Raw genomic sequence first — 72,089 nt, forward strand, 5'->3', positions numbered from 1 at the left:
GTTGACTGACTTTCCAGCACCCAATGCAATGCCTGTGTAATAGCAGGCACTTGATAAATGTTTGTCAGTGGATTGATTGATAGAGCTAGCTGAGGGCCACAGGAGGAAAGGAAGAGCAAAGGGAGATAAAAAGACCATTGTCATTCTCTAGCTGGTTCTGGCTGTAAATTTCTGGAAGAAAGGGAAGAAGGGCACACTCTGGTGGAGTCTCACTACAGGCCAAGTTCATTAATAGATAATCATTCATCAAGAAAGTTTTAGAAAAGATTTTGAGGAAGGGTTTCGACCAAATGACTTCCAAGGTCTTACCAATTCTGAGATTCTGGGATCCTCGACTTCACCAACTCTTGTCTTTTGATTTGAAATGCAGAACTTTCCTTCCATACCACACATGCAGAGTTAGATTGGAAAGATGTGTGGAGATGGATAGGCTACTTTCTTTCTTTGCCTTCTCCATCTAGATTGTGGAACATAAATAAGATCATAGATTTAGAGCTGAAAGACCAAAACTCCCATTTTATGAATGAGGAAACAATGGCTTAGAAGGGTTGTGACTTGGCAAAAAATTCCAATGGTGCCCTATCACCTCCAGGATCAAATATAAAATGCTGCAGCAGTCACTCACTCACTCACTCAACAAACATTTATCAACTACCTGTTATGTGCCAGCACAGTGGTAAGTTCTGGATACAAAAAGCTCTTCATAACCTGGCCCCTTCCCATCCATCTTTAGAGTCTTCTTATATCTTCCTCACCTCACACAGTCTGTGATCCGGGGGCTCTGGCCTTTCTGTTTCTTATACAAGACACTCAGTCTGCAGACAATGAGCATTCTCACCAGCTGTTCCCATACTTGCAATGTTCTCCCTCCTCATCACTGCCTCCTGGCTCTCCTGGCTTTCTTCAAGTCCTAGCTAAAATGTCACTTTCTATAGGAAGCCTTTCCCAATCCTCCTTAATGCTAGTGTCTTCCCTCTGATGATTATCCCCAATTTACCCCGTGTATATCTTGTTTTTACATAGTTGGTAGCATGTTTCCTTGACCATTAGACTGTGAGCTCCATGAGAGCAGAGAGCGTTTTTGCCTTTCTTTGTATCTCCAGAGCTTAGCACAATGCCTAGAACATAGAACGTGTTTAATAAATGTAATTGTTACAGAAGGAAGGGTAAGATATTGGGACTTCGGGGAAGCTAGGTGGCATAGTGGATAAAGCACTGGCCCTAGATTCAGGAGGACCTGAGTTCAAATCCAGCCTCAGACACTTGACACTTACTAGCTATGTGACCCATGGCAAGTCACTTAACCCCAATTGCCTCAAAAAAAAAAGATATTGGGACTTCTCTCGGGGCTTATAAACTACAGTCCCAGTTAAACCCAGCTTTTCAGTGAGCATGTGAGTTCACACACACACACACACACACACACACACACACACACACACCCCTTAACCATGACATAGTGACTATGTAAATTGGATCTTTAATATCCTCAAGATAAATGGCTTCAGAAAGAACATGGATACAATCGCGTCTGTCTCTGAGTGAACACGATAGGCTCTGCCTCCCAAATTGGCTCAGAGAAATTAGCAGGAAGGAAGGAAGGGTCAGATGAAATAATAAACCTGCTTACCTGCTCATTAATTTAATCTCCCCCTCCCTTCTTTAACCTCGTGGTTTCGCTAACTATAAAATAACTAGAGAACTTCGCAGTCCTAGATGAAAGGGAAACTAGGTCTGGAAGCTGGAAGATTAAAGGAGAATTTTCAGGATTAGTCTTTGATTTTCTCCTTTCTCTTTTTTTTTAAGTCTTGAAGGTGACTGTGAAGTTGTCCCCCCCCCGCCGCCTTTTCCCTTCCACTGCCCCTCAACTCTCCTTGGTTTCTAAAGCTGGTCAGTCCCCAGCCTCCACTGGATCACATAGCATGGATTATGAGCTGGAAGGGACCTCAAAGGTCATCTATTTCACTCTTTTACTTGGCAGATGGGGAAACTGAGGATCAGAGAGGCTAAGTAATTTATTCATACTCATTAGACAAGAAGTAAATGGTGGAAACGATATTCAAATTCAGGTTTTCTGAATCCAAATCCAGTGTATCTTTCCCCCCTAAATCATGCCATTCCCCCCCCCAGCTTCCTTAGTAACTTTGAGGGGAAGAAAGGGAAGGGAAAAGAAGGGAATAAGCATTTATTAAGTGCCCTACTTTGTGCTAAGCACTGAGCAAAGTATTTCACAAATATCTCACTTGATGTTCGGATCCATCCTGTGAGGTAGGTGATATTATGATCTCGATTTTACAGTTGAGGAAACAGAGGCAGACAGAGGTTAAATGACTTGCCCAGGATCACACAGCCAATAAGTATCTAAGTACTAATTTGAACCCATCTCTTCTGACGGCAGACCCAGTGCTCTCTCCATTGTTCTATCTAGCTGCCTTTCCTAGACGATGTTGGTTCCAAGGGATTCTCAGGAGTTCCAATGAGACAGTCACCTAGCTCATTCTGGATTCTTTGTTTTTCTATTCATGAAATCATAGAGTCAGACAACCTTGTTTTGAATCCTTATTTACTTGCTGGTTGACCTTTAATGGGTAAGACTCTTAGCCCAAGTATCCTGACCTATAAAATGCAGATAAGAATATTTGCCCTACTTCCCTGGACTGTTATGGTTCCAACAGAGTAGGGATTGTTGCATTCTTTGAACACCCTTCCTCCACACCTACCACAGTTCTTGACACAGAATAGGTGGTTAATTAACATTTACTGTTTGAGTGATGTGAAGTGCTTTGTAGATCTTAAAGAAGTAACAAACATCAGCTGGATTGTTGTTGTTGACATTCTTATTGGATACTGTCCTTCCCAGAGGCTGGGAACTCTGAGACCACTTGCCTGAGGAGGCAAAAGGCTACCCCTGTTGAAGTCAAGCTTTTCAAGGAACTGTGAAGAATCAGCTCCTCAAGGCCCTAAAGCAGGGTCCATGGCCGACCTTAAGAGAACGGTTCTAAGGGCTGGGCTGGACACCTACAGATCAGAATGCTTTCTTCTGCCCAGCAGTGGTAGCAGAAGCAGCAGCATCCTCTATGCAAAGGCAACCTCGGATCTCCAGAGGAGGAGACGAGAGGTAGAACTCTAATGTCCAGGGAGAGATGATGAACAGTTTTCCAGGCCATCTCTGGTGCCTTGGGCCAGAAGCTCTTCTGGAAGGGGGTTGGGACAAATGATGAACAATTAGCTCTCACTTTGTCCTACTGATGAGGGTCAGAGAGCTAATCCGGAAGCAGAAACCCTGAGTTTAAATCTCAGCTCTGTGCTGGGTTCCTTATCCAACCTTGATCAAATAAAGGCAAAGGGGAATGTGAGGAGTTTCTATTGTGAAGGCTTATTCAGGTGAGGAGATCTAATTGTCTCCAGGTGAGGTGAAGGTATGGCAGTTTGCTAGGCCGATGCAGCTTCCTTACAAAGAGAAGGTGAGAAGCCTGTTTCTGGGAGAGTTATGATGACATGACTCAAAACCTTGGAGAGACCACAGAGCATTTGTGGACATCCTGTAACTAGTTCTGGTCCATTAAGCACCTGCTTGCAAGGAGTCTTTTCCGATTGGCTTCATGGCCAGAACTGGACCTTGGCGGCCTTTCTATTTCTTTCAGAGACTCCCCTCACAGGCTCCAATGCGGGATCATTGCTACAAGGGGGAAGCCTTGAGGTCTTGTCTCCTCTGAGGATACACGGCCTTGGGAAATGGGTTGGGCCTTGGCCTCTGCTTTTGTTCTTTTTCCTAGCAGGTGAAGAAGATTAGAGATTTAACCCTTGTGAGTTTAAAAGGTCAAGAGAGTTCTCCAGCATCCTAAAGGTCCAGAGTCTGGGTTCCAGAGCCAGGGGGAAGAAGTGGTAACCTTTGGGAATGATCTTTGGGTTCCCAGCCCAGTGGTACAACTTATCTGGAAGATATGCTATCTTTGGACATGGAATCGATGCTCCGTAGGAACTGTGCTAACCCAAGCACAGTTAACCTCGTGGCACAGCCTGGGGTGCTGCAGGGAAGCATGCCCCCTAGATTGGGGGCGGGGACATTTATGCATTTTGACATAAATATCCCTTTGTGAAAAGCTAATTGATGGCAAGTGGCTAAGTAGAACCAGGGCACTAGTCAATGGTTCCTAATACTTAATGATGGCTAATGTTTCTAGAATGCTTACTATGTGCCAGGCACTGTGCTAAGCACTTTACAATTATCATCCTGTTTGATTCTCACAGCAACCTTGGAAATTATGTGCTATTATTCTTTCCATTTTACAGATGTAGAAACTGAGACAAACAGAGTTTAAGTGACTTACCCAGGGTCACACAGTTAGGAAGCATCTGAGGCATCATTTGAATTCATCTTCCTGACTCTGGGCCCACTGTGCCACCCAACTGCTAACAGCTAGGGGTATCACAGAAACTGGTGGGGAGGTTTAGATAATTGTAGATAAAAGAGAACTCCCTGCTATGCCTCAGAACCCTGGTGAGAATGTAAATGTAGACTAGTTGGCTCTGTGAGAAAGAATCAGAGGGTACAAGAAAAACAAAAGGGTAATGGGGTAAAGGCCAAAGGAGAGAGACACAGAAGTACTTTGTCACTAGAATAAACTACAGACCATGTGCACAGAAAATGGACATATATGGGAAGTTTTGGAAAAAAGATCAGAGGCCTGGTTAGTAGTTGGGGTGGTCTTCCATTACATGGACATCTGCTGAAGCTCCGTCTTTGCCAAAAAAAGAACGGCTACTGAATTCTTTTCTTTCCTTAATAATATTCATCCTTTAAAATATTCAAAAAAATTAATTAAATTAATTTATTATTAATTATCTAATTTATAATTAAATTAATTAAAATATTCTAAAAAATTAAAATATAGAGGAAGCAACCATGGGAAATTATATTCTAGATCTGAGTCACCAACAAGGAGGAAATAGTCACTGGGATGAAAATGATAAAACCTGAGTGAGAAGAGACCACTCCCTACTAAAGTTTATAATGGAGAAGGAAAAGAAATCTTTCTTTTCATCCATTTTTAAACCTTTTTTCTTGTCCAAGGTTTAGCAGAGTGGACGTGTGTTCTGGAGGAGGGTGGAGAGTAAGGGGGTGGTGGAAAACCTGTGCATGTGCACAGTCTTCTTCACCCAGGAACCAATAATAGCTAACTTAGGGGTGTTGTTCTTCAGTCATTTTTCAGTCGTGTTCAACTCATCATGACCCCACTTGGGGCTTTGTTGGCAAAGATACTGGAGTGGTTTGCCATTTCCTTCTTCAGCTCACTTTACAAATGAGGAAAGCAAAGCAAACCATGTTAAGTGACTTGCCCAGGGTCACACGGCTAGTAAGTGTATGAGACTGGATTTGAATTCAGGTCTTCCTGACTCCAAGCCCAGCACTTTATCTACAGTGCCATCTAGCTGCCCCTACCTTGGGGGTAGAAGCACAATAAAATTATTTGTGCTTCACTGCAGCATACTGAGACTTAGATAATAGATTCTGTGGACTTTCTCAGCTCAAGATACAGCAGTATCTGGAGAAATTATAAAACTTCCCACAGAAGCACATGGAAGACACAGACATATGTTTGCCCACATGTCCCTAGAGGGGATTTCATGAACCATGTTCTTGAATCTCGACCTCTGCGGCGGATGGGGAATGTTGATTCTCTGGGTAGGGCCAGTCTGGATGGTTGCCTCAGCAAACACCAGTTTTGGAATTCTGGGATCAGACCTTTTAGCAGAGAGGAGTTCATGGATAAAGAAGACTCCCCATGTTGAATTTGTAGCCACAGGAACAGTAAAGGCTAAAGACATAAGGTAAGGAAAGGAGAGACATGGGTCTTGTCCATTCCCTCCTGCCCCTACCCACTAACCCACTAATATAACCATGACTACTTTGGATAGTGCAGGCCAATGAGAAAGGGAAGGGAGTTCCTATCTAACATCCCTACGTTACCTTCAGCAGGGAGTCCAAGCCATGGGTGGCCCTGTGAATCTTTGAAGGACAGTGAAGAAGACCTTTGGAGAGCTAAGGATTCACTGAAATGCAGAAGAGCTGTCCCATTGCCAGGCCCGAGTTCCTTCCTTATCTGCTCTGTCTGTATCTGTGAGTATTTTGTTCTTTTGTATTTCTGTGGTGTGGAAGAAGGGCTGTCCTCTAGACATTGTTTTGAAGGCAAGTGAGGCCAGACATAGTATAACATGCATCTGAGATTTAGGGAGAGCAGATTTCAAAAGGTTCAAAGGAAAGACAGGTGGGATCCTGTAGAATAAAATTCACAGGGAAAATTCAGCCTATGAGGGACAGGAAACTCCTAAGAATGAAATTCTGAAGATACAGAAGAAGAATTCCGACAAGAAAGAAGGCAGTTTGGAAGTTGCTTGTAAAAACCCAGTGTGGATACTTAAGGAACTCACCAATCAATTGAAGTTTTAAAAAGACATATTTCAGTAAAAGGAAGAAAGCACAGGTAACAGAGGATAGGAACAAAGTATGGCCAAGTACAGTAGTGTCAGGTGTGCTCAAATCTAGAAGGAGGTCAGGCTAAGGACACACACACACACACACACACACACACACACACAAATTGGGGGATTTTTAAAAAGCCATATTGCGGAAGAGAATGGAATTTTTAAAAAGAAAACGGGAAGAAAACCTGTGCTTAGGGGTGGATGAGATAGTGATAACTGATAAGACAGCAGTTCAATTGTTATCATATTTCTCTCTTCTCTGCCAAAGAAAATGATCTTTTCACTGGAATAACCATAAATAGTTAAAAGAGAGCAGATACATAATATAAGTAAGGAAATGGCAAATGAGCTTTGAGCAGCCTCTGAGAAGTTTGAAGGGCAGCCATGTGGGGCAGTGGCTAGAGTACTAGGCCTGGAGTCAGGAAGACATCTACATGAGTTCAAATCTGACCTCAGACACAACAGTTGTGTGACCCTGGGCAAGTCACTTTGCCCTGCTTGCCTCTGTTTTCTCTTCTGTAAAATGAACTGGAGAGAAAATGGCCAACTACTCCAGCATCTCTGCCAAGAAAACTCCAAATGGGATCATGAAGTCAGACACAACTGAAACAACTGAGCAGCAGCAACAACAAGTGAATGTGACTGACCAGGACCACATTAACCACACAGTTGATTACTGAAAAAATTGGCATATGGGATCACTGGGCTATTATCATATTAGATACCATGGAGAATTACAGAGATACTATAGCACAAGAGGAGGGCAAACATTGTCCTGATTTTCACAAGAATGAAAAGAAGAATAGAATCTGCAAATGACTAAAGAGTGAAGCTGACTTCAATTCCTACAAAAATTCTAAAACATATTATTAAAGAGATGGTTAGGGAAAAAATTTAAAGGAAGAGGTACTCCTAAAGAAAAAAGAGGACTTCATCAATCATGGGTCATTCCTGATTAACCTTTGTTTCTTTTTTGATAAGCTTGCTAAAATGGTAGATCAGGGCAATGCTGTAGATACAGTTTAAAATAGATTTTATCATAGGATTTAATAAAATATCACAAGCTGTTCTTGTGGAAAAGATGGAGAAATGTGAGCTGGTCAAAGGTAAAACAAGATGTGAAATTCACAATGATCCCTTTTACATGAAAGACAGTGGACATGCTTCTTTGTGTTCTGGTACCACAAGAAGACAAGATACAGCAGAACCAATCAGAAACTGCAACACCTTAACTAAATGGAAATGCTTCCTTGTAGGTGGAGTTGACCACAAAAAAATGGGCAAATCCCAGGTGTGCACAAAATGGACAGAACATATGGATGCTTTCATTATGTGTCAGCACCATAACATAACAAGAATAGAACAAGATCCTACCAGTTGTAGGCAAAGGCTTCCTACTGATTTTATCAGTTTCAAATCACAGAGCAACATATTGCAGAACAATGTAAGACAATTATAAGAATTAACGTCATCACTAAACAGATTAGATGAAACACAAGCTGAAGTCAAGGAGATACTAAACTCTTGAAGAGGGAAAAGTTGAAGAGCCCAAGGTCATTGAAAACCTTGACTTACAATGTGAAGTCTAGAAAATGTGTCTAGGAAGAAAATGGATGACTAAAAGAATATCACTGATTCAAATGATTTTGAAGAAAAAAATGGAAAGTGATTTGGTCCTGGCTAAGAAATAGACGGGTCTGCTATAAAACTGTGTATACCCTTTGATCTAGCAATACCACTACTAGGTCTGTGTTATGAAGAGATTTTTAAAAGGGGGATGTGTGTGAAGGGGAGGACCTATTTATATGAAAATATTTATAGCAGCTCTTTTTGTGGTGTCAAAGAATTGGAAATTGAAGGGATTCCCATTAATTAGGGAACAGCTAAAAAGTGGACTATTATTGTGCTATAAGAAATGATGAGCAAGCAAATTTCAGAAAAACCTGGAAAGATTTACATGAACTGATGCAAAGTGAAGTGAGCAGAACCAGGAGACTATGGGACATAGTAACAGCATTACTATACAATGATCCACTGTGAAGGACAGCTACGCTCAGCAATACAATGATCCAAGACAATTGCAAAGGACTCATGATGAAAAATGCTATTCGCTTCCCGAGGAAAAAAAAACTGATGGAATCTGAATACAGGTCAAAACATACTATTTTACACTTTCTTTATTTTTAAATTTTTTTCTTAGTCTGTCTTTTACAATATGACTAACATGGAAGTATGTTTTGCATGATTACACATGCATAACCTATATCAAATTGCTTATCATTTCAGGAAGGGGAGTGAGAAGGGAAGGATGGACAGAGAAAATTTGGAACTCAAAAAAATTTTAAATGAATGTTAAAAATTGTTTTTACATGAAATTGGGAATAAAAAATAAAATTTTTCAAGAAATAGATTTATTTGTAGAAGTGGCAGGTACACAATATACACAATCTAGTGAACACAGTAGTCTGAAAAAAATTGCTGGGAAAACTGGAAAGTGGTTTGGAAGAAACTAGGTACAGACAAGTATTTCACATCATATATACTGATAAGCTACAAATAAGTACACAATTTAGATGTAAAAAGTAACATCAGAAACAAATTAGAGGAGCAAGAATGTAAATAACTTTCAGATGGATAGGGGAAGAGTTCATGACCAAACAAAGGATAGAGAAAGTTACAGAAGATAAAACAATCTTGATTTTATAAAATTTAAATATTTTTGCACAAACCAAACTAATGAAGCTAAAATTCAAAGGGAAGAAGGTAACTGAAAAAAAACCCTCTTTGGAACAAGTTGCTTTAATAAAGTTCTTGTTTCCAAGATATATGGAGAGCTGATTCAAATTATAAGAATATGACCTATTCCCAGTTGATAGATGATCAAAGGACATGAATAGGCAATTTTAAGAGAACAAAACCCAAGCTATTAGTAACCATATGAAAAAAATACTCTAAATCACTAATAATTAAGGAAATGCAACTTAAAACAACTCTGAGGTCCCACCTCATACCCATCAGATTGGCAAACTCGACAAAAAGAGAAAATTACAAATGCTGTGGGAAAACAGGTACATTAATACACTGTTGATAGGGTGGTGAACTGTACCAGGCATTTTGGAAAGCAATTTGTAACTATACTCCAAAAGTTACTCAACTATGCATGCCCTATGACGCAGAAAAACAATTATGGATACCAAAAAAAAGGATAAAAGAAAGAAGAAAAGTATGTCCATATTTATAGCTGATCTTTTTATGGTGGAAAAGAACTGGAAACTGAGGAGTACCCATAAATTGGGAAGTGGTTGAGAAAATTATGGTCTTTGAATGTAATGGAATATTATTATGCTGTGAAATGATGGAGGGATAGTTTCAGAGAAACCAGGAAAGCATTGTATGAGGTAACACAGAGTAAAGGAAGTAGAACCAGGTTAACAATTTATACAATAACAACAATGTTGTAAAACAAACAACTTTGACAAACGCAAAAACACCAGTGTGATGATCAACCAGGATTCTAGAGAACTTATGATGAAATATGCTAACCTCTTCCTGACCAAGAGGTTAGGGACTCAGAGAACAGACTGCAACAGACACATGCACACAGAAACAGACACACAGACTCACACCACACACACTCACACACACACACACATTTTGACTGTGAACGATACAGGGTTTATTTGCTTGACTATACCTATCTGTTATATGGATTTTGTTTTTGTTTCGTTTTCAAGGTTAGGAAGGGGGAAGAGAGTGAAAGGAAGAGAAGATAGGGTTTTTCCATTAAAGAAAGGAAAATTAAATTTTAAAAAGAGTAAATGGATGTACTTAAGAATTTCAAAAAGCCCTTTTTGAGTTGATGGCACAAATCCAGCCAACATACCAACTATACCAAAAAAGTGTAATTAAAAAAAATTATCATTTGCTATAATCATCCTGAAAAAAGTGCCAATTTAATATGTGCCCAAAAAGTATAAAAAGATTTCAAGACAAGCACATGACAGTGTGTGTGTGCGTTGTTCTTTACCATGGTAAGAATCGATCAAGAAAATATACAGCTATCATAAATATTCCTAAGGTCAGGCATCAAATACTACCATGACAGAAGTGACTTGAGAAAGCTATTGAAGTTCAGCAAAAAAGGCATTGGAAGATTATATCAATATCTAGCCAGTCTGCACAGTAGAAAACTTGAATGCTATAGCACTAAGTTAAAGTCAACCAAGAAGTATGAGGAAAGGAATAAAAAACCAAAAGTATGTTAGCATTTCTGGGTTTCCTCAAGCAACAGTGAAAAGCAAAAATCATGTTAAGACAATATAAGGAGTTCAAGAATAACAATAAAATAACAAACAAAATAAACAATTCAACATCAAGGAAAAACTTTTCTACAGAGACCTGAGAAGCAAAAAAAAAGTCAGACAAAAGAGAATCCTTGAAGAAAAATGCTATGGAAAATGACTGGTCATTTCTATGGTCTTAAGAAGTCTAATTTAATGAAAACACAAGACAGATCAAGAAAGAAATTAACCTCTTCAATTACAGGTCAATTACATGTTTATGTACTTTATACAAAACATCTACAGCTTATATCATATGCAAAAATTATAAATTCTTATGACAAAACAGTACCTTGGCTAAGGGGGGAAAGTGTGCCAATAAATGCCAAGTATGTAAAGAACATCTTATTATTGATTCAGTAATTATTGAATGAGCCACCAAAAGCTTTGTAATATTTGTAATTCTTTTGATGGTTATCTCAAAAGATTTTGACCCAGTTCCATATTCATGGCTTATTCATGTCCTACAAATATATTAATAAAAAATATAGTGAGAATGCTAGAGTATTTGATGTCCACTCAGAAAACTGCTCTCTGTTTTCAAATTTCCACCAACATAATAATGTCAAAAATAATGGATACACAATGTCAAATATTTCAGAGAGGAGAGTTTAAGCACCCTTATAGTTCTGCCTGGCCTTAAACCCATTATCATCTCTCCTAAATATAAGTGAGTATGCATTCCAAGTTAAAGAAGGAAGTTTTACCATAGCATCTTATTAGTCACTTGAGTTCCATGGATTTCATTTAGTTAAATGGCTTTATCTTGTGGAATTTTTTCCAATGATATTGAAATGTCATTTGTAGTTAAGTCAATAGACATTTATTAAGTGCCTAATATGTGAGAGGCATAGTGCTAAGCAACAGGAATTCAAAGAATAGCTGTTGTTGCTGTTGTTGTTGTATCAGTCCTTGCTCTCAAGGAGTTCACAGTTTAATAAGAGAGACAGCATGCAAACAGCTATGTATAAACATACAGTATACACAAGATAAATTAGAGAGAATCTCAAAGGGAAGGTACAAAGGTTAAAGGAGAACTGGTAAACGCTTCTTCTAAAAGGTGAGACTTTAGCTGAGATTTTGGAGGAAGTCAGGGAAGCCAGGAGGTAGAGATATGGACAGAGCGAATTCCAGGCATAGAAATGCCCGTGGTTGGGAGATGAATGCCTCGTGTGAGGAATGACAAGAAAGCCAATGTCACCAAATCTCGGAGTATGTGGAGGGGTGTAAGGTGTAGGAAGACTGGACAGGCAGGAAGGGGTCAGGTTAGGAAGAGCTTTAAAGAGCAAACAGAGGTTTTCTATTGGGTCCCAGAGGCAATAGGGAGTCACTCAAATTTACTGAATAAGGAGATGACCTGTACTGCAGGAAGATAAATTTGATAGCAAATTGGAAAATAGACTGGAGTAGAGAGAGACTTAAGGCAGTGAGAGCAACAAGAAGGTTATCACAGTAGTCCAGGTGTTGGGTGATGGGGACTTGCAGAGCATAATGGCATTATCAGAGGAGAAAATGGATCTTATACCAGATGTTACAAAAGTAGAAATGAGAAGATCCCATAACCGATTAAAGTGGATAAATGTGATATTTGGTTTTTGTTGTTGTTGTTTGTTTGTTTATTTGCTTTGTTTTTAGGGCAATGAGAGATAAGTGACTTGCCCAGGGTCACATAGTAAGTGTCAAGTGTCTGAGGCTGGAATTGAACTCAGGTCCTCCTGAATCCAGGGCCAGTGCTTTATCCACTGTACCACTTAGCTGCCCCCGCAATATGTTTTTTGATAATAAACATTTTTATAGATTTGAGTTCTAAATTTTATCCCTCCTCCCCTTCCCTTCCCTGAGGCAGTAAACAATCAGATGTGGGTTGTACAAGTGCAATTATGTAAAACATGACCATATTAGTCATTTTGTATAAGAAAACTCAAATAAAAGAAAAAAATTAAAGGAAGTGAAAAATAGCATCCTTCAGTCTGTGTTCAATCAATATCAGTTCTTTCTCTAGAGGTGGACAGTATGCTTCATCATTAGTCCTTTGGGATTGTCTTGGATTATTGTATTGCTGAGAATAGTTGAGTCATTCACAGTTCTTCATCAAACAATATTGCTGTCTATGTGCACAACATTCTCTTGGTTCTGCTCTTCAGTTCATACAGGTCATACAAGTGACTATACATGAGTTCATACAAGTTTTTCTAGGCCTTTCTGAAATCATCCTGTTTGTCATTTCTTATAGTATAACAATATCCCATCACCACAATATACCACAGCATGTTTAGTCATTCCCCAGTTGAAGGAATGCAGTAATTTTAATATATGCCAAGTAAAGATAGAGATTGAAGGCTTCATGCTTCAATCTGGAGGACTGGAAGAATTGCCAGTGGAAGAAGTCAACACTGAAAAAATCCTTGATTTCCCCTAGAGAAGGTACATCAAGTATAAAGTTTTCAAAGAGAAAGCTGTGGCAGTACCTGGGTGGCTTTTTGGGCAAGTCACTTAACCTTTCTTGGTCTCAGGTTCCTCATCTGTAAAATTATGTTGTTGGACTAGGTTAAATTATGCCTGAGGTCCATTCTAGCTGCATAACTATTATTTATATGTCAAGAGACATACTGGCACTCTGAAATCAAAGTTTAATGAGAAAAATATATTTAAGACAATTAACACTTATGAAATACCATTTGTAACAAAAACACTCTTAGAACTATAAAATGAACCATAACATATTTGGAAAATGTACTAAGAAAAACCCTTACAATATTAACAAAACACATGGTCCTTCACCCTAAGGAAGTTATGGAAAGATTAAGATTTCCTTGGGGGCAGCTGGTGGCAAAGTAGATAAAGTATTGACCCTGGATTCAGGAGGACCTGAATGTAAATCCGGCCTCTGTCACTTGCCACTTACTAGCTGTGTGACCCTGGGCAAGACATTTTTTTTTTTTTTTAGTGAGGCAATTGGGGTTAAGTGACTTGCCCAGGGTCACACAGCTAGTAAGTGTTAAAGTGTCTGAGGCCGGATTTGAACTTAGGTATTCCTGACTCCAGGGCTGGTGCTCTATCCACTGCTGCCACCTAGCCGCCCCCTGGGCAAGTCATTTAACCTTCATTGCCCCACCAAAAACAAAAGACTTCCTTAACAAAAGGGAGAAGGAGAATTTTTAAGATATTTTTAGAGAATATGATAGATTAAAAACTTAAAGAAATACTCTTGGAACGAGCAGAACTTAATTTGTTGAACAATAGTAAAGACCGAAAAAAGGGTACACACAATTAGATTTGTCAAATGTGACCAAAAGCGGTTTACTTTGTATAAATCTTTATAAAACAGCAAAGGTCCAGGAGTAGAATCAAAAGCCCCCCCCCTCCGCCACCTCCCATGGATGACAGCCACAGGAACTTAACTAACAATATTTTGACAAAGTGTTAAACAAATGTCTGAATTATGTGGATAAAGAAGAGGTATATCAATTCATAACCAGGTCATCATCAAAAATTACAGACAGTTTAACCTCAAGGAGCTTAGATTTATTGGCCAATGCTAACAAGATAGTGCAAGAAAACAATAGTAACTATGCAACACATCACAGCAGGCTGCAAAAATGTAGCACCTACCTAATACTTAGTAAGACATGATTTAGGCGTTGGGATTCTACATCAGAAGCTAGTCTCACTATCTTCCATAACCTAACAAATGACAAATCCCTATACTATAATTACAGATCTCAAGATGTCCTACAGAATTAAACAAATATGCTTGACTAAAACCAGACTATTATCACAAGCAGAACCATCACCCATCATCTCCTGAACATAGCATTAATTCATAAAAATTTGATGACAACTTTTTTAATAGCTGTCACCATACTAAACTCTCATAATCTCCAAGCTACATAGTGTTTGTGGGGGGAAGCTTTCACAGTATAGAGACCTAAAAGAAGTGAAAATTGTGTGGGAGCAGGATGAGGTACTTATTATCCCTATAGTTCTGTTTCCCACTGGAATGATCTTGAAGATGATTCCTGTCAGCCTAGAAAAAAATGAGCTTACATTCCAATACTTTCATTCAATTATGAAAACAGTTATTTTATCCATGCAAGCATGAATCCACAGAACACTAAATATAAAAGAATAGTAGCAAGATATATGTCCTAGAATCACTTCTATCTGGACTCTATTAAAAAGATAAAATGACAAAATAATACTTTTTTTCAAAACAATAATAAATTACATATATAGATAGACATAGATTTACCTTTATAACTTTTCTTCCCTGACATAGATGCCACTGTGGTGACCCCTTCATCACCTCATGCCTGAATTATTATTAGCCAATGACTGGTTTCCCTGCCACAAGTCTCTCCATGCTCTAGCTCACCCTACATTCTACTATCAAACTAATCTTCCTAATGTTTAGATCTGACCACATTGCCTCTCTACTCGCTATACTCCAATGGCTCCCTATCACCTCCAGGATCAAATATAAAATCCTGTGTTTGGCATTCAATGTCCTTCATCCCAGTCCTAGTTTCCCCTTCCCTAGCTTTCTAGCCTTCTTACACCTTATACCCCTCCATGTACTCTTTGTTCCTAACCTCCTAGCTTTTCCTCCTAGGGGACAAGACACTTTATCTCCTGACCTCAGGCATGTTCCCTGGTTGTCCCTCATAAATAAATTCTCCTTTTGGTTTTTACTTCCTGGCTTCCTTCAAGTGCAAGCTATAACCCAACCTTCTACAAGAAGCATTGTTCTTATTTCTGATTCTAGTGCCTTTCCTCTCTTGATTATTTTCTATTTATCCTATATACAGTTGGTTTGTACATAGTTCTTTGCATATTGGCTCCCCATTAGATTGTGAGCTACTCCGGGGTATGGACTGTTTTTTATCTTTCTTTGAATCACTATAACTTAGTGCAGTGCTTGACACACAGTAGGTGCTCAATCAATGTGTTTTGTTTTGTTTTTTTACTAACTGACTCATTTATGTCATTTTTACATTATCTTATTTGATCCTCACAACAACCCTTTGAGATCACTTGGGCAAGCATAATTATCCATTAATTACAAAATGGGAAACTGATCCCAAGAGGCCAAATTACTTGGCAGTCACCCAGTTAGTAAGCAGCAAATCTACGTCTTCAGATTCCAAGTTCAGTGCTTTTGCCCTAATACTTTTTGACCTTTGTATATCACGTATCAGTGCCTACTCTGGAACTGGCTGATAGGTCAGACATGTTTCTGGAGATTAGATTAAAACTGTGGCTAAAAAATGTTTTAAAAATAAAAACCTGTGGCTAAGAGCCTTTTTTCCCTGGATGGTGGACAACAGCAGAAAAGGAGTCAGGATCAGCCCTTGGAGTTTCCCGTAAGTGAAAATCTTATTCAGTTGGCATAGTAGGTTTCTGGTCTGACTTGTGGCAGTCTGGGAAGGCTCCATGTTCAAAAATAACTTCCATTCAATGGCACAATCCCTAACATTCCCTTATTAGAAACATATTCCTTTGTGTTAAACATTGTCCTCTCCAATTATCTTTTCTTTTGAGAGGAATCAAACCACTAACAATTTCATATGAATTAGTTTATCAGATCATTTTCTCCCTGACAGGAGAAACTTCAGGTAGCATGAAAACAGGAGGAGCAGGAAGCATTTCAGAGGGTGGCAGAAACCTTGAAGATAAGCTTTGCCGACTTCAGAGTTTTTCTTAAGAATCGGCCCTGTTTCTCTGATTTTTTTAAATGACTGTCCATTCCTGTCTGCCTCCTTCTCTTTCCTTATGTCAGATCTTTGGTTCTTAGTCTTTGCCATTTAAATGGACTTGATCATTTAGACAGGGACAGAGATTGCATTGCCTCCTGCTAGCCAAATTGAGATCCCCATCTACATCCAAACACACACACACACACACACACACACACACACACACACACAGAGACCCATGCACACACGTACACACAAAACAGGGCTATAGGGAGCTATACTTGCCTGGGGAAAGAATTTTTTATTTTTGCTACCACTGTGTTTTCAGATATACATTTTAGAACTTTTGAAAGGCATCTCAGACCTGCAGTGGAAAATACACTTAACCCTCTTGAGTTGTGATCTGCATGTTAGAAGAGCCTGTGGATCACCTGAAGGCCCCTCAGAGGCTGCCTGTGGGCTACATTTTGAATACCCTGGCTCTCCATGGCTTTGCTTTCTTTCCCCATCTCCTGGCTCCATTCTCCCACCACATTCATTTTGAGGACCCTGAATACTAATTCATATGCTTTGCAAAACCCGATACTCACACTTAGAGAATTCCTTATTGTACATGCAGAGCCATTTCACCTGTTGCTTTTCCTAAAGATCACTTCTCTGAAATTAGGGAGAGTTAAGTGCTCCTTATGCTAAGTCCTCACAGCATAAAACATAAAGGAAAGAGCATGAGATTTGGAGTCAGAGGTGGTGTGTTCAGTCATTTCAGTCATGACCAACTCTTCATGATCCCATTTGAGGTTTTCTTGGCAAAGATACTGCAGTGGTTTGCCATTTCCTTCACCAGCTCATTTTACAGATGAGGAAACTGAGGCAAACAGGGTTAAGTGATTTGCCCAGGGTTACACAACTAGGAAGTATCTGAAGCTGGATTTGAACTAAGGAAGATGAGTCTTTCTGATTCTAAGCCTGACACTCTATCCACTGTACCAGTTAGCAGCCCTTTGGAGTCAAAGGACCTGAATTCCAATTTCAGTTCTGCTATTAATTCCCTGTGTGACCTTAGGTCAGTTACTTCCATTTTTTCTACCTCAGTTTCCTCACCTGTAAAATGATGGAGTTGAAATAGATGGCCTTTAAGGTCCTTCCCAGCTCTCAATTGATAATCCTATGGTGGTCCATTAGTAATACAGAAACACATGAGCTTAGCACCTAATTAGCCAGAATAATTAGTTCAAATAGGAAGCTACCAGATGGCAGCTCTTCTCCACCAACCCCCATGGCTATACCCAAATGAGCTCCTCCCCAGCCTCATTCTGCATGCTTTCTACTATCTCTTTTTTCCCTTAATGCCCAAGGCACAAAAATGGCTAGTAATGGCTCTAGGGTGGATTTCAGGACTTTCTGCCACCTGTTCTCTAAAGTTTTCTCTCTAGCAGTGTGAACGATTCATGCTTATGGAAGGGGTTGGTCTAATTGACCCCCTTAAACTCTAAGCTCCCATGATTCTGTGAGACACCAAGTGGTTGAGAGAAGCTGGTGCCAGGGTGGTCTGCCAGCTCCCCCCACTTTCCAGCTGCTCTTCAGAAGACAAGCCCAAGCAGTACCTGTGCATCCCCTGAGAGAGATTTCCTTCACCTCTCATTAAAGAGGAAGAACAAGAAAGCAGGAGAGGAGAGGAGGGAGACTGGGCTGATTAACTAAGATCTCTAATGCCCTTTATGTTTTACACCTATGAGCAAAGCTCAGTTCAGAGACAACAGCTTCCTTATATCAAAGGCCCCTCTCTCTGGGTCTGAACTCCACAGTCCCTTTGTGAATGCCAGGAGACCTCAGCTACTTTGTCTGAAGTGGTTCCTGCAGCTTCCTTGAAGGGGGGGGAGCCATGACTAGAGGCAAGGGCACCAAGGATGGTGTCCTCAGTTCTTTGTTAATAGGAGCCACTTCCAAAATTATCCAGGTGTGTACAGTTCCTGGATTTGAATGATGCCTTTCAAATGACTGCCCACCACTTAAACATTTGTGCCATAATTACAAGCCTATTCCTTCCTGCTCTTCCTCCTCATCTCCTTCTCTGCACCCTCCTCCCCCCAAACCAATGAAACACTTCTATTTTATCTACACTTCAAAAAGATCTGTGATTCCTTAGCATGACTACTCTCTCCACTAGCATAGATTGCCACCCTTCATGCCTCAGTGGAATGGTGCATAAGTGAGTTACTGGAGCAATGATGATAATAATTCCTCCTGGTGATCAAACATCTAGTTTCTCTACACTTACTAGGCTAATCCTTGGCCATTAGATCTACTTGCCCATCACCTGGCCTCCATCTGAAACCTTTCTTGGTAGGGTCCAGATGCACCTGAGTAGACATGACTTTTACTCAAGGTGAATGGGCCAACAGCAATAGACAAAAAATGGATTATCCAGTCAAATGGAGAATAAGCAGCAAAGAGAAACCCAAATAATACATAATCCAAAGCCTAGATTCTGTTTGTCTTGAGAACTGGAGTGCATGAATTCTCATTTCTGGTCAATATGCCTTCCAGATTAAGTTTCTCTTTAGGTCGGGAATATTATTTAATTGATGTAGGGATTTCCTGGTGTGAAATACAGATCAGCAAATACACTGTTACTTTTTCTGTTTCAGAGAGTATGAGATATTTGCCAAGGACACATAACCAGTAAGTGTTAGTGGTAAGATCTGAACCCAGGCCTTCCCAACTCTAAGGCAGGCTCTCTCTCCACTATGTTATACCATCTCTCCTGTTCATCTTATGTTATTACATTGACCTTTCCCAGCCTCCTCTCTGCATCTACTTCTCTGTCTAGTTTCAACAACTTGGACAGAGATGCCCCTCCCAGGTTAATCTCATCACCTCTAATTTCTGCTGCTCTTCCTGGTTTCAACTCCATGGAACAAGACATCCCCATGCTGGACATTCCCCTAGTCTCTCCTCCCCTCCACTGCTTTCCTGACTCCTTTTGTATATTGTCTCCCCCAGTAGATTGTAAGCTCCTTGAGGTCAGGGACTGTCTTTCTTTTTATTAATTGCATCCCCAGTGCTTGGTACAGTGTCTGGCACATAGTAGGTGTTTAATAAATGTTTTTCAGATTGGATCGGAGATTGCCTTCACTGAGCACACAGTGCCAGGTAAAGAGAGAGAGGTGATTCAGAAATGTGGCAGGTGAAGGAAGGGGAAGCCAGGCAACCTGGAATTTTAAATTTTCAGAAAACAATCCAATCAACACACACACACACACACACACACACACACACACACACACTTGTGAAGTATCTACTCTGTTCAGTGTGTCACCATTAGAATCTACTTTGTCCCAACGGACCATGAGATCTTTGAGGGCAGGGACTGTTTTTGCCATTCTTTGTATCCACAGTGCCATGCTGGCACATAGTAGGCATATAATAAAGGTTTGTTGACTGACTGACTCACTTCAGGGTCCTGTCTAGGCGCTAAATAGATTTTTTTTTTAATTGAGATGTGATCTCAGGTCACAAGGAGCTTTACATCTAGCAATGAATAAGATAAGAGCCCAGATAACCATATCAAAATATTATATGATAAATGTACTAGAAAATTAAAACATTTTAATGTAAAATACAGGTGGGAGGGAGACCAGAGGGACCAGAAAAGGTCTCCTGGAGGAGTTGACAGTTGGGCTGAGCTTTAAAGGAGCAGCAACAGTTCAAGAACTAAAATAAAATAATGTGTAAAAGGAAGGTAGAACATTGTAGGCAAAGGGATTTGCAATTTTGCTTCATAATTAAAAGCATGGAGACCTGAATGCATGTTTAAAGGGCAGAGAGTCGGCTAAATTTGCAAGAACATAGAATGTGAGAAGAATACTCTGAGATAAAACTTGAAAAGCAGAGAAGTACTAGGTCGTGGAAAGTCCTGAATGCGAAACAAAGGAGACTAAACTTTGTTTAGGCAAACAGGGAGCCACTGATATTTTTTTTTAACCATAGAAGTGTTATAACCAGGTTTACACACAAGGACGATTATTCCAACAGTACTATGAAGAGTGGATTGGAAGGAGGAAGTAGAGATAGAAAAAAACTGTAAAAGTTTACCAAGGGAATAATCTATACATGAAATAATTGAGATCTATCTTTATTTATAAGTTACCTTAATTGGCATTCCTTTTATCGAGCAGGTCTAGATATTTCACACTATCTTCTCAGTTCCCTCCTGGGGTACAGTAGAGATTACAGGGAGGTAGATATAAGGAAAAGCTTTCTAACAATTGGACCTGTCCAATAATTGAATAGGCTATCTTGGGAGGCATTTCTCAAGGGAAATGGCTTTTGGATTATCTACTCATGGAAGTTATCTGTTTTCCTCCATTAGAAAATGCAATTGTTTTGTCTTTTGCTTGTGGCCCACTGACCTTGAGAGACAGGCTCATCATCTTTCTTTTTTTAAAAAAAGTTTTTTCCTAATTTATTTATTTTTTCACATTCATTAATTTTTTTTCTAGTCCCCCCTTCTCCCCCACACATCAAGAAGGCAAGAAATGTGTTATCAATTATACATGTGAAATCATATGAAACATATTTCATTATTAGCAATGGTAAAAAAAAAAGAAACAGAGAAAGTGGGAAAAATATACTTCTATTTACACTTAGAGTTCATCAGTTGTATCTCTGGAGATGAATAGCATTTTTCATTATAAGTCCATCAGAATTGTCTTGGATCATTATTGTATTGCTGAGTATAGATAAGTCATTGACAGTTGTTCATCATACAATATGGCTCTTACTGTATACAATCTTCTCCTAGTTCTGCTCACTTCACTTTGCATCAGTTCATACAAGTCTTCGCAGGTTTTTCTGAAACCATCCTGCTTGTCATTTCTCATAGCACAATAGTATTCCATGTATACCACAACTTGTTCAGCCATTCCCCATAGAGAGATGATCATCATCTTTCAGTCACTGGAAGCTTTCAAGTAGACTACCTGTCTAGAATATTGTTAAATTGGGTTTTTAAGTATATCCAGTGCTTCATCTAGTTCTTGCAGAAGAATGACATAGTCCCTTGGTATAAACTTCTAATGGAGCAAGGATTTGGTATCATCTCCATGGGGTTCATTTCCAAGAGTAGACAGTTTTAGATGGTGTATTGAGAGCTACTCTAAGTGAGTGGCAGTTATGGTATGTATCTATCTCAGTCCAGGACAGATTGCATGGTGTGTATGCTTATGACCCATTGACTACCTTACAGTTGCCCCAACTCATGATAGACATCAGTTGCTGTTGGCAATATGACATTGATTCTATGGCCTGATATTCATGATGCTTTCTCTCAAATACAAGCTTGATCTCACTTTTCTCAGTAGAAGACATCATTTATCTACAAAAATATAGGCATGTCAATGACCCCTCCAAATAGACCAATTGGGAGTCTATGTCATTTATAGAAAATATTCACAGCTTATTTCACCAAAATATTTTTCAATGGATGAGAAATCAGGAAAGATCCAAATGTATATAATGCAGATGGGCAATATTTATCTGTATTTAGAACACAGATTTATCCCACACTTTATGTAGGCTACATTGAAGAACAAGCCATTCTCCTCTAGCAACCAAGATATCTATGACATACTCACCACTATAACAGAAGGGTAGAGACCAAAGACCAAGGACTAACTGCAGGTCTCAGTGTTGTATCACACCTGTTAACCTCAACTGTTCTTTCCTAGAACTCATGCCACTGATTTTTCCCCAAATATTCTCTTACTACTGTCATATGTGCGTAACCTAGGATTAGGGTCCCTATTCCAATTTAGCTATTCATTATAACTGTACAAGATAGATAAAGAGTATGGGACAGATTTGAAATCACTCATCACAAAAGATTCATGATATATAAAGGATTCATAATCCATTAGGTGCTTTGTTGGTGAAGTTGTGAACTGATCCAACCATTCTGGAGAGCAATTTGGAACTATGCCAAAGAGACATAAAAATGTACCCAAAAAAACTCAAAAACATTTATAGCAACTCTTTTCATGGTGGCAAAGAATAATTAAAGGGATACCCATCATTTAGGGAATGGCTGACTGAGCTGTGATATATGAATGTAATGGAGTATTATTGTGCTATAAGAAATGACAAGCAGGCTGATTTTGGAAAAACCTGGAAAGACTTACATGAAATGATGCTGAGTGAAATAAGCAGAACCAGGAGAACATTATACACAGTAACAGCAACATTGTGTGATGATTAACTGAGATAGACTTAGTTCTTCTCAGCAATATAATGATCCAAGACAATTCCAAAACACACATGACGGAAAGTACTCTCCACATCCAAAGAAAGAACAATGGAGTCTGAATATAAATTGAGGCTTACTATTTTCACTTCTTCTGTTTTTTTGTTTTGTCTTTCTCATGATTTTCCCCTTTTGTTTTGATTTTTTCTTTTACCTGACTAATGTGGGAATGTGTTTAACATTATTACACTATATAAACTAAAAAAATAACACATTAGGTTCTCCTAGAACATATTTTGGGAACTAATGGGGGATTATCCTCATCTATCTCAGTCTTGCACAATCCAAATAACTCATTACAATGGCAAGGTTGGCATGGTTTAGATCTTTTGTCCATACACATACACCCACATACACACACACATGCACACACTTTCTTGTCATGACATAATTTTGGTTTCTAGGCAGTCCTCTGTTGAGGACCATCTTCTCTAGTAGTCATGCTATTGAGAAAATATTCTCCCTCTAGGAAGTTGGTGCCCAATTCTCAAACTCAGGAACTCTTTGCCTCTTGGGAACTCTAAACTATATGGGAAAAACATTCTCAGGAATTCAAATCTCCATCTGATGTTCAGAGAAAAAAAACATAAAGGAATAAAGAAGCCAGGCACTTGAAGCCCATGAACTCTCCTCTAGAGTCACCCAGTTAAACACAGGCAGCTTGCCATGTGTTTCTCCTGATGGTCACCATTTTTTGTTCCTAAAGAGGAAAAGAGGGAATTTCTTTTGTTCCCCTTTTTACTCTGGTGCTGAGCTGCATGGGCATGTCCATTAGACCTGATAGGTTATCTCTTGGGGGAGAGGTGCCCTGCCAAGTAGTTTTTAGTACTTCTGGCTGGATTTCCCTTCTCTTCTATTCCCTTCCCTTTTCTAGATTTAGAAATATTATCTCAATTGATCTATACTGAAACCCTATGAGGTCAATACTATTATAATCCTCATTTTACAGTTGAGGAAACTGAGGCAGATGAAGGTTAAGTGACTTGTCCCGAGTCATATGGCTAGGAAGTGTCTGAGACTAAATTTAAGCTCAGGTCTTGCTGACTACAAGTCCATCAGTCTATCCACTGCACTGCCAGCTGCATTTGAAGGGGATGGGAATGGAGGTTGGGGATTAACCTTAACTTAAACTATAGATAGGTTAGGTGATTTCCCCTGGTAAGGGACTGCAGATAATTTAGAAACTTATCCTAACTGTCATAAGCACCGGTTACTTCCCCTGCCTTGACCCAGCTTCCTCTAGGTCTGGGGAGGGCTCACATTGTAAAAAAGATCATCGACATATGATAATAAATGCATTACAAATATGACTTGGTATTTTTCCAGGAATCCAGGAAAATAGAAAAAAAAATATAGCTTGTGCTTCATTTTCCATTTAGAATTTTATCTCCTTCCTCCTGTCACATGACACAAAAGGAAATATACTCCAATTATAGTTTAGAATACCTTTCCTCCAAGAAATTGCAATTAAAAAGACACAGGAATGGGCAGCTAGGTGGCGCAGTGGATAAAGCACCGGCCCTGGAGTCAGGAGGACCTGAGTTCAAATCCGGCCTCAGACACTTGACACTTACTAGCTGTGTGACCTTGGGCAAGTCACTTAACCCCCACTGCCCCGCAAAAAACAACAACAACAACAACAACAAAACAAACAAACAAACAATAAACCTCCACATTGTAGTTCACTGTTCAGGGAAAGGTCAGCCATCTCCATGCCTAGTAGCAGAAGCCACTGCCCTGTTAATGGCTAAGTTCACCCTTTTACATTTCCCCAGGAAATGGATACTCCCAGAAGCCTCTGGCAGAGTAGAGCGATATTATTTGTCACCCCAATATCACGGTCATAGATGGTAGACACCCCAAATGTCTGGTTAAATTTATCATAAAATGCAGGAGCCATCTTGATCTTTCCCCACAGACAGCTATTTGTTGTCTTCCCTCCGCCTCTCAACCTGGAATCTCCACTGAATACCTAGCTGTCTCTGCCTTCTTAGTTGTTCTATATGAGGCCTTTCTGTTGACTCTAGCATACTGGTGACTGTATACTCTTGGGGAGACGGGAAGGGAAAAAGTGAAGGGAAGGAGGGAGGGAGGGAGGGAGAGAGAGAGAGAGAGAGAGAGAGAGAGAGAGAGAGAGAGAGAGAGAAAGAGAGAGAGAGAGAGAGAGGGAGAGAGAGGACAGTAATATAAGCACACAAGCTAAATTCATATTAGTGTTGCCTCCTCTAACCACAAAATTTCCCTTGTCTAGAAAAACCTCAAAAATAACAAAAGAATCTCCCGCTAACTTTCATTGCAATGCTCTATCACCATTAAAGCAGCTAGATGATGCAGGGAGTCTGAAAAACTTCTCCTCCTGAGTTCAAATCTGGCCTTAGACCCTTACCTTAGCTCTGTGACACTGGGCAAGTCACTTAATTGAGTTTGCCTCAGTTTCCTCATCTGTAAAATGCTCTGGAGAAAGAAATGGCAAACTAGTACAAGAAATCCCCAAATGGTATCACAAGGAGTCAGTCACAACTGAAACAACTGAACAATAACAACAAAGAGATAGAGATCCACCAAATTGTATACTATAAAGTATACAAAGAAGAATACTAATAGAGATATTCAGAAATTCATGGAAGACAAAATCCAAGAAAGAAGACAATTATGAAACCCATATTGTGGCTATCTACTAATAAATGCATTGATTATGATAACAAGCAAGGTGATCAAATTTGACATCATAGATAGCATGGACACTTGGTAGCACGAGATTCATAACTGGAATATGATCCTAGAAAGCCAGGTGTTATTCAAAAGCAATAGACTATATTAAAAAGGAGATGGGAAAGACAAGAATACCACTGTAAATGATCGAATATTCAAATGGATTTTTGATACATTGATTTTTTTTAAAGTGAGGCAATTAGGGTTAAGTGACTTGCCCAGGGTCACACAGCTAGTAAGTGTTAAGTGCCTGAAGCCGGATTTGTACTCAGGTACTCCTGACTCCAGGGCCGGTGCTCTATCCATTGTGCCACCCAGCTGCCCCATACATTGATTTTAAAATTCTCCTCCATAGTAGAGATAAGCTATCTATACCTGCCATTCTTGTGTGACTCTTATCCCCGACTTCCCTTAGGTTTGCCACAGAAAGTCCAACCCTTGGCTTTGAAGTTGATTTCTCCTGACCTCATGAGACTCACAGTAAAGTGCTCTACCTGTTATCTCTCATTCTTGTCATGTAGCCAGGCCATCTTTTCTTCCTATCACAGCTTTCATTCATATCTTTTACTCCCGTTCTTAAGAATTCCTCACTGATTATACATTGCATTCTGTTCATACCCACCATGTATCTCCCCATAGATGCAGCTGGTAGCACAGTAGTTAGAGTGCTGGACCTGCAGTAGGGAAGACTTGAGTTCAAATCTGACTTCAGACATTAGCTGTGTGACACTAGGCAAGTTGCTTAACCTCTATTTTCCTCAGTTTCCTCAGCTGTCAAATTGTAATCATAATAACACTTATCTTTCAGAGTTGTTGTGAGAGTCAAATGAGAGAATATTTATAAAAAGTGTTTAGCGGGGACAGCTAGGTGGCGCAGTGGATAGAGTCCTGGCCCTGGATTCAGGAGTACCTGAGTTCAAATCTGACCTCAGACCCTTACTAGCTATGTGACCCTGGGCAAGTCACTTAATCCTCATTGCTCGGAAAAACAAAAACAAAACAACAAACAAACAAACAAAAAAGTGTTTAGCAAAATACCTGGCACATAGTAGGCATTATATAAATGCTTATTTCCTTCTTCCATTGATTTCTGTTGTTAATCTATACTTTTTGATATGCAATTTTATTCCCTGTCTCGCTGACAGAAATAACTCCTGTAGAAGATTGCCAAATCTTTTTGTTAATTCTCATCCTTCTTGACATCTACACAACCTTTTATATTGTTGATTACCCACTTATGCTTGACACTATTTCCTCTCTACATTTTAAAGACACTATTCTCTCCTGATTCCCCTCCTATCTCTCTGACCATTCATTCTCTATTACTTTTGCTAGATATTCATCCACATTACTGTCTTCTTTACTATTATTCACACAAATATTCCATCTCCCAATTCCAAACATTTTCATTGGTTTTTCCTAATGCTGGGAATGATTTCCCTTCTAGCTTCTCTGGCTTCCTTTAAGTCTCAGCTAAAATTCCATATTCTATAAAAAGCCTTTACCAAATCTTATTAATATTATTGCCTTTCATCTAAGATCACCCTCAATTTATTATACATGCACACGTGCACACACACACACACACACACGCACATACACTCTTTCTATATAGTTGTTTGCATGTTGCCTATCTACCCCCATTAGACCATGAGCTTTTTGAGAGCAGAAAGTGTTCTTCGCATGACTTCAAATTCCCATTGCTTAGCACAGTGCCTGGCACATAGTAGGCTCTTAAGAAATACTAATTAACTGAACTGCTTACTGCAACAAAATATAGGAACAATTTAGCAACTCTTTGGACATAGTGCCAATTTGCTATAAAGAATAAATGGATCTATTCACAGCTTTACAAACTGAATGAATGTGCTTGTTTTCTTGTAAGTTTCCATGTCAGTTTCCATTTCTGTCAACTTTGTCAGTTTGAAGGGGTGACGTAGAAACTTAGAATTGCTTTAAATTGCATTTCTTTACTTATTAGTGATTTGGAGACTTTCATATGACTATAGATAGCTTGTATTTTTTCCTTGGAAAAGTCTGTTCATATCATTTGAAAGTTTATCATTTGAAGGAATAGCTCTTCTTATAAATTTGAATCTCTTCCTTTTTTAGCTTGGACATGAGACCTTTATTTTGGATAAAATTATTATAATTGGTGTCAATGTCATTTCTATTGTCCATTTCCTTCTTTTTTAATTATTAGTTTATATAGTTCAGGGGCAGGTTTTTAAAATTATATTTCATATCCTTTTCTCATTATTATTCTTTCTTCTTTTTCCCATCAGTTTTGGTTTTAGCTCTGGCTCACCAGTGGTTTAACTATATAAATGTACTTGGCTCATAGATAACTGCAACATAAATAAAGCATCTTGTTTTATCTGTCAAAATATAATCTTTCATTCTGTATGGTGTTATTGGATGTTCATCCAATTTCAACCATTTCCTACCAATTTTTATCTTTAAGAAAGTAATCTGATATAGAGGTGGGAAATTTCTCTATATTTGAAAAAAATTTTGGCCTCTCTCATTCCATCTTTTTAAACCAAGATTTCCTATATATTTCTCTCCAGTCTCACCCTTTTCCACTATTGCATTAAAGCTGCCCAGCATCAGAGTGTATTTTGGTTTAATTTGAAGGGTCTTATCAGATTCTTCATAGAATTTCTCTACTCCTTCATCCTCAACAACCAATGTTGGTGAATAAACTGCAATTATTTTCATTGTCATCTTTTTGTAAATATTTTACAATATTTTATGACCAAATATCTCATGACAAGAATGTTTATTAATGCTTTGGGATATACAATAAAACCTAGTCTACCAACTCTTCTTTTATTTTCCAAAGAATATCTGCGAACCAACTTTCCATTCAGCTGCAACTGCTTCTTTATTCTGGTTTCTTTCATAGCCAAAACGTGTGATTCAGTTCCTCCAGCAAAATATTTATTAACTGACCAGTTAACTAGGATCTCACAATTATAGTACCTATATTCAAATCAAAATGTACAAGAATGGCCTAAAAACCAGCAGATTCTCATCATGTTCTGCCCCCTTTCTCATCATTCAGACACTGTCATTGCAGAAGCAGAAAGGGGTTATACAGGACCTTTAAATTTTTTTTTGCTTTGTTTTATGTGTTGCCATGGACAAAATTGTTTATCACAAGGTGAATCCTCCACTGGTAATGTATCTCTGTAGTTAGGTAGGTACATTATCAGAAAATAATTGTGGATGTTGTTGAGGCCATATCTGAAGCTTTGCTTATTAAGAAGATGTACTCATGTGTGCAAATCAAGGAAGCAAAGGGGGTAAGCATGATGAAGAATATTTGGATGAAGATATTTAGATACAGTTAATTACAATATTATCCTCAGAGTACCCTATGCTTGGAAAGAGGGAAAACAGGTATTTGGGAAACAGATTACAAGTCTAGCACAAAGGCACAATATAATAATGTTTGAGAACTATAATTATCTAGACATCTACTGGAAGTCTTGATGCATCTACTAGAATTAAAGCAATTAATGATTTATTGACTTACCTTAATGCTAATTTCATCCTTCAACACATGAAGGAACCAATGAGGGAAACTTATTTCACATATGATTCTCACAGTTTCTCCAGAATAATTAGACCACCAAGACTCCTCACAATTAAGAAATTATTTCTGGGTTGGACATAATGATAACCTTGTCAGAACATTATCATTCCATCTTAGAATTTCTGATAGAGAAGAGAATAACCATAATATAGTTGTATATACACCTTAGTTTTAGAGAGGTTAAATTTCAAGTGGGTCAGAAGGCAGAGTTATGATTCTAAGGACTAAAATTCTAGAGAGATAGCTCAAGGAATAAGAAGCACTTAAGAATGAAATTATGAAGACACAAAGAGCAACAATTATAATGTGACAAAAAAGTTGAAATTGTCTAAGGATACTGATATAGGTATAAAAGGAACTATTCAATTATAAGAGGGAGGAGAAAGAAGTGGGGGCATAGAGATAGGGAGAGAGAGGGAGAGAGAGAGAGAGAGAGAGAGAGAGAGAGAGAGAGAGAGAGAGAGAGAGAGAGAGAGAAGAGAGAGAGAGAGAGAGAGAGAGGCAGAGGTAGTAACGGAAACTGAATACAAAACTCCTATCAAAATAGTGTCAGGAATGCAGAAATTCAGAATGAGCTAAAGCTGCTGAGAAAAGTTCAGGATAATGAAACTTTAAAATTCTACTGGGAGAAGAGGAAGGTCAAATAAAGGATAAAATCCTTCTTGGTGTGGATGGGTTGGAGACAATGGATAACAGGCAAAACAGAGCTGCTTGATTCTTATTATATTTCTGTTTCCTTTGCAAAGGAGAATGACTTTTGTACTGTAATGTATAGAAGAAATATGGCTATTAGGTAGATGATTCCTAAGATAAGTAGGGAGATGGGCATCCCCTCAACTTCCAATTCTTTGCCACCACAAAAAGAGCTGTCATAACTATTTTTGTACATGTGAGTCCTTTTCCCTTTTTAATTATCTTTTGGGGATACAGTATGGTCATTATAATTAAGCATTATTCATTTTCATTTCTTTTTTTCTTTCCCTTTATGTTCTTGTAGTGATTATGTATATTGGGTTGCTGATTGTTTTCGCTTCACTCTGCATCAAGCTGTAAAGGCTTTTCCAAGCTTTTCTGAATTCTTCATAGTCATCATTTCTGATGGTATAGTAGCATTTCATTACATACATGGGTCACAATGTATTTAGTCATTTTCCAATCTATGGAGATGGGATTCCCCTTCCCATCCCCACCCCACCCCCATTGCTTTGCTATCACAAAAAGTATCTCTTTGAATATTTGGATATATATGGAACTATTGTGTCTTTATTTGACCTCCTTGCCTTCCACATATTCTCTTCAGTAACCACAGTTCTGAGGTCTTTTTCTTTATTTTTTATATTTAATAAATAAATGTTTAATTTTTATTTAATTTTTAAAATGTAGGTCTTTTAACATTGAGAGAGAACAAATTCAGCCTTTATACTCTCCATTTGTTATCCCTAAATTCTCTGTATAACTAGCCCAACTCCTTTTACACTCCAATGATATAGTTTAGGCAACTATTTGCATGCAGCTTGTTTTTGGAAGCAAGTTGAATACTATTTATGCCTATCATGTATCTTTCTTTTCATTGGCTTTTGGGCCACCTGCAGTTTTGATTCCATGGAGATTGTGAGAGTCCATGATTCATAAATATATAGCATCATGAGAAGAATATCCATGTTTTAAAAAATAAAGAGATGTGATTTTGCTTCAGGGAGGAGCTTCCCAATTACCCAAATGCAATCTGACCCACTCTTCTCCTATCAATTCTGAGTCAAGTTCCCTGTCCATCTGCTGCATCTGTTCAAGATGTGTGTATGTATGTATATATATATATATATATCTTTTGGGGATATATACACACACTGGTATGCCATCTCTACAGGCTATTCATTCAACTGCATATTATGTTCTAGATTATAGGTATTCTTTATTCCCCTGTTTTTTCTTGTGTAAAGAGTTACAGTAGTTTGGACTCTTTTGAGTGATCTTGAATCTCACTTAGGAGGCGCTATTGTGTTCTGGGACTTGATGTAATCAGTAATCAGGTCTTCTTCAAATGGAAGACCTTCACATAGGTCCCTTTGGACTCCATGCTACATGTTCCCTATAAATATAAATAGAATGTTAGCTCCTTGAGGTCAAAAGTTATTTTCTTTTCATCTTTGTATACTCAAGCCTGGTGCAACTAGGTGGTGTAGTGAATGGAGCACCAGCCCTGGAGTCAAGAGAACCTAAGTTCAAATCCAGCCTCAGATACTTCCTAGATATGTGACCCTGGACAAGTCACTTAACCCTGTTTACCTCAATTTTTTTCATCTGTAAAATGAGCTGGAGAAGTAAACCACTCAAGTATCTTTACCAAGAAAACCCAAATTGAGTTATAAAGAGTTGGACATGACTAGAGCGATTCAACAACAATGACATCCTCAAACTTGGCACGGTGCCTGGCACATAGTAGGCATTTACTATATGTGAGTTCAATTGAATGATAGTGTGGAACACTGTTGGTGAGTACACACCTCCCTATTTCATGTCTAAATTAATATTAATAATAAGACAATCAAGTAATGTTATCTCTGATAGTTCTATCAAGTCATCTTCTATTGTTCTTCTATATGATCTCAACATATGCATGTCTACTGTGGAACATAATTTTTGAAAGCCTATCAATTCCTTTCCCATATTTTAATAAAAGATGCATTTGATACAGGTGTAAATTATTCCCATGAAGACTCTTCAGAGGTAAGAAGGAGACATATGAGTCATTAGTTATGGAGTTCTTCTTAGTCTTTGGGGGGGGCATAACAATAATGTGGTATTTCTTCCCAATCATTTAACAACTTTCCACCTTTCAAATATTTCAAAAATCAAAATTGTTCAATGTCTTCAAAATTGTGTTGTCTCAAGCAGCAACCTCCTCTGTGTTTATTCGGTTATCAGGCTGCTGAGTCAGCTTTGGATACTCAACACCTTCCCAAGTCCCTCACCTCCTCTCCTCTCTGCTAGGAGGGCTAGAGGGTATAGAACTAAACTCCTCCCAAAGCTTTCCTTTATAGAGGGCAGCATTTGGACCTTCCATTTGGAGCTATACTTGATTTCAATTCCATGGAACTTGCCTCCCCTACCCATTGATTTTTTTCTCACCCTCTCTTCCCTTTCCTTCCTCTCCCTCTTTCCAGCTTCTTTTTTGGTGTTGTCTTCCTCCATTAGATTTTAAGCTTCTCGAGTGCAGGAATTGTCTTTCATACCTGATACATAATGAGCACTTAGTAAATCTTTATTGAATTGAACTGAATTAGTATAATTGTTCTTCTATCTTTGTTTTTGTAGCATCAAGGCCCCCTTCACATATAGACCCACTGAAAGATACCCTAAATTCAAGATTTTTTGAAAGGAGAGAAGCATCCACTTAAAACTGTATATCATGAATTCCTACTGATGTGTTTTCTTTTACCAGGCCAACCAGAAGACAAGCTAATTCCAAACAAAAGGCATTTAATTAATAGCATTGAAAAAATAAGTAATAAAAAGACTCTTTCACCCAACTTGAGGAAACTGTCCCATAGGTTATCATGCAACCAGTAAGAGATGAGGATACATGCAGGGAACACACATAGCCAGAGAATTCACATGACATGTGACTATTCAGAGTCAGGGCAACACACCTCCCTTTTGTAATACCTTTCCATCCATGATGTTGCTACTTTGGCCCCACCAATCTGCTGATATTCTCTGATAATATCATCAGGCTTTAGGCTACTTTCTCCAGTGAGCTTCTCTTTTCTATTCTCTGTTGAGCTATAGCTGTATCTACTAGGGATTTCAACTATTTTATAACATAGCCTTAAAGAGCAATTTCAGCCATTTTGTGATTCTTGACCCTTATCCAGCTTCACCTAGCCAGCTAGCTAGAGAAACCCTTAGGCACTTAAGTATGTTTTCTGAGCCTCTGCCACTAATCAGATGCTCATTTTCTTTTTTCTTTTTCTTTTTTTTTTTTTTGGTTATAGCCAGAAAAATCCTTTTATCACCTTTGATACCTTTGGGCACTAACTTATACTTCTACAAGTCATCACAGGAACTCTACTGAATAAAACTATAAATGAGCCAAGTAAAGTTGTAGTGAAAAGGTGTCTTTCAATCTCTATTATTCCTCTGGTCTCCTGCCTAGACCCAAACAAATCATCTTAGGACCAAGATCAAGGGGGCTTGATGGAACTTCTTTTTTTCTCATTCTCAAATAACCACAATGCTACATTGTTGAGTTATTGACTTTTGTCCTACCTCCCCCTGCCCAGAAATCAAATTCATATATTTCTATACTTCTACTTCCCTACATAACACAGCAGGAAATATAATGCTAGCATCAAAATGTGATATCTCTTCAGTCAGTTATAGAGATGACAATGTTCAAAAATTTTGAAAGATCTTTCCAATTTTTCACTTTTTTGCCTTCTAATTTCATCTTTTCTGGATTGCCTATATTAATTTTCTCTCAAACCAAACTTTCTAAATGTATTTTTTCCACCCATTATTTCTTGTGTCTAGGAAGTTATATCTTTCTTATCCTCCTCCATAGAATTTTGAGATTATAAATGGTGTTGCCATTGGCTATCATGTCTCTAAGAAGATCAGATGTTTGCTGGTTCAGGTGGTTTTCCTCCTCAATGGGACAATAACATTCCCTAAGTTAAACTTCCAAAGGAAATGATGCTAATCTGTGTGGAGGTCTTTTCCTTTATCCATTTCTCTCTTCTTTTGACACAATAGCATGATTAACTATGTCAGGCTGGAGCTGTCTAGATTGTGGGTCAGATATTAATTTCATTTTCTTCTTTTAATTTAATGTTGATTTTGATCTTTGCCCAAATACATTGATTGTCTCTATCTATACAACAGACTCCTGTGTTGTTACCAGTAATTTCCTGTCTCTTAATATACAACCAGTTGTGTGTGATATTATTTAAGGATTTCCATGTCTATGTTTCTTTTTGAAGAAAGTATTTGTGATATGAATGAAGCTTCTTTGTAGTTTACAGACCTGTGAGCTCTTTCATTTCTTGAGCCTAAGTTATATTTTCCGACATATTTTTCACCGACCTCCCTTAAGCCCACCTTTGCATCAGTGTCACTAAATATAAAAACATATTGAGCTCTTCATAGAATTTCTCTATCATGTCACCCTCTGCAAACAATTCTACAATTACCTTTATGGTGAACAATCTTTCTTTTTTTTTTCTTTTTTTCCATCTTTCTTTATAGATACATAGCTATATGGCTACAGGAGCTATATAGCTTCTGGTTCTGTGACTTAATTTCTCCAGTAATATGTTGACATTATCCACTGAACAAAGAGGCATGTTTAATGTTCTAGGAGTTAAGTTAATGCTTGATTCTTAGTACTCTTTGCTCTCTTTTCCACCCTTCTACCACCATGACTATAGGAGTAGAAAAGGATACACAGGACCAAAGGTTACTTTGAATTTTTCTTTCCTTGATCCACACATTGCCCAGCCAAATAATTTATCATCTAGTAGTCAGCCTCCTGGTAATGAGTTTCACATCTTTAGTTAAGCCACTCCTTGGAAAGCAAAAACATTGTGCTTTGGGACTATACCTGAAGTCTTTCCAATAAATTTGAAATTGTCAGAGCTTATACGTACTCTACTGATATACTCTTTGTGATTCCAGGCTCACCCCCATACTGATGCCTCAGAATAGAACTTTTGTGGAAGAATTAAATTAGATTAGACAAAAATAAGCTCCTTGAAGGCAGGGGCTGGTTTTGGGGGGGGGTGATTTTTTTGTATCTCCCAGGCTTATTAGCATAATGCTTGGCACATAGTAGGTGCCTAATAAATGTTTACTGATTGATTAATTGAACATCCACTATGCATCAGAGCCCATGCTAGATGCTGAGGGAGATTCAAAAGCAAATAAAAATTTGTCCTGAACTCGAGGGACTTACAGACTATTAGTGGAGTTAAGACAGGTACACAAATTGTTCTAATACAAAAGACATAGTAAGAACACAAGAGAGTTACAATGTTCTATGTGAATTCCAAAGAGAGGAGATTTACTTCTAGCTGGGCAAATCAGAGAAGCTTCCAAGGAAAAGGTACTAATGTGTACAGAGAAAGAAACTGGATTTGTACGACCCACTGTCCCAAAAGGTGCCCAGGACACTTCCTTTAAAAAAGGCTCTTCCATGGGGCAGCTAGGTGGTGCAGTGGATAAAGCACCAGCCCTGGGTTCAGGAGGACCTGAGTTCAAATCTGGCCTCAGACACTTGACACTTACTACCTGTGTGTCCCTGGGCAAGTCACTTAACCCTCATTGCCACACACAAAAAAAGCAAAAAGTAAAATAAAAATAAAAATAAAAAGGCTCTTCCGCTGGGTTCTTTTGCCACTTGTAATTTTTTTGCTGCCACCATCCAAAGAATGGAGCCGGGGAGGGAGGAGAAGTGGTTTCTCTTTGAAAGAGTACATCCCTAGGATTCATGGTCTTATCCCTTTCCTTGATTTGCAGTTGTCCTCCCCACAGTGTCCATTTCAGTATGACACGTGCTTTGTCAGCTTTTTTAAATGCACAGCCTATTTTTACTACAGGGAGAGGGAATCTTGGGTATAAACTGTATGAACTTTACATTAGGTAGACATATAGTCTCATGTTACTCAGATAACGTGATGGCTAAAACATTTTGATCAGTTTCAGCCTCTCACCATTTCAACTCTCTCACGGAGGATGATGGCTCCTCACGTCATTTGAGCCTTTCTTCTTCCTACTGGCCAAAGCTGAGGGATTGTCTCTGGAAAAAAAAACCAACAGGGTTCTCTTCTGTTTGGCTTTAGGTCAACATGACTGTCCTTGTGGCCAACTGAACCTCAACTCGTCAGTGTCCCCTGGATGCTGCCCATAGAAATTTCCTGAGCTAGTCTCTCCTCTCTTACTCACACACAGTTTGCTTCAAGCCTTTCATGGCTGAGTTCCTCCATGCATGCTTTTAATATGTTTCTCCTGGGTGCATTACTCCAGCCCCTTGGATTTTGATTAGCCTATTATGGGTTCTCTTCCAGACTATTATCTCCTTCTTGAAAAGCCCTTACACTTTCCTTCATATCCCTGCCCTCTAGCATCACCTTGAGGATTCCAGTCTCCCAACTTGCATCTCTGTACCTCCCTCTGAGAATCACCTGGCCACGCTTTCCTCTTTATGCTATTGTCTCTTTTTAAACAATATTAGCTTAAAACAATAGCTTATCTATAATTCAGTTCCAATTCAGTTCCTCCTATCTCTGCCAATCTGACAGAAGCAGAATGGCTCCTTATGAATCCTAACAAATATACATCTGGATTGTTTTTTTTTTTTTTTTACTTATGGGGGTAAGAGAGTGAGAGTAGTTACTACCATATACGACAGAGAGAAAGCAAAAGATAGACACAGAACTGGAGGATTAAGTGCCAATTAGTCTTAAATACACATTATCTTTGAGTATAGTTTGGGGAACTATATTTGAAAATTGGGAAAGGAAATAGCCTAGAGAATTCTTACTCCATTTATGCGTGTGTGTGTGTGTATTTATATATATATATATATATAATATATATAAATGTATTCATTTATATACCTTTAAAACTTGCAACACACTTTACATATATTATCTCCATTGTGTTTATTATATTGGATTGGGTTGGATTAGATTAGATCAGATTGAAAGAAGGAATATATTACAACGGAGACCAATGGTTATGCAGCGAATAGAGCGCTGGACTTAGAGTCAAGAAGACTAGAGTTTAAATCCTTCCTTAGATACTTCTGTGTGACCCCAGGCAAGTCACTTAAAGTCTCTCTATCTCAGTTTTGTCATATAAAAATGAAGAAGTTGGATTTGGTGACTTACATGATCCCAACAGGAAGAGGAATCCATTCTTTGAATGAGCAAATGATATGGGCAAAGATACTGAGAGAACTGTATAGCCCTGTAACCACTCTCTAAGGTACTATACAAAGTATTATTTCCATTTTACAGATGATCAAATTCAAAAAAATCTAACTAAATTTCCCATGGTCATACATCTACTAAGTGTCAGAGGTGGGATCTCAATACAGCTCTTCACGATTCTGAGGCCAGAAGATGCCACTCTAATGCATTCTCTGATACAAAGAAGTCTAAAATACAGGAAATTATTAGAGAATAATAAAGTGTGGAATAATTAATGTAGAATTCAATGCTAAATTGTGGGCCTCTCTCTTCCTTACCTGGACTCATAACCCCAAACTTTTCTTTGACTCTTTCCACCCCCTCAATGTCTAACATCTAAGTGTTTGCCAAGTCCTGTCAATTTTGTTTCCAATAATATCTCTTGTCCAATACAGTGCAGTTCATATGGTAGGTGCTTAATAAGTGTTTATCAAGATGAGACAAACTGAAGTGAATCTAATAGAGTTGAATGACTATAAGTAGAATAGGAGTAGAAAAGAACAAGTGCATTGTGTGCTGATGTTATCATAGAAGGATTCATGGAGGAGCTGAATGAAGCAGGACAGAGGCCTTCAAGGATAGTTCAGGCATCATGAGAAATCTATGAGCAAAGTCATGGAAATGAAGACCATGGTATGTATGGAATAGAAAGAGAGGAGATCTGCTTAATGAGAGCAGGGGATGAGCGGTGGGATAATGTGAGATGATATTAAATAGGTAAAGCGTGGCCAGGTTGTAGAGAGCTTTGAATGCTAAGCTGAGGAGTATAAAAATGGGGAAACATCATAGATTTTGGAGTAGGGATGAGATGACAAAAGTAATGTTTCCATAACAGTCTGGGAGAGGTATACAAAATATCTTGCAGAGTAGGGGAAGGAGAGGAGGAGACAGGAAGAAGAGGTAAGAATGAGTTGTTAATCCAGATATCCAGCCAATGAGGTTCTAAAATGGGATAGTCACCGTGGGAATGAAGAGAAAGGAGAAAATCTGTGAGGCATCTTGAAGAAATCATGTAAGCCAATGAACTGAATGAAGTAGAAGAAAGAGTCAAAGGTGATTTTCAGGTTTCTAGCTCAATCCTCTAGAAAAAACATGAAGCCAAGGAGAGAAATGAGAGAACCAGTTTTGAAGGGAAGATGATGAAATCAGTTTTAGACATACTGAGTCTTTAGAGAATAGAATTACCTAGAGAAGATGTTATGGATAGGTGGGAGTGAGTGTTAAGGGATATGGCAGGCATAGTTGAGGAGATCAAAGGTAACTGTGGGAAGAGAGAGCTAAGGGAGAACAGCATGTGCCTGGGGACTTGGAAGCCTGGGAAACCAAGCCTTCCTCTTCCTTTTTGGAGATCATCTGATCTGCTGGAACTCACTAGGGAAGCCTCCCCTTTCCTCCTGCCAACTTCCCCTCTCCACCTGGCACCAAAGGGTCCAATCTCAAAGTCCCAGTTATGAAAGCTGTGCCAGTATTCTAATTGCTGTGCCTGACCTCCCCTTTAGATAACAAGGGAATCGCTCCCCCTAATTAGCCTTGCCATCCGCAGACCAGCAAAGCCAAATGTTTATTATGGGATAAATGCACTTACTGTAAATTCTGACATATGCTGCAGAAAGATGTTGGATAAATAAGACTTCAGAGGCATGGACTGTTTAAATAATGAATGCCCGATGCTGTGGGTGATTGGAGGTATGTGGAGGGGGCCCACAGAGTGGGAAAGAAGAAGAGAGATTTCAGCTACACAGAATGTCCAGGACCAGATGTGGCAGGAGAAAAACAGAACTGGTCATTCTGTAGTATGGGTAGAGGAGAGAATTGACCAGAACACAGGGGAATGTTGTGGTGACCTGAGTCTACCTATTGGAATCTCAATCACTCTGAACTCCTTCCCATTCTCCATTCCCTTTAAAAAGAGTCCTGTGGGATAATGCCAGGTGAGTCTGTGGAAGCTTCATCCAATACCACCATCTTATGGATGAGGAAATGGAAGATATTAGAATGAGAAATGAGTAGGTAATTTGTCTAAAGTCATACAGGTAAAAAAGCAGCAGAATTTGTATTTGAAGCCTGATCCCCTGACTTGAGTCAATTTATCATACTCCACCTTTTTCCTTTCTTCCTTCCTTCCTTCCTTCCTTTCCTTCTTTTTCTTCCTTCCTTCCTTTTTCTTTCTCTTTCCTTTCTTCCTACCTTCCTTCCTTTTCTTTTTTTTTCTTTCTTTTGCCAATCAATGTAAAGATACTTGCCCAGGGTCACACAGCAAGTAAGTATCTGAGGTCACATTTGAACTCAGATCCTGCTGACTCCAGACCCTATGTGCTAGCTACCTTTATACTCCCCTCTTTTCAAGAGCTTCTCCTCCAATGAACTTTCTGTGGCATTCCTAAGACATATTGATAAAAGATGGGGAAATTCCTCCTCTTTCTCTTTCTTCCCAGGTTTCCCCTATCCTCTGCTCACTGTGAAATAGGATTGCCACCCTTATTGGGAGGGTCACCATGTGAGAGGCAGGGGAAGCTCCAAAGAGAGGGCTAAGAATGCTGAGAGCTTGCTAAGGCCGCAGCATGAAGGTAAATTGACTCTCAGAGCCCTGTTTCTCCATACCTCCTAAAGTCCCCCATGGAGATGAGGGCCCCACTGATGCAAAGCAGGCATCCTTGAGGGACCAGAAGAACCCCTGTGTGTTCCCCAAATGTCTCCCTGACTTTGTAACCAGAGGCTTGGGTGAAGATAGAGCTGAAGAAACTGCCCCAGTAGAACCTCAGAGGATGGAGTTTCCCTAGTTTTGGAGATAACTGGACCTATCAGCAGTGATGCTGCTCAGCAAACACCCAGTAGCCCATTTATCATCTCATTTTCTGGGAGGCATCAGTCCTATCTCAGCGAACCTTGCAGAAGGAAGCTCTTAATCCCACCTACCACTGTTAGCTCATCCTTTCCCCACCCTGATCTTCTGTCTTTATCTAGTCTTTTTTGCCTTATTCTCTTGGCTCATCTTTCCTGGTCTTAGACCATTCCCTTGTCTACTCAGATAATAGGATCACTGGCTCTAGACCTAGAAGAGATCTTAGGTTCTTCTGGTCCACCACCTCATTTTGCAGGTGAGGGAGATGACAGGTGAAATAAGTCACTCACCTCCATGAGCTTCAAACCCAAGTCCTTTAATCCAGATGCAGGGGAATTTCCACTATGGAAATTATTTAGCTCATTATAGGGACAAACGGCCTGTAACCAGCCTTACAACCCGCTGGCACCTCCCCACATGCTTCTGGGGCATCTCCATCCTGCCCCCCTGCACAGATCACTCACACCCCCTCAAACACACACAGAGTGACCCTGCACCAGCCCCCACTCAGCCTGTTGCTTGAGAGCGTCCTCAGACCTCGGGCTGAATCACTCCCCTCCAGCCCCTCCCTGCTGGAGCACTGGCTCCCTTGTAATTTTTATTTCATTATTTCCCCCCGCCCCCTTCTCATTCTGAGGAACTTCCAAATGTCATTCTTTCTTTAGTTTTTCACCTCTGAGGAGGGCTCCTTTTCTTTGCCTGCGCTCCCTCGGGCAGACTCTATCGGTGAAAGGTTTTTTTTTTTTTCCTTTTTTTTTTCTTTCTGCTGAGCACGGTGACCTTTTCCTCTTCTCCGTAGGACAAAGCTGGGCCTGGCATGTTCCTAACGGGAATTGGCTCCAAAAGTGCCAGTAATTGCTCCGTCCTTATTATTGAAACCTTCGAAGCTGGCCTTGCCGACCATGCCCCCCTTCCCCTCACCCTTCTCTCAGGCCCTGCTTGGAATTGGGCTGCAGATGGGTTGCTAACGAGGTGACCAATTAATAGACTCCTAATAACAAAAAAGGGGGGTGGGGTGGGGGTGGGGGGTGGAGGATGTTTTTCCCCAGGCCTGAATTGGGCCTCTTTGTTTTCCTTCTTGGGAATCTGGCCCCCATAATGGAGTCCCTGCTGGCTCAGCCCTCTATGCCTGGCTCCAGGAGAATCTAGCTCCCTCCTGTTGCTTCACAGGGTTCTGACAGACCCAACCTTGGCTTCAGGAAAGCTTGAAGTTCAGAGGGTAGAGAGGAAGAGTTGGTCAGGTGGTGACTGAGAGGGCCTAAGGTAGCTTTCTCCCCAGAAAGCTTTAAAGCAAAAGAGACCAGCTCAGTGATATAGCCTATAGAGAGCACTGGACTTGGAATTAGCAAGACTTGAGTTTGAATCCTGCCTCAGACGCTTAGCTGTGTATCCCTAGGCAAATCACTACTGAACCTGTCTGTGCCTTAGTTTTCTCATCTGCAAAATGAGGGGATTGGATTTAATATCTTCTAAGGTCCCCTTCCTCAGACACTAACTAGCTGTGTGACCCTGGGCAAGTCACTTAACCCCGTTTGCCTCAGTGTCCTCAGCTGCAAAATGAGCTGGAGAAGGAAATGGCAAACCACTCCAATATCTTTCTCAAAAAGACCCCAAATGAGGTCAAGAAGAGTCAGACACTGAAACTACTGAACAGCAACAAAAGGTCCCTTTCCGGTTGATTGTATGACCTGCCTGGTTCTACCTATGTGACCTAAAGCCAATCACTTCCCTATTCTAGCCTCAGTTTCCTTATCTAGAAAATGGGAGGCGGGGTTGGATATTTTCTAAGTTCTCTTTCAATGATCAATTCTTTTATCCCCATCTGTCTGGGCTTGGAAGACTACGCTTGTAGGAAGTGCAGCCTAGTCCAGAATCCAGAGGAAGGACAAGATGACCTCTGGAGGGGCACCCCAAGAACCCATTTGATGACACTCATTTCTGCAACATGCTAATTTAGTCCTTTAATATTGAATGGAATGTTTGACATGTGTTCTCTACTCAACTGGAGTGTAAGGTCGTGAAGGGCAGAGATCACATCTTGTATGCCTCTTAGAGCCCAGAACTATAGGTGTTCCATAAATACTTCGACAATTCCATTCCACAGCCATTTCTGAAGTGCCTTCTGTGGGCAAGGCACTGGATCAGATGACAAATTTATAAAAACAAAACACAAGAATCCCTTTTCCTCAAAGGATTTACATTCTACTTGCTAATTAATGAAAAGCATTGTAGTACAGCACAGACCATGGGATCACAGAATTTAGAGTTGAAAGGAGCCTTAAAGGAGTCTTGGCTTCTCATTTTTCAGAAGAAGAAACTGAGGTCTGGAGCCCAGATCTTCTTCGGTCCACATTCTGAGTGCTTTCTACTATGCCACATTGCCTTTTATGTATGCAGTGAAGGATCCTTATGTTCTCTCCCTGCAGCCCCTCTCCCTAGGATAAGATAGTTATTTCCAAGCTGTATGTATGGCTTGAGATGGCAGTGGTGTTGGGAAGGGGACCGTCTTTCTCCACCTTTCACCCCCTTGATAATAGGACAGACTAAAAAACCAATGAAGTTGCTAATGCAGCCAGGGTCAGGCTAGGTACTCTAAGCTGCCATTCCCAGGCCACTCAACTCGGGTGGGCAGAAACAGAGAGAAGCTTGCGTCTCGCCTCATTTCACCAGGTGTGATTTCCAATGAGACACTGCTCCACTGGGGACTAATGACACAGGGAGAGCTGAGCAGGAAGCTTGTCAGCCTATCATTATTGCCTGGAAATGGGTTTGTGCTAGGGACTTGGGAGTCTCAACCCTCCCACTCCCACCTGAAATCTTGCATCCCTACTTCATACCCACCTGTCATTTCATGAAGCCCAGAGCCACAGTTTGGGAAGGAGCCCAGGGTGTCTGATTCCCAGTCCTACTCTGCTCCTCAGCACAGGAAGAAGGGCAACTTCTTCTTGGAGTCCAGGATGCCCCTCTTGGAATAGGAGAGAGGACAGAGCATGGGGAGGGGATGCTTGGGGGATACGGGGAGTTGTAGGAAGTCTCTCACCTCCCTGGGCATGTGGAAGAGAGAGAGAGCAGCAGTGACAGAGGTTTACTCAGCCTTTGAAGACTCCGCTGTGTTTGGACAGAAGTGTGTGAATAATATTCATTTAGATTGGCGTCTGTGCACACTGCTGAAAGGAAAATGCCATTTTGTCACGGGCATCATGAAGAGAAAGCAGCCCAGGGAGACGGGGGGCTGAATATCTTGGGCAAACTGGAAGATAGTTGTTGCTTCTCCTCATTTTCCTCTCACTTCATGTGATTTGAACATCCTGGCTCAGAGTTGGTGCCCGGTGTCTCTGCTCCTCTGGAGTGGAGAAAGAACAGAATCAGTCCATGTCCAGGGCATCCTACCAGGAATTAGGGGACCCGGGCCCCAATTCTTTCCCTGCCACTAGCTTGCTGAGTGTCCTTGCACAAGTCACAGCATGGTGGAGTAGAAAAAGCACTGGATTTCTATTATATGCATATAGGTATATATTTTTAATTTGTAGAATAAAACAAGCATTTTCTAATTTTTACTTATTTTAAATTTTTTATTTTATGCTAAACTTAAGAAATAAAAAAGCATTTCCAAAACACAGTAGAATAGGGGAAAAAGATGTTTGTATGTGAAACTACTCATCTCTTATGTACAACTTGCTATTCCTTTTAAATATATAATAAAGTTATCATATAACTTTCTTTTTTTCTCCTTTTCTTTACCTTCCCTCCCTTCTACCCCCTGCCCCAGAGATGTCTACTACTAGACACAAACATGTGTGTGTGTGTGTGTGTGTGTGTGTGTGTGTGTGTGTGTGTGTGTGTGTGTAAAATCATTCTATACGTAGTTCTACTTATCAGTTCCTTCTCTGGATGCAGATTTAAAGGATCTGGATTTGATTCTAGGTCTGCTACTTACTATCTGTGTAACCTTAAGAAATTCATTTTGAGGGGATGGGGAAACAAAATTGTAACCTGGATAAGTGGCTTAGCCAGCTTTGAGGGATGATCATGTAGGGATGTGTGCCGTGTTTTGCCCATGCAAGTTATGTTTGTCCATATGGGTCTGTCTAGATTTGCCTCACAGGGAAGAATGAATAAATATCCCTAGAGTCTCCTCCACCCATCCTTCTCCAACAGAGACTTTGATTTCCTGCCAGGAAGGGAAGCATGAAGTGGAGGCCAGAGGCTGGCCTCTCTGCTCTTCTCAAGAAAGGGTAGCAGGCTAGAATTATGTCTATCCCTTAAATATTGCTAGTCTAGGGGAGATGATTTCTAGGTTCAAGTTGAGCTCCTGATTGTTATCCCTCAATGGAAAAGGAATCCCCCAAGCTATATATCCAGTGCTTGACTCTTTTACCACCGAATCCCAATTCTACAATGAACACACATAGCAAACAAGCCTATTTATCTAAGCTAATAATAGCAAAGGGAAATCAGAGAAGGTATAGAGATGAGAATATACCAGAAAATACACAGAATGAATAAGCTTGCCCTCTGGTATTGAGATAATTCAGCACAACAAAGAGAGTGAGGAGTGTGTGTGTGTGTGTGTGTGTGTGTGTGTGTGTGTGTGTGTGTGTGTGTGAGAGAGAGAGAGAGAGAGAGAGAGAGAGAGAGAGAGAGAGAGAGAGAGAGGTGTGTGTGTTCCAAATCTCATCCTAAGAGGAAAGTTCCCTAAAGTCTCTAATTTGGGGATGGGGATATGATCAAGGTGTTGGCTCCTCTACAGGTCAGTTTCTTCCCAGTGTCTCTTCCATCAGGGACTTAAAGAGAATCTGGATGGAGGCCAGCTAGCTGGCACAGTGGCTAGAGCACCAGCCCTGGATTCAGGAGGACCTGAGTTCAAATCCAGCCTCAGACACTTGACACTTACTACCTGTGTGTCCTTGGGCAAGTCACTTAACCCTCATTGCCCTGCCTGCCCCCCCCACACACACACACAAAAAGAGAATCTGGAACCATGTGTCTTTTCTTTTGATGCTGGAAGCCAGAAGACCTGCATCTCTCTTTCTCACACTCTTGCCAATTCCACCTTTTAATCAGGTATTGAATAATGAAGAGAGCCTTCTGAAAGTAGACTGTGAGCTCAAGTTACAATCATAAGTGAGATGGAACACATGCTCATCCTATCCCTATATAAGAATAATTTTTACCTACCATTCATATCTTTGAACCTGTTAAAGGGGATCATCCTGTATACCACACAGGTTCTTAAAATGGAGTCCATGAACTTTTTCTTAATGTAATGTCGATAACTGATTTTCTTTATAATCCTGTGTGTTTTATTTTATACATTTAAAAACATTATTTTGAGTGGGTGCCCATAAACTTCATGAAATTACCAAGGAGGATTATGATATGAAAAAAAAAAGATTTAGAACCCTTACTTATCAAACTATATGATAGGGGCAGCTAGGTGGCACATTGGATAGAGCACCTGCCCTGGATTCAGGAAGACCTGAGTTCAAATCTGACCTCAGATACTTGACACTTAACTAGCTGTGTGACCCTGGGCAAGTCACTCAACCCCAATTGCCTTACCAAAACAAAACAAAACAACAAAAAACCAAACTATATGATAAACAGTATGGGATAGTAGACAAGGCACTGGAGCTGGAGTTAGCAAGACCTGAGTTCAAATTCTCCTTCTGACCCTTACTAGCTGTGTGAACCTGCTCAAGTCACCTGACTTCTCTGGGCCTCAGTTTCCTCATCTGTCAAATGAAAAGGTTGTACCCAATTACTTTTTTTTGTTAAATTTTTTAAATTTATTTTTTAAAGTACTCAGGAATAATTTTTTTTTTAATTTTTGTGGGGCAATGAGGGTTTGTGACTTGCCCAGGGTCACACAGCTAGGGCCAAGTGTCTGAGGCACAGATTTGAACTCAGGTCCTCCTGAATCCAGGGCCAGTGCTTTATCCATTGAGCCACCTAGCTGCCCCCTGTACCCAATTACTTCTAAAGTCCCTTCCCCCCTCAAAATATATGGTTCTGTGATTCCCTAAGAGGTCCTATGTAGTCCTCATAGACCAGAATGTGTGCATATGCTGTAGGTGATAACCTGCAAGGTTATCAGTGGAGTGAGCCAACCCCCTTTTTACCCTCTCAACCAATCAAAGTGTCCAAAGGTCTCAGGGAACAATACAGTTATCCCTTCCACATTACTAGGGTTAGGGGCATGATGTGGAAAATCCACATAAAATTTTGTGGCCCTCCCTTTGTACCAGAGAAGAAGTGTGAATAATTATGGTATTAAAAGCCAAAATATGTTGATATTACATAATACTATACATATACTTTATGCATTTCTGAATTCCTAAATGTTATGTCATCTGCTGGCCTTCAGGTGTCATCTGCAGTTTCCACAAAACTCCCCCCAGTTCAAAACCACAATGGAGAAAGTTGTAATGTGAAAGGGATAAGTAGTTCTTGTGGGGGAAGAGGGATGATAATACCTCCAATCTGAGCCCCTCCCTTCCCCCCCCAACACCCCCACCACCACCACCCGGTATAAAATCAGAGACTGAGCCTTAAGTGGTGCTTCTGCTCTACTCAAATATGTGGTGCCTCATGTCAGCACCCAACTATCCAACTATAAAAATGCCTCCTGGGGACCCAAACTCAAGTATAGCTGGGGACCACGGGCAGCCCCAGCTGCCCCTGCTGGGAGAGGTCAGCCATTTCAACTACCCCTGCAATACCTGTTGTATCCCTGAATGACAAAATAAGGGAACAGAACGAAGAAGTAAAAGCGTGAGGGCTGTGCTCTCCTGGTGTTCGTTAATAGGATCCTAGTATCTCCTAACAGCCCGGACCTTGAAGGTTGGAGGCACCTCTACCCCTTTTCACCTTGGCAAAGCTGGGCATATGGCACCTTCCTCTCAGGGGCGTGTACACAGATGTCAAACTGTTTCCCATATGCTGTGCGCTGGCCTCTTGTCACTCGAAAGCAGCATCGGCTCTCTGCTCCTTAGCTTCTTCATCTGTAAAATGAAGGGGCTGGATCTGATGACCTTTAAGATCTCATCTAGCTCAAAACTCTAAGATTTTATCCCACGACTATGATCTTACCCATTTATGACATGCCCTTTTCCTGCCACACGGGGCTGGTGAGACAGGAACTCAAAGGCTTTGAGCTCTCTTCAGTAAAGGGCTTCCTGGCTACCAGGGATTCAATCTAATGATATTCTCCTATTAGCAGGAATTGGCATCTCGCTGCCACATCATTGTGTGGCAAATGGATAGTGAGCTTGTCTCAGGATCACAAACACAGCTTCTGTCAGTCAGTCAACGAACATAGGTGGTGAGGATTCTTTAGGTGTCATTCTGTAGCAATAAGAAAAAGGAAAAATAGAACCAATAGCATTGGGGTTTGATTTCTATACTGGGTCCCATGGTCCAGAGAAAGATTTTGAAGTCATCTAGCCTGTCCCAATTTAGGGCCTGTGAGAGGATTCCCCAACTAAATTCTTTATTGCCAAGACCTTAGGATCATGGTGAAAAAAAACCTTCAAATAATAAGACGAAAAAATCCCCAAAAAACCAAGCCACAAAATAGAGTTCCCAGGAGCTCAGATCAGTCATTCTTCTTCCTTTTTTCCTTCCTTCTTTTCTTCCTTTCTTTTTTCCCCCTCCTCACTTCATTCCTTCCTCCCTCCTTCCCTTCCTTCCTTCCTTCCTTCCTTTCTCTTCCTCCCTTCCTTCCTTTTCCTTCCTTCCTTCCTTCCTTCCTTCCTTCCTCCCTCCCCACATTTCCCCCTCTCTCCCTCCCTCCCTTCCTTTTTTCTTCCTTCCTTTCTCCCTCCCTTTATTACTCCATCCTTCCTTCCCTCCCTTCCTTTTTTCTTTATTCCTTTCCTTCCTGTCTTCCTTGCATCCTTCCTTCATTTCTCCTCCAGAAAATAGGAATAGCAAGTCACCCACATCTCAAGATAATAGAATGTCAGAGATAGAAAGAACCTTAGATATTTATACCCCTCATTTTGCAGAGGAAGAGACCAAAACCCAGGGAGATAAAGTGCTTAAGATCATACAAGTAGCACCCAAATGAGCCAAGATTGGAGTCAGGTCCTCTAACTGTGAATCACCTTTCTCATGACAATATTATAAGGTGGTTGTGCATGTAGATAATCCCATCTTACAGATGAGTTGACTGAGGTTCAGAAAAGGGAAGTGACTTTCCCACAGTGCAATGACTAGTGAGCCTCGCAACTGGCTCTGAAATGTCAATCTATGAACACTCAAGGCTTTTGCATTTTCTAGTATATACTTCATCTCAAAAAGCATAGAAAAGTGCAGGTTGTTCCAAAGGCTTACTCCTCCACCCTGACCCTCACCCAGGGCCCAATTGTTCCTGGAAGAAATCTGATGACAGTCCCCAAGGCACAGTTGCACATGGGGAAACAGCCCTAGGGAAGCTTGATTCTTAAGACTTTTCATAGAGTTTTCTAGTTATTTTAACCAAAGTGGAATCAAACCCTAGGGGGCTGCATGGCTTCCTTCACCCATTAGCCCCAGTGTGATAACTTAATTACTAGAACATATGCCTGCCTCCCCCTCTTTCCCCTTGCCTCTTCTCCCCCCTCTGCCCACCGCTCTTCTCCTCCTCCTTCAAGAGGGCTGGCAGAAATTGTCAGGGAGTTGATCAGATTTATTCAATTTGCATTTAACAGACCTGGGACTCCTATTTCTCCTTCAGGTTCATAAGGTTTTTGATTCCATTTACAGGTTTATTCATTTATCCGATATTCGTTTCAATTCACTTTAAACATCAGGAGCAGGGAGATGAGTTCAGGGGAGACGAGGATCATTTCTGGCTCACATTCATTTGAGAGCCACGTGCTCCCAGCAGCCAGGCTGGGCTGGGGAGAATATTAAAGGGATGGAACACAGAGGAAATGCAAATATGACCAGAATAAAGGGCTGAAAGGGGCTGCTTAACTGGGGGGACCAGGATCATTCTCTTGGGGGCACTTGTGGGAAGCCCCTGGATAAGGGTCATTGTCATTTCATGACTAAAGAAGACTGTCTTTCTTGCCCATTGAGTATACCTGCACTGAATTTCCTTTCTGCTAAAATAGTACTAATAGGTGAGAAACTCTGGGCTTTGCTGATCTGACAAGCCAATGGAAGGATGTTCCTTTTATTCTTTTACTGCACTAACACCTGATATTGTCGGAGAAACAAGCAAAAAAAAAATCTTGAGTTTGGAATGGACTTCCTCAAGCACCCAAGTGCAAGGTCATCTCAACCTTCCTGCCGTCAGCATTCTCACCTTGCTTTCTTTCCTCCTACCTCAGAGCCTGCTCCTAGTCCATCTGAGGTGGTCAAATGAACCCTTAAACAATCCTCCTTGTCACAGTCCCCTTCTCTTTCTTAGGAAACCAGAGTCACCATTCTCAGAAAATTGACCTTCAGAGACTTGAAGATTATCAAATCCATGTTCAGCCTTCTCTTCTCCCAGCTTCCTTCCCCTATCCAGATAGATCCCCTTTTATAAGTCATAGCAATCATTGTTTTATTAGACGAGGAAGCTAACAGGAGTTACCCAAGGTCACGAGCCATTAATTGGCAGCATGCCAGGCCATGGGAGTTATAGCTCTTAGATCAAGAACTGAAAGGGACTTCTGAGGTCATCTAGTCCAACTCCCTCAATTTTTGCAAACAAGGAAACAAAATTCCCCAACAAAGTTAAATGACTTGCCCAAGGTCACACAGATAGTAAATATTAGAGGTGGGATTTGAACACAAGTCCTCTGATTCTAAGTCCAGCATTCTCCCCTCTATACCATGCATCAGGGCCAGAAGCAAGATCCAAACCCAGGTCCTCTGACTCCACATCTTCTTTCCACTGCTCTATCCAGAATCCTTTGCTTTCAGCTTGTTCTATGCCTCCAACTGAGCAGTGCACTATGACGCCCTAGTATAAGGGCTCCTTAGGGGAAAAGGTAAGAGCTCTTCCCACCAGTTTCCCCAGTAGCTTTGCCATATTCTTCAGCCCACACCTGCTTCTGAGAGATGCTGGGTGACATTCATGGCCATTCCCTCCAGTGCCAGGATCCCGAAGGCAGGAGAGAAGGTTCCTCTGGAAGCCCTTACCCTGCCCCAGAGCATCCTTGTTTCAGAGCAGGACATGGAGCCTGGGTGAAGGCAAGCAGGGTGGGGTAGCCGGGGGCCAGCTCCCTGCTAAGCTGTCTCACAGGCTCCATTATCATTCTAGCTCCTCTGCCAGCTGTTGGCGGCCTGTCGTTTCTTACCTTACATGGAAGGGGGGCCTGGGGCTTGGGGAAGCTCGGATTTTTTGACAAGGTGACATGAACAGAGAGACAATAACTACATCACTTTCCACATTAATCTCATCTCTCTCTCCCCCCCCCCCCCTCTCTCTCTCTCTCTCTCTCTCTCTCTCTCTCTCTCTCTCTCTCTCTCTCTCTCTCCTCTATTCCCTTCTCCATTCACTCTTTCTCTCCCTTTCTTTTTCACTCTTTTGCTCTTTCTCTTTCTCCCTTTCTTCCTTCCTTCCTTGATTTCCTTCCTCCCTTCCTTTCCTTCATTTTTCCTTCCTTCCTTTCCTCCCTCCCTCCTTCCCGCCCTCCCTCCTTTCCTTCCTTTCCTTCCTGCCTCCCTCCCTCCCTTCCTTCCTTCCTTTCTTGTCTGCTTCTCATTTTCTCTATCTTTCTCTTTCTATCTGTTTCTGTCTATTTATCTGTCTCTGTCTGTCTGTATGTCTCCATCCCCCTCCTTCCTCATCCTTCCCAAATCTATTGTGTTTTCCCCTAGAAGAAGAGACTTTGCTACGCCCTCTACCCTTCCTCTTACTGCCTAGAAAAACTTAAATAACTCTCAGCATACACAGCAAGATCCTATGCTCAGGTGACAGGACTGAGAAAGGTCACCACTGTCCCTAGCAACACCTCCCCTGCCATCTTCCTTAACCACACTGAGCCTTGATTTCCTTATTTAGAAAGCCAAGGTTAAAATTCCTCTCAATCCTGCCTGTCAGTCTATGTGCTGAGGAAGGTGGAGGGGTGGAGTGAGTTACTATGTTGAGTGTTATGGCCTCCTGGAAAAACCGTGGCTTGTAGATCACTAAATATGAAACCTCCAGGGAACACTATGACCCCACCCTCCCATTTCATAGATATAGAGGAAAGAATGTCAGAAGACCTGGATCTATCACAAACTAGCTGACTTTGGACAATTAATTTAACTTCTCTGGGCCTCCATTTCTTCATCTGAAAAATGGGTTTAAGATCTATGAGAATCATAGGAAGGACTTCATAAAGTATTTATTACAACCCTCATATTTCAGGTAGGGAAACTGAGGCCAAGGAAAGTTAAATAACTTCCTAAATGCCATTCAGACAGGAAAAGGCAGAGATGAGATTCAAACTCAAGCCCTCAGATTCCAAGTCCAGTGTATTCCCCACTGTACTACATGGTGTATGGGTCAGGTCATTATTGGAAGTAAAAGTCCTCCAAAAAGTCTATTGTTCTGTAATCACAGAAGTTGTTGTAGTTCAGTCCTTTCAATCATGTCCAACTCTTTGTGATCCCATTTGGAGTTTTCTTGGCAAAGATACTAGAGTGGTTTGCCATTTCCTTCTCCAGTTCATTTTTCCAATAAGGAAACTGGGACAGACATGGTTGAATAACTTGCCCAGAATCACCCAGCAAACAAGTATCTGAGGCCAGATCTGAACTTAGGAAGATGAGTCTTCCTGACTCCAGGCCCTGCATGCTATCCACTGTACCACCTAGCTCCATTCAGTCATAGAAGTTATTACCATCTTATCAAAACAAACGTTGATTTTATTTAAAGTTTTGAATTCCAGATTCTATCCCTCCCTACCCTCCCTTCTACTCTCCATGAGGTGGCAATCAATTAGATATGTTATACATGTGTAATTGGGTAAATATTGCCATATTATTCATTTTGTATAAGAAAACTTGAATAAAAGAAAAATGAAAGTGAAAAAAAATAAATGTGGAAAACTATCTCTAAATGTAACTGGAAAATAATAAAATATTTATATGGAAAAAAAGAAGTTACTACCATCTAAACAGGCCATTGAGAGAGATTTATAAAATAGCTAGAGATTTTCAAGAATGAGAGATATCCCGTCCATGACCCCCCCACCCCCTAGACCTAGGTTAAGAGGAAATAGCTCAGGCTGGAGATAAGGAAATGCATAGGTTGATTGGTGGAACATGTTGATGATAACTAGGTATCACGGTGGATAAAGCACTAGAAAAAGTCAGAAAGACCTGAGTTCAAATCATGCCTCAAATACTTATTAGCTCTATGACCCAAAGCAAGTCAGTCAACCTCTCCGGGCCTCAGTTTTTTCATTCCCAAAATGGTAATAATAATGATAGCACTTAACTTGTTGTTGCTTGTCCTTCAGTTCTGAAGAGGACCAATGACATCACGGGTGTCACGACTTGCTTACGAATTGGATTGAAGTGAGTCAAAGCTCTACAAAATCATCAGCTTCACTCTCTCTTCCTGTGTCACCCAAGTCCAGTGGCAGGAAAAGAGTCAAGAAGACTGGCGATGGCCCGGGACAGTGTGATTGACCATGGCATTTTCCATATCTGACCAAGCTCTAGGTGTTCCAGCTGCATTGGAGCAAATCATTCTTCTCATCCACCCATTCAGACAGGAAATCTGCCTGCTTACCATGGAGGGTTGTTGTGAGGGTCAGATGAAGGAAATGATATGTGTAGAGTGCTTGGCAAACCTTAGAGCAGAGAGAAGTGCTAACTATTATTGTTATTATTTAAAAAGAAAGTACGAATTCCTAAGTGATAAAGTCATGTCACCATGTTTCCTTGTGAGCACATTTTCTTACAGTTCCCTTGGTGTGTGTGTGTGGGGGGGGGGGTCCAAGGCCCTCTTCCAGAATCACACGTCCCTTGTTCCATACAGTGGAATTCTCAGATGGAGGCCAAGGGCCAGACAAGGGGTCTGGGTGGAGCCCCATATTCTCCCTCTTTGGAGGGATGGGGTACATACTTTAAAATGCCTGCTGACTTGGGTACCTTTATGCACAGACTCAAAGATCCAGACCCTTGGAAGGACAACCAAATGGTCCTTCTGCTAAAAGACTCCATGACTAGCGGTCAAGAGACCTGCACTTTAGGCCTGACCAGTCCATTAGAAATCTAGTTGAAAACTTTGGCCAAATGGGATAAATCTCTGAGACTTGGTTTCCTCACCTGTAAAATGAGGTTAACCTAGAGAGCATCTAAGATCCTTTCCAGACCTAAAATGCCATGATTGTATCATGACTGATGTTCTACCATCATGGATTCATTTCTAAGGATGAACAGTATTGCTTTGTTTTCCTATCCTCTTTTTGAAATGAACGTATTGTTGTGGGAAGGGTTAGCATGACGGGTATGATGTGAATGAATGTGAATCTGAGGGAATCCGAGAGCAACGTGAGCAGCCTGAGTGGGGAAGTAAGAGGGAAGAGGAGGAAGAAGGGCACAGAGAGGTCGGAGGCAGGTTTTAATGACAAAATAGCTAAGGCCTAGCTTTAAGTAGACTTTTGGCACCTGAGGAGCCTGGTCACAGGGCAGGGGAAGAAGTTGAGTTGAATGTAAAGCATCTCTTTTTTTTGTTTTTGTTTTTCTGTGGGGCAATGAGGGTTAAGTGACTTGCCCAGGGTCACACAGCTAATAAGTGTCAAGTGTCTGAGGTAGGATTTGAATTCAGGTACTCCTGAATCTAGGGCCAGTGTTTTATCTACTGCACCATCTAGCTGCTCCCAAAGCATCTCTTTTTTTAAAAAAAATCCTGCAGGCTATATTGAAGATTTCATCCTCTCTAACCCATCCCAACCTACTTAGCTGTGTTCAGGAGCAGGGGAAGGGTGACCAGAGATTTAACATGTAGGTTAGGAAGCGGTGCCAGGGTGTTATTAGTAATGTCATTAGAAATCTATATTTCTATAGTATTTTATAGCATCTTCCAGTGAAATCCCCCCCATAACAATCCTATGACGCGTCAAGTAAACATAGCATTATCCCCATCTTACAGATAAAGCCCAGAAAAGTTAAATAACTTTCCTTGATTTATACAACTAGGAAATTCAAATGTCATGACCTGAACTCAAGTCTTGTGACCCCAAGTCCAGTACACATTCCACTATACCACAGGCCCCTCACTGCCCCTCCTTCCCCCTTCTGAAGCAGCACCAATGTTTACAGGGAGGGGAGGGGAACTCAAGCTGGAGAGGGATCCTTCCAGTGAAGGGCTCCCAGGGCAGGGTCAGCCCCTAGGAACCAAGCCAGTGTAGTGCCTGGCTCAGGCTATCAGACACTGCCACAGCAGGGCACTGCAAATGACTTTATAGTTATTGTTCCTCAAATTGGACACCCTCTTGGAGCTCACATAATATGAGATGAAACAGCCTGCAGGAGGCTGCGGCGAAATGGAACACTGATGGAGGGCACTTTTTATTTTTTCCCCCATAGGAGAAATGCTCCAGACACCACACCCCTCTATCCCCCTTGGCTCTCCCCCCTGCCCCCCTTCCCAGATCACCAGTCCTGTCTCAGGTTCTCCAAGTATTGTTATTTAGAAAGGTTCAGGATGTCTCAGGCATTGAAATAAACCACCGCCCCCAAACATCTGCCCCTATAATTAGAGAGAGAGAGGATCTTGCAATTTTAAGGGGGAAGGTGATGGGGAAAATTTGTGTGTTTGTGACTGTGTAGGTATGTGTCTATTATTACACTGATTCAACAAACATTAACCAGGAGCCTATTCTGTGCAAGGTACTGCTCCGGAACAGATCTGTCTGTATGCATATGAATGCATGTCTGCATCAATGTTCTATGTATACATCATCTACATTGTGCCATGTGTAGCTGCGTATGCATCGTCTGTGTTGTGCTTGTACAAGCACTGATCTTCATGTGTGTACATGTGTCTCTGTGTGTGCTATGGATTTATGCATGTTTATTGTGCACTCATCATTCTGTATGCATCTCTGCAAACCCCTATGTAACTGAACAGATATTGACTGGGAGCCTACTATGTGCAGAGCACCGTACCAATACAGGTATTGTGTTCATCTGCACGCATGTTTCGTGTCTTTGTGCCTGTAGCCCAAATATGTGGTATAGGCATATGTGTGTATAGATATTATTTGTAGGTATTATGCAAGATACTATTTGTATGTGTGTCTGTATATGGGTTATATATAAGTCATTGCATGTGCAATGTGAATGTGAGTGGTGTGTGTGTGTGTGTGTGTGTGTGTGTGTGTGTGTGTGTGTGTGTGTGTACAGAAGGGAAAGCAAGTCTTTCCAGTGCAGTCTGGGCTCAGCCTTGTAGCTTCGTGCTTTTACTGTTTCAGCATGGCCAAAGCAGGATCATTTCTACCAGCTGGAGATATAATTTGCTGTCACTTGGCATCACAGATCTCCCAGATTAGTGTGGGGATCCAGCAGGGGAGAGGTGTCTTTGATAGGGACAGAGGAGAGAGGGAAACAAGGAGGGGATACAGGGTAACGGCAGAGCAAACAAACAAGAACCTTTCAGAGAAGAAGAAGAGATGGACTAACACAGGGCAACTGAGGAAGCACCGGGAGAGCTGGCTCTGAGAGGAGGCAGGCCCCTTGGAAAGGGGAGTTAAGGAGCTGGAAGCCAGAGGCTCTTCCCCACAGCTCTGCAGTGATGAGCAAGATATTTCTACTGCTACATTCTGAGCCATTCAGAACCCCACCCCACTTTAAATTTCATAAAACAGTTAACCTTTCAGAAAAGTTCTCCTGAGCCTGGGGGAAAGAGGGGGCATCCCTTAGAGTAAATGTCTACATTTGGCTGTGTTGAGTTTCAAATTCAGTCTCATTAATCCATGGTCCTAACGGAGCCCCCATGAAGAGTACATATTGGGGGGGGCACCTAATAGAGGTGGGTGAATGAGGCCCCATCCCAAGACAAGCATAATGTAGTGTTAGTAAAGGCAGAGGGAAACGAGTTTTCAGACTTTTAGGCGCCACTCCCTTCTCAGGATCATGGATGGAGGTCCAGCCTCTGGCTGGGAAGCTGGTGCTACTGAGTGGATGAATAAGTAGAAAGCAGTCCATTATTAATAGCATTCAGTGAGTGACCCCTGTGTACAGAGTCGTTTATGATTTATCGTTGAGCCATAAAAGGCCAGGAATGGAAGTGATAATGAAAGGTCATCTCATTTATCGCCCTGTATCCAGGCAGATCCACACCTAAATAATCCAACAGTTGATAATCACCCTGTCTTGGAAGACTGCCTCCCAGAAAAAGGAGGGGGCGAATGAGTCCTTCTGTCACCTATCCATCAATGCCAGCAAGTCCTTCTCATGATTTCTCATGATTTGTGATCGTGATTCCAAAGGAAAACAGCATTTTACTGTTGATGATTTAATACTAATGGAACAGCAGAAATGTGCTAAGTGTGAAGCTCTGGGCTCTATTTGCCATTCTTTCCATTTCCACTTACCTCAGGTCTAGATACATGGCCATCTCCATTTTATTTAGAGCAATGTGCAAATAGATTTCAGATATTTGAGGGGCCTGGATCTGAGATTTCACTGGTATAGAGAATTCCTAATGAAGACACTCCTCCTAGCAATGAAGGCCAGAATCCAGCAGTATGTATATATGTGCATGTATACCTATATTTATATACACATACATAAATATATATGTGTGTGTGTGTGTGTGTGTATGTGTGTGTAAAAATGATGGCATTAGAGAATTGTCTGGTATACTGAGGGTCTAGATTATTTGCCCAGGGTCAGCGGCAAGTCTTGTACTGAGTCTTCTTGAATCAGAAGTTAGTTTTCTATCCTCTATGCCTCACTGTCTCTCATTATTAATAATAAGAAAAACTACTGAAATTATAATAATTGGGGTTAGTACCATGTAAGACCAAACAAGAAAAATTATGAGAACCTCATATGGATGTGTCGATGGCTACATAGCCTTACACAAACTAAGTACCCAATAAATCTTGGTTGAAGAAATGAATGACTAGGTTTCCTATTTTCAGGAATGGGTACCCATATACAGGCCTGCCACAGTTGCTTTAAGAATTAATGAGGGCAGCTAGGTGGCGCAGTGGATAAAGCACCGGCCCTGGATTCAGGAGGACCTGAGTTCAAATCCGGCCTCAGACACTTGACACTTACTAGCTGTGTGACCCTGGGCAAGTCACTTAACCCCCATTGCCCCACAGAAAAAACAAAACAAAAAAAAAAGAATTAATGAGATAGGGGCAGCTAGGTGGCGCAGTGGATAAAGCACCAGCCCTGGATTCAGGAGTACCTGAGTTCAGATCCGGCCTCAGACACTTGACATTCACTAGCTGTGTGACCCTGGGCAAGTGACTTAACCCCCATTGCCCTGCAAAAAAAAAAAAAAAAAAAGAATTCATGAGATAGGGCAGCTAGGTGACGAAGTGCATAAAACACTGGGCCCTGGATTCAGGAGGACCTCAGTTCAAATCCGGCCTCAGACACTTGACACTTACTAGCTGTGTGACCTTGGGCAGGTCACTTAACCCCAACTGTCTAGAAGAAGAAGAAGAAGAAGAAGAAGAAGAAGAAGAAGAAGAAGAAGAAGAAGAAGAAGAAGAAGAAGAAGAAGAAGAAGAAGAAGAAGAAGAAGAAGAAGAAGAAGATTTAATGAGATAGGGAAATGGACTGGGTGACCTTTGGAGTTCCTCTCTGGATGTGGTGGTCTTGAAGAAGCCTGTGGAAGGTTGGGAAGTGGGAGGTGGTAAGGCATAATGGAAAGAGGGTTGGCTCTGAGGTCGAAGTTGCTGGGTTCAGATCTCAGCTCTCCTGCCTGTGTGATTTTGGCCAAGTCACTTAGCCTTTCTAGGCTCTAGTTATCTCATCTGCAATCTGAGGGGCTTAAACTGGATAATCTCTAAGGGTCCTTCCAGCTCTAGATCTGGGATCTCCAACAAATCCTCATAAAGGGAAAAAAACATGACTCTCAGATGTTGGGTCAGTGGATTCCCTACATGGAGGGTCACTAGAACGTGGTTCTGTTCTCTGCAATGCCTCTAATTAGCACCAATTAGAAGTGACCTTAGACAAGTCACTTACTCTCTCTAGATCTATTTCCTCACCTGTAAAATGACGGCAATAGACTAGATAATTTCTAAGGTCTCTTCTAGCTCTAATATCCCATGATTCTAGGAATTTCTCCACTGACATCACAACGTCTCTGCCTACCTTTCCATGTTGGGAGTAGAATTCAATGTCATCAGGGAATTGACTTGGGGATACACAAGGGGCTGTCAGTTGTCCCAAACCTTCAGAGAGAGGTTGAAATGAACCAAGACTTTAGATCCCAAGACGCTTGACTCCAGTGACAATCGATGACATCTCCCGGAAACAGAATGGGGAGGGGAAGGGGGGGGGTTGCTCTAAATCACGTGCGGATTACAGTCGTTCTGTTTGCCTTTTCCGCTGCAGATCCGATGATTTAAATTAGGTCTCGATTCTTGTTTAAATTATAGTTTACTGTTCTGCACCCCGCTCAGAAGTGAATTACCTTAAGCAGCGGTATTAATAACATGGTTATAATTAAGCCTCATTACTGCAGGCAGTTTGCTGAAACAAATTGCTTCTTCATTATTATTATAGCACCTTTGGTAAAAAGACATTTCCCCAGAATGCGACCTTGATGCTTTATATAGTAAAAGGGGAGATATGATAGAGATGTAAGGATGAATTAGCATCTTTTGCCTTCTCTATCCGGCTCATTAAAAAGAAGAGAACGCAAGTCAAAACCAAGCAGCCTTGATGGCAATTTTAATCTGTACGAAATGGATAATGAATAGGTTTGAACTTTCTGCGACATTTTTGTAATGGTGTTTTATTTATACGATGCTACTATTCGAATAAATAAATAAATAAAGAGCTATACAGGAGAGACAAGCAAAGCCAAGGAGGTTCCCACAGACAACGAATGGCTCCGAACCCTTGTCTTGTTACCATCGATTGGTTTGAGAATTTCCGGCTCAGAGCCAGTTACACTGGAGATCCAACTGTTTATTCTAATTCTGCTATCATACTTGGGCCTTCAAGACAGAGGAAAGGGAGTGGGGGAGGTAAAAGAAATGACCTAGAAACTGAACACACCAAGTTAAACAATGTGTGTAAAACACTATGAGTCTGTTCAGTCCTGTAAATGCATCTCCCATTTGTGTTTGAACCTTTGGTCATACTTTTGGTGTCTGCCTGCCTTGACCTTGCTCCCCATTTTCCCACTCCCCATTTCTACTTCCTAAAGGCAGACTGAGAAACTAGGTTCATCAGCAGAGGTAGGGCTGAAGGCCAATGGCATGGTTGGTCACTTTCTATTCTGATCTTTAATTACTCTTTGTGGTGATAATTAAGACTCTTCAAACTAATTTTGTTTGGTGATTTACTTTTCTTTATAATTAGATGTGGAGATTAGACTGTGCTTTTCCTCTCCTGCTAGAGTTTTCCTAGAAAGAGGCTTTCCCACGTATGCAGGAAATCTGGGGACACATACAAAGCATCCCTCCCTGCCACAGGAGGCATTTATAAGCACTATTGTATAGTGAGTTCCGTTTCTCCTACGAAATGACCTGGGATTCTCATTGGATGAGGGAGTCCTAACTGGGCACCTTGCTGTCTCACTCTTTTCCATTTTGTACCTCACTCCTGACAGGGGCTAATCCATCTCTCCTGACTTTATCTCCAGCTGGAGACACACAAACCAGGGCAGGCAGCAGTGCCATAAAGACTCTCTTTATTGGCATGCCATGTTTCTGTCACACACGCTGCCCCCAACAGAACACGCTGGCATAATCAGTGGAATAAATCCTCCACCATGAGCATGCACCACATACACTAATGCACGTGCACTGCATGCTCCCACACAGATATGCCTTCCTCCCCTCAACCCCGCCCCCCCCATCCATAAGGCAAGCATAGACCAACTGTAGCTGGCTAACTGCGCTCATCCCCTTTGCCCACTGTAATGGCTAATGATAAATAAGTAGCATTAATACAGCATGTCCCAAAAGTCTTAGTACAGTTTTAGGCTTTTATCCCCTTAACAGCTTAAAACTTTTGGGATGGCCAGGACAGCCCTTCAAGAAGAGCCCTTTATATATGTCATCAAAGCCAAGTCATGCTATCTGTCCCCTAGAGAGTAAAGCCAGAGGCAGCGGATCCCAAAGAAAATTCAGGATAAACCCTGATGGCCTGGTAGCCTCAAACCCCTCCAGGTTCCCTCCTTTCTCTCTGACTTCTCCTTGATTCTTCTTTCCACAGGAAAGCAGCTTCTGTGTTGCATAAAGGGCAATAGCTCAGCCTTAAGGAAGCCCTGGGAAAGGTCAGTCACCCAGCCTGGGGATTTCATTCATCACTCAAAAATCTCTCAAGAATTGCTGGACCTATTGGAACAGGCCTCCAGATCCCCTGCAATTCTGATGCTATGTTCCGGCTGGCTCCTTAATGAGAATGAAAGACAGGCACAGCTCCATGACCCCGACACACAGTGAGCCTGGGAAAATTATGGCCCCTGGCTGTTCACCCGGCACCTAGTGATGCTCAGCATGGGTGAGTGGGTCATGCGCCACAGCGTAGGGATTCGTAATTCCCTGGGAGCCTCTCAGTTCAGCCTGTGCCTGTCTTACCAATAAATGTAGAAATTGCCACCCTAGACCAAATCAGGGTCCATTTGGTCCCATTCTGTGGGCTAAAGAGAAATGTGGAAATGAGAAATGTGGTTATCCTTATTGGCAGCAACTGAAATGCCAGGCACATTGCAGCTCTTCTCAGTAGCCATGTGTGTACTGCTGTCATTCAGCACAAATTCATCCTAACCCTTTTTGAATGCATTTATATTTCCTACTGGTACCACCTCCTGGGGTAATGAGTTCCATAAGTTTATTGCCTGCTGTGTGAAGGGACACTTCCTTTTATTAGTCCCAAACTTACTTTGTTTGAATTTCAAAAGCCCCTTCCTCCCACCTTTGTCAAGTATTTCAGCATTTAGTGAACAAGTCCATATTCTCCTTTCCACATCATTCATACATATAATAAGTGTGTGTGTGTGTGTGTGAGAGAGAGAGAGAGAGAACATTTCTTAAGAGCTTACTATGTGCCAGACACCGAGAAGTGTTGAAGATGCAAGTACAAATAAAACAAACCCTACCCTCATGAGTCTTATATTCTAATGGGGGGAAACAACACATAGATAGATAGATGGATGGATGGATGGATGGATGATAGACAGGTAGATGGATTAGATAGATAGATTGATGATAGAGTCCTCCCTCCTTCTCTAAACATTCTCATTGTTCTTCTCTACACTTATCTGTCTCTATTAAGTCATTCTTAAAGAAGAGACAGTATCTTTATGTGGGGATGGCCTACTACTAAAGTTGTAACTAGAAACTCTTTTACTGGGAGGGGGCAAAAACAGTTGGAAGGAAGATGGTGGCAGCACAGAAGATGATCGTCACAGATGTGGCTAGGTGGCACATTAGACAAAATGCTTGATTTGTTGTCAGGAAGACCTGAGTTTAGATACTTATTAGCTGTGTGATCCTGAGCAAATCACTTTACCCAGTTTGCCTCAGTTTCCTGTAAAATGATCTGGAGAAAGAAATGGCAAACTACTCCAGCATCTCTGCCAAGAAATCTCCAAAAGGGGTCACAAGGAGTCTGACACAACTGAAATAACTGAACAACAACGAGGAAGGGAGTTGGTACACTAAGGTAAATCCCAGGACATCCTATAGATTTAGTCCTATATTTGAGTAGTAATTTTGCAAATAATTAGCCATGTCTCCAATATCCCAGCTGTAAAGAGAGAACTGATAAAACAATCTCTAAGAAACATAGGTTCTAGGGAAGAGAAAGAGAATAAGCATTTATATAGCACCTACTAAGTGCCAGATACTATTCCAAGCCCTTTACAAATTTGTTGTTCAGTCATTTCACTTGTGACCTATTTGGGGTTTCCTTAGGAAAGATACCAGAGTGGTTTAGCATTTCCTTCTCCGGCTCATTTTACAGATGAGGAAACTGAGGCAAATAGGTTAAGTGACTTGCTAGTAGGTATCTTGAGATCAGTTTCAAACTCAGGTCCTCCTGACTCTAGGGCCAGCTCTCTATCCACTGAACTACCTAGCTTGTCAGTGTCTTAGGCTGGATTTGAACTCAAATCTTCCAAACTCCTAGCCTACAGCTCTATCCATTGTACCACCTAGCTACCTTTATGAAGGATGCTAGGTTTAGAGCTGCAAAGGGCTTTAATTAAAGGCCATCTAGTTCAACCTCCTCATTTCACACCTGAGGAAAATGAGAGTCAGAAAGGTTATTAACTTGTCCAAAGTCACATGAAATACATGGCCTGGCTAAGATTTGAACCCAAAACCCGTGACTCCACATGGAATACACTTTCTACTGTACCAGACAACCTTAAAATCTGCCAAGACTATCAGATGCTACTCCTCACACATATGTTCCATCAGTTCCTCTCTCTAAGTCTTTGTGCTGGCTGTCCCCCAGGACAAGAATGTTTTCTCACCTCACCTCTCCCTGGTTTCCCTCAAGATTCAGCTCAAGTTCCACCTTCAGAAGGAGGCCTGTCCTGGTCCCTCCAGGCGCTAGAGCCTTCCTTTCCAAAGTCACTTTCCATCTGTTCTGTATTGTACCTTTAAGGGACTTATTTTTATTCAATTAAATTGATGTTAAATTGCTTATTTATATTAAATTTATAGAATTAAATCATCAAGACTAGGGACTGTTTTTACTTTTTCTTCGCATCCCAGCATTTTTCACAGTGTCTGTCAGGTAGCAAGTGTTTAATAAATGATTGTTTGTGGACTACCTGATTACATTAATAGGTCTTCTTTTATCTCTTCTCTTATCCCTGAGACAATTGACTACAGTGTCACCATCAGTAATTGAGAACAGCTTGGACATGAGGATGCAGATTCAAGGCTCAAGATTCCAGCAGAAAGCTTCAAAATGTTTAGGGGTACTGCCTGAAGACCCACCCCCCTGAGTTTCTAGCAATTAGGAGCTGTGCATTACCCTTTTGTCACACCTGCTATCTTAACTTGAGCCCACTTTCCCCTGGACTCTCTATGTACTGGGAGGAGAGTATGTCATACTAGTTTGAATGATGCTTTGTGCCCATGGCTCTTGCCATGCCAACTTAGTAAATCCCCCCCCCCTTTCTGAAAGCTAATTGTCTGGCTTGCTAGTTGATGTCAACCGATAATCATGGGGGAAGTGCACTGGTGGGAGCTTGCTAGCTAAAGCACTAGAAAACAACCCCTAGCAAATCCCTCAGGGCTACCCACCCCCCAAACAACCCCTGAAACATGAAGGGAAGTGTAGCAGCTATTGTCCTGGGGCCTACCCTGCCCTTGTGACTGGAGGTTGGGAAAATAGCCTCAAGATAATTGATAGACCAATGGCTTTCCAACCATATACTCCTCCATCTTATATTTGTTTTCTTGTTGAGTCGTTTCAGTCATGTTTGATTCTTCATAACTCCATTTGGGGTTTCCTTAGGAAAGATCCTGGAGTGGTTTGTCATTTCCTTCTCCAGCTTATTTGACAGATGAGGAAACTGAGGCAAACAGGGTTAACTGACTTGCCCAGGGTCACACAGCTAATAAGTGTCTGAGGCTGGATTTGAACTCAGGTATTCCTGACTCCTGGCCCAGCACTCTATCCTCTCTGTACCACCTAGCTGCCCTGTTATACTTGTACAATTTACTTATATTTTCAAGTGTACAAATTCACATTTATCCCTATTAAATTTTATCTTGGGGCATCTAGGTGGCGTAGTGGATAAAATACTGGCCCTAGATTCAGGAGGACCTGAGTTCAAATCCAACCTCAGACACCTGACACTAGCTGTGTGACCTTGGGCAAGTCACTTAACCCTCATTGCCCCACAAAAATAAAAAAAAAATGGGGGGGGGCAGCTAGGTGGTGCAGTGGATAGAGTACCGGCCCTGGAGTCAGAAGGACCTGAGTTCAAATCCAGCCTCAGACACTTAACACTTACTAGCTGTGTGACCCTGGGCAAGTCACTTAACCCCAATTGCCTCACCAAAAAAAAAATTTAATTTTATCTTAATCCATTCAATCCAGCATACATTGAGATCTTTTGGAATTCTGATTCCAGCATCAATATTGTCACCTCTTCTAGCTTTGTATCATCTGCATGTGTGTATTTGCGTGGGAGTGCAGGGGAAGCAGTTGGTCTGGATACCTTTGATCAATTGATTTCTCCCTAACTACAATGAATCATAGAAGGTTGGGTAATAGAGACACAAAGTGTTAACAGATTGAACAAATTGCTAAGAAGGATTTTTTCCTTTTTTATCACATCCAGAGGCATGAGGTTCTTTGTTGGAATTCGAAAGGTAGTTTGCTATTGGCTATCAAAAGACTGGTCACACCTCTACCAACTTTAAAATATCAACTGTGGCACTAGAGTGAGTGCAGGACCAGTTCATGTGTTGCGATTCCTGGCAGGCTAGAGAAGAGGAATCTACCTCTAGGGAGAGGACTGCTCTTTGCTTTGCCTTTTCTAAAGGGTATGAAGCAGAGGGGATTATTTATCTCTCCTCTCCCACTCATATCAGTCTGGGGGGGTTTACATCAGAGATACTCACCCAATGAGAGACACCACATCCAGCAGGCAGCTGACACAGTCATCATAGACAACTGTGACTACAGTGTACCTAGGCTGCAGAGAAGACAGTCAACCCCTGAATCAAGAGATAATTATCCTTGGTAGTTGCTAGTTGCTCTACACAGCCTAGAAGGACCAGGAAGCACAGTTGAATGACTTGCCAAACAGAGCTACTGCAGCTGGGGGAAGGATCATGGGGGAATTACTATAAGAAGAGAAATGACAAAGTAGGCCTTGATCAATAGAGGTAAAAATTGCCTAGGCATGTGTTCCTATATGTGTGTCTCACTACTGATATACTCAGTATAAATGCTTAGTCTTCCCACTGATGCTGTATGAAAGTATGCCCCAGGTTAATAGGAGAGATGTTTAGCAACTAGTGTTTCTCCTATGCCATCTGTTTAAAAAAAAAAGCTGTTGCTTTCAGCTGAGTGTGTCTACTAGTTGACTATGAAAGGTGAGCACATCAGTAGGGGTCTGTAGGCTGTAGTTTTAGAAGCAAAGCCCTCCAAAATACCTAAAATCTAAGGTAGTTGTTACCCCACTGGGGACCCAACTTGTCACTGCCACTGCAGAATGGATGAAGACGATGCTACATGTATTTTTCATAAGCATACCATCTATTTTTCTATTCAAGTCAGTGATAAAAGCATTCATTAAGTAGCACAGGGCCAAGTTCAGAATCCTGGAGCACTCTACTAAAGACATCCTTCCAACTGAAATCAACCCATTAACAGCTACTCTTTGCACCCAGCCATTCTAGGGATAGTCTTTACTGGTTCAAATAGCATGCTCTCCCAACTTCAGGCCTCTTCCACTGTTGAATTCTTGCTCATTTTCTAAGGCCAATTCAAGTGCCACTTCTTCAGGAAACTCTTCTAGCTCCCACCTGTCAGTAACAACCCTTTTCCCTCAAACCGCTCATAGCACTTTGTTTTGTGTTTCTCTAATGTGTTGATCATGGAATATTGTATATAATAGTTCAATAGCTGTACAGTAATAATTGTGCATCATGATATATATATATATATATATATAATGACATAATATAATATTGTATGTAATGCTGCTTTATTACTCTCCTAGACAGTAAGCTCTATGAGAGAAAGAATTGAGTCACATAACAAACTTGGTATCTCCCTTAGAATGTAGCATAGGAGCTAAGACTTAATAAACATGAAATTTAATTGAATTGATGTTTTCCTAATACATCCCCTAAAGATAGGCATCATATTGTTGACCTTTTTAACCACAGCAACACATTGGGCCAACATTGTTAGGGAGGCCCACTCCCTGCTTCCAGGCGACCTTCCTCATCCTGCCCAGCAGAGTGCAGACCTCAGTCCTCACTGATGGACGCTGCTCATCTCACCCCTCAGGCCCTACTAATAGGGCATTTTGATTTCTGGAAGGCAGCCATTGTGTGTTTGCTACAGGCGCCCAGGTGGCCTTTAAGGCAAAAAGCCATCAAGTCAAGGGCTGAACTTTCCCCAGGCTCTTCAGGCTCTTGTCATTTCATTTCTTCCTGAAGGAGCCCATTGTCAGTCTCCTGAATGACTGAGCTTAGCTGGCAATTAAATCACTGTCTCCAAAGGTTACCAGGGAGAAGGTGCTTCATTGCATTGTTCAATGGAGAGAGAGGCCACACTGAGTTGTACCTAACCTTTCCCAGGGGGAGGTTAACCCCTTGAGGCTGGGCTGGGCAGGGCAGGCTAATGGGCCTCTCCCTTCCTTATAGGCCTAGGAAAGTAAGCCACTGATTATGAACACTAGGCAGAAAACCAACCCCAAGTAGAGAATTTGTTCCACAGAAGTCACTGCCAAAAGGAAGGATATTTGGGATTAAGATATAGGGGTGGGTCAGGGTAAACAGAGTTAATTCTTGTTTAGGCACTGATTGTCCAAATGATGAACAATCCTGGACAATTCTCTACCTGGGAAGCAGCAAATATAATACGGGGCTTATTCCATATTTGAGATGTCTTCTGGGTTTACGTCACCCACTACCATCCTGGGCCAGTCATGAGTTCACGTTGGACTCTGGGTTGGTTGGTGCTTTCATAGGTTTTTTGGTTTGTTATTTTTTTAATTGTCTGGTCCATGTCATAGATCCAGGACAACCCCAATATTCAAAGCATTAAAAGAAGTCACATTTAAGTAGACTTAGCTCTTCTCAGCAATACAATGATCCAAGACAATTCCAAAGGACTCATGATGTTTTCCATCATCTCTCCACATCCAGGAAAAAAAAAATCCTGTGGAATCTGAATTCAAATTGAACCATACTATTTCTACTTTTTGTTGTTGTTGTTGTTTTTCTTTTTTGAGGTTTTTCTCTTTTGTTCTGATTCTTCTTTCACAACATGACTAATACAGAAATATGTTTAATGTGATTGTACATATGTAACCTATATCAGATTGTTTTCTGTCTTGGGGAGGGAAAGGGAAGGGAGGGAGGGAGAAAAATTTGGAATTCAAAATCTTATAAAAACAAATGTCAAAAATTATCTTTACACGTACCTGGCAAATAATAAAATACTTATATAATAAAAAAAGAAGCCACATTTAATCTGAACTGAATGACACTGAATTCTCAACCATGAACTAGTAAGGCTTTGTATTAAAGGACACAAGGACAGGTACAGGCTAGTGGATCTCCTCTCAAAATAACCATCTCTCCTCACATGCCAGACCAGACTCCTTAGCTTTTCTCCATAGCAGCAGGGAGAAAACTATGCAGTGGTTTTCTTTCCAGCTCTTCATATTAAATTTTCAGGTGTTTCAGATAATCACCTTGAGGGACTGGTTGAAAATAACCTTTCTGCTTCCTAAGACAATCATCTAAGGAAGTGCTTATCAATGCTGCCTCCCCCTTTTAAAGATAATCACTAAGCAAGACTGACCATTTTCACTCTACAATTATGAGATCACTCTCCTTAGTGTGTGTGTGTGTGTATATATATATATAAATTTGTTAAAATATATGCTTTCATTATCCTAACTTTTCTAATTGAATAGTGGTATTTCATACACACAAATATATGTAATTTTCCTTTTGTTTAAGTGGTACCTCCATGCCTAAGCAATTCAAGAGTGAACTACGCCCCTCCCTCATCTCCTTCCCAGCAGGAAAAAAATAAAAACATCTATGGTGTCTTGGTTTGTCTTGTTAAGGAGATCTTTCTTTGCTTTCTGTTAAACTAGAATAAATCTAAGGTAGAAAAAAAAAAGCAAACTGCTGATTCTTCTTGCTTAGAGACTTCTTACTGTCAGGGACCAAATGGAGCTGAATCCCCAGCTAAATATTATACTAAATGAATTTTTTTAATTCACAATTTTAGTCTGAAAAACCTTATGTAGAAATAGGGATACATAAACACATGTGTCTAAGTATTTCTTTGTAGTCTGGGCTTGTCAAAAATACCCAAGTGACTCATCAGTGACCTTGGATTCCTAAGATTGATTTGGTCTCCACCCACTTCTTGTTTGACAAAAGTTCTGAGTCAATAGATAAAATGCCCTCTAAAAAGTCTCCCTGTCACTTCTTCGTTCTGGAATTACAAATAGGATTTTTTTCTCTCTCTCTCAGATCAGGAACAAGGATTGCTATAAAGTTAAAATTTAAGTTTAGCATCTGATTCTTGACTTCTATCGTCTTCATGAGGAAGCAAGACTCCTCTCTGTACTTGAGGAAGGACCAAAGTCCCATCTTTGGATTTCCATGAATGTCAAACAAGGATCTCAGCTGTTAGCACTTAACAACAGTAGAGATCAACATTGGACTACTAACGTCAGAGACTATCTCAAGCCTGGAGAAACATCCTCAAACTAGGAGATACCTTCAGGCACATTTTTCAGCAGCTAGGTTCCATTTAAGACCAAAAACTAGATGACTATACTCCCAAATTTCATCCCAATACATTTGACTTCATATAAATAAGTTTTCCACATGGGTTATTTTTCATTTTCTAGCTTGGCTACTGACTTATTACAAAAAGTATTCACTTGAAGAGCTTTTGCTGCTAAGTGATAGAAAAGACAAAAAAAAGTCTCCTCCCTACCCCCTTTAACATGAATTTGGATCCTACTACCTAAACTCAGAGCTTGGAAGGATAAGGCATGAAAATTTATACCACCCCATGCTAACATCATCCTCAGTCATCATAGGATCTCAAAAGGTGGGGATTATGATTAACTTTGTTTTTCCCCCCATCCTGTATCTCAAAAACACTAACCTCCTGCTTTATCCTGTTTCAGTGGCAGAAATGTGTTGTTCAGTTTTCATAGTTGTGTCCTACTCTTTGTGACCCTATTTGGGGTTTTCTTGGCAGAGATACTGGAGTGGTTTGACATTTCCTTCTCTAATTCGTTTTACAAATGAGGGAACTGAGGCAAACAGGATTAAGTGACTTGCCCAGGGTCATCCAGCTAGTGTCTGAAGCCAGAATTGAACTCAGGAAGATGATGTACTGAGAGGAAAATTCCTTCTCTTTACTAACTTTCCCTCTTCTTCTCACAGAAAAAAACCCCTCTATATTTCCCTTCATTTTCCAGTTCTGTTTCAGACTCTGATGAAAATGCAAGCCTCCTTGTTAATTCCCTCTCTCCTTTACCACCAATCTCTTTATCTATTGGGTCTTAACTACAAATTTGCCCAGGTTTCTAACATCTTTAAAAATCTTTCATTTAGTCTTATCATCCCCTCGAGCTATCATCTGATAGCTCTTCTATTTTTTTTCTGTCAAATTCCTAAGAGAAAACAATAATCTCTACATATCCCCTTTCTTACTTCCCACTCACTTCTCAACACCTTGCAATTTGGCTTCTATCCCAAACTCTACACTGTTCTCTCAAAGGTTAACAAGGATCTCTTCATTGCTGATTTCCAAGACCTTTTCTAATTTCTCTTCCTTAACTCTCTGCAGCTTCAGATGGCGTGGCCACCATGCTTCAGCATACTCTCTTCTCTCTCAGGCTGCATGATGATTCTCTCTTCTATCTCTTCTACCTGTAGGAGCACTCTTCCTCAGTCTCCATTGCTGAATTATCATGCATCTTCCACCCACTGACTATTATTCCCCAAGATTCTGCCACGGACCCTATGTTATTTTTTTCTTAGTATTCTCATCAGCTTCCATGAGTACAAGGATATACGAGAATGGCTCAGAAATTAAGATTTGTTGTTCAGTTGTGTCCAATTTTTGTGACTTCATTGAAGCCTTTCTTGTGTCAGAGACACTGAAGTAGTCTGCCATTTCCTTCTCCAACTCATTTTTCAGATGAGGAAACTAAGTCAAACAGGCTTAAGTCACACTGCTAGTAAGTATCTGAGGCTGGATTTGAACTCATGAAGGTGAATCTTCCTGACCCCAGGCCTGGCTCTCTATCCACTTAGAGGCTCATAAAAAAATCTACATTTTCTGTCCTAATCCAGCTTCTGAATTACGTTTCTACATTGTCAACCGCCAATTTGATGTCACATAGACATCTCAAGGTCGTTATGTCCAAAACAAATTGTTCTTCCCCCTTGCCCCTAATTCTACCATTCTTCCAAACTCCCCTATATATTTTAAGGACACCACTATAGTTCAGTTATGGAGATACAGAACCTTGGTAAGCAGAATGTAAGTATCTTGAGGTCAGGGACTATTTTTCATTTTTCTTTGTATTCTCAAAGTCTAGGCCCTACTTCCAGTACATATTGACCATGTGACTATGGACAAGTCACTTAACCTCTCAATGTCCCCAGGGAACTCTTTAAGAGAATAAATTATAGAGAAGACAGATGCTAGTCTGCATAGATGGAGAAAGTTTCTCAGCAGAGTTCTCTACACAGATGAAATCATAGGTTTCTCCAAAAATAATAATAATAATAGCATCCAAATTGCTCAGCCTGGCATTCACAGCAGTCTCTAACATTATACTTCCTTTCCAGCCTTATCTAACATTAGCACCGTGCATAAATTTGGGACTCCAACAAGAGGGCCAGGAATTGTCTCCAATATTCATCTCAAATTTTCCTGGCTTCTATGTCTTTGGATTTTTTTGAAACAAAAAAATTAATTTATATACAATTATACATGGCTTTTATTGTTGTTTTGTCTTTAAATTACCTTTATTTCCCTCTCTTTTTCCTTATAGCAAAGAATAAAAAAGAGGAGGAAAAATTCAACAAAATTAGCCAATGTGTCGATTAATTCTGAAATTATATACAGTTTACCACTCCAATCATCCCACTGACCCACCCACCACTGCAAAGAATGGAAGGAAATGAATACTCAGACCTCTTTCTCAGGGATAAGCACGGTTATTATGCTTTCACACTACAATTTCAACAATTTGTTGCTGTTGTTACTCCTATTTACAGTGTTGTAACCATTATTCACATTGTTTTCATGGTTCTACTTACTTCCTATTGTATCAGTTCCTGTAAATCTTCTCTGTGTTCATATTCACCAGATCCACTGTAGGAGTCCTTTCCCCACTGGTCCCACCATGAATTCACTAGGATATCCTCTTTCCAACAATACAAACTCAACATCACTGGGCCTTTTCTTTTGCCCTCTAGCTGAACTCCTTTCTCTATGTCATTTCTCTCCCAACAAGAATGTAAGTTTTTTGAGAGCAGGGACTATTTCACACCAGAAAACAGTTTAATTGCAGTATAAAACAAAAAAGGAAAAAATGTTATTTTTTTTCTCTAGTAGATGCCTGAAAACTAAGGTATTCAAGAACAAGAGTACAGATGGAGGATGCTCTCCAGTGTGTCCTTGGACAAATACAAAAGTTTGAAAATTATCCCAGATGAAGCCCCCACAATACAGAACTCCTGGAAGGTCTGGTCCCAAAAGGTCAGCTGCTACTACTACTACTACTACTACTACTACTACTACTACTACTACTACTACTACTACTACTACTACTGCTGCTGCTGTCTTGGGGATTCTTTTTTTTTCAGGGCAATGAGGGTTAAGTGACTTGTCCAGGGTCACACAGCTATGAGGCTGGATTTGAACTCAGGTCCTCCTGAATCCAGGGCCGGTGCTTTATCCACTGCACCATCTAGCTGTCCCTGTCTTCAGGATTTTCTTTTTCTTTTTTTTTTTAATTTTAGCAGGGCAATGGGGGCCAAGCGACCCACCCAGGGTCACACAGCTAGCAAGTGTCTGAGGCCAGATTTGAACTCAAGTACTCCCGAATCCAGGGCCGGCGCTTCATCCACTGCGCGACCCAGCTGCCCCCTGTCTTCAAGATTTTAATAGGTAATGGGCTAGGTTTTCTAGTACTATTGTTTATAAGCCCCAACTGTTATTCTCCCATTAATTATCAGACAGTGGCCTCATTTGGCTTTTAGCAAAGGTTATTTATTTCCTAAAATGGAAGAGCAAGTACAGTTGGCACAAACTATTCT

Source organism: Dromiciops gliroides, chromosome 3 (genome assembly GCF_019393635.1).
Source record: "Dromiciops gliroides isolate mDroGli1 chromosome 3, mDroGli1.pri, whole genome shotgun sequence".
Classification (NCBI taxonomy): domain Eukaryota; kingdom Metazoa; phylum Chordata; class Mammalia; order Microbiotheria; family Microbiotheriidae; genus Dromiciops; species Dromiciops gliroides.